This window comes from Dromiciops gliroides, chromosome X (genome assembly GCF_019393635.1).
Source record: "Dromiciops gliroides isolate mDroGli1 chromosome X, mDroGli1.pri, whole genome shotgun sequence".
NCBI lineage: Eukaryota > Metazoa > Chordata > Mammalia > Microbiotheria > Microbiotheriidae > Dromiciops > Dromiciops gliroides.
The window spans coordinates 56,997,713-57,069,801 of NC_057867.1; positions in this window are offsets into that span (position 1 = coordinate 56,997,713).

Below are 72,089 nucleotides of genomic sequence, written 5' to 3' on the forward strand. Positions count from 1 at the left end.
TTAACTCAGGAGACCAGAGAACACTTAAAGATGAGTGAATCACCATTTGTAGTCTATTATCCTGATTACTATCACAGTGACATCATTGATCTCTAAGTGTTGGGGAAAATCTCACTTGGCCAGTCAAAAGGCTGAAGGAGAAACTCCTTACTTTTTGGGTCCTACCTTTTTGTACTTGGGGCACCAGGAAGCAACATTCAAGCCTCGAAGATGCTTTCACTGCTTTTAAGGAAAAACTAGCCTGGCCGATGTAGTAGCCAGGGCTCTGATCACTGAGGTTATAGACTGGATAACCAACCAACCACTTCTCAGGAAATTTGTGGGAATTCTTTTTTCAGATATGGGTGGGACTAAAGGGCCCCTGGGGTCCTTTCCAGTTTGGAAATACTGTATGTGTTTGAATAGGGTTAGTTCAGTTCTCCATTGAGGCATTTCATTTATGGGCAACATGTTATGCCTATGGTTTTGTCAAATTTCCCTGGTTCTTACTTCTTTTAATCCCAAGCTTTTATGGAGGCTTTAAGGGCTGGGGATTCTAAAAAGGCATTTGTTATACATTAAAAGATTTGTGTGCACTTCAATAAGAAATAAGATTGGTGATTAAGGTTGGGCATCAAATTAGTAATGAAAGGACTAAGTTAGAATTCTTTTGGGCCATACATTATAGCAATTCCCCTCTGACAAATTTGTAGGGAGGTGGGGTACAGCCCTTTCTGGACTGGGCAAGGATTATGGGATGGAAAAATAAAATTCAAGATGTTAAGCTATAGGAAGGAAGCAAAGACTCAAACACTTATTAAGTGTGTACTGTGTGCTAAGCATTTTCTAACTATGTCATTTGAAACTTATAACAACCCTTGGAGATAGGTAATCACTATGATTTTACAGTTGAGGAAACTGAGGTGAAAAGAGGTTAAATGACTCATCCACGGTCACAAAAGCAGTAAGTGTCTGAGGCAAGAATGAAACTTGGGTCTTCTGACTCCAGCCCTAGTGTTCTATCCACTGAACTACCTAACCTGCTAGAAAGCTGTTTATCTAGTCTAATACCTAAGCATCTATATATAGGTGTCTTCATCACTCCAGGCAGGGCACTCTATCCACTGCACCACCTAGCTGACCTGAGGTGTAACTAGGGAAGTGAAAAAGGAGGTGGCAGGGCAAAAGGGGGCAGCCATCCTGGGGTACGGCTTTGGAGAAGAAGATGCAGGAATGAGGTAGAACACAAGTGAGGCTCCCATGGCCATATTCTGAGCTCTATTCTCACTTTGCTGTGGTCCTACTTTCCTTTACCATCACTAGTTTAAAATAGTTCAGGCCTCAGTTGAAGTAAGCTACAATTCCCAGATCCATGTATGATTGTGAACTAAATAAGAGCCACAGCCTTGCCCCAGAGTCTACCCAAGGTTGCCCCCCTCCCTCCCATTCCCCTAGCCCAAGGGCTCAGTATACCTTTAGTGTTATACCTTTTTCTAGGGCTTAGGAGGAAGGAAGGGCTTGGAAGCTGGTTCCCAACTGGCACTTGGATTATTCTTCACGTGTGTGTTTCTCTCTCAAATTCTTTTGGATCCTTTCCCCAAGTCTTGATAGCAAGCTCATCAGCTTCCTACTAGTACAACTCGTCTTTATTAAGACCAATCAAAGAATAATTGACCATATATATCTCAAAAGCAGAAGATTTGCATAATGAAGGCTGATCTTTTATCTCAGTGCCTGGACAGCTTCCTTTGTGTGTTGACAGTGATATCTCCGAGGGTCAGTCATCATTATAAATATAAAGTGACTTGTGTAGGAACTCAATTAAGAACAAATCCAAAGAAAGTTAGTGCCCCAGAGATCCATCTGTTTACTCTCTTAAACAAGGAGCATTCCAGTGACTGGGAGTATAAGAAGACCATGCTGAATTTGTAAGAGTCAGTCACTGAACAATTAGGAGTCGAATTTAATCATAAAATATCTGTCACAAGAAAGCTTCCTACACCCTTTCTTTATTCTTTCACAGGTCCTAAAGTGAATAGGATCTCCAATCTAAAAATGTTGTAAGAAAATATCTTCTTTTCTAAGATAAGATGGAGAAAAGTGTTCTGTATGGCCTGAGAAATTGAGAAGGAAAATAATTTCAGTCCAAGTTCTCAATCAAAAAGCATTTATTAAGGGGCAGCTAGGTGGTGCAGTGGATAAAGCGCTGGCCCTGGATTCAGGAGGACCTGAGTTCAAGTCCAGCCTCAGACACGACACTAGCTGTGTGACCCTGGGCAAGTCACTTAACCCCCATTGTCCTAGAAAAAAAAATACCCCCCCCAAAAAAAGCATTTATTAAGCACCTCCTATTTCCCAGGCAGCTAGGTGACGCAGTGAATAGAGCAGCCAGGGACTGGAGTCAGGAGAACTCGAGTTTAAATTTGACCTCAAGCGTTTATAGCTATGTGACTCTGGCAAAGTCATTTAACCCAGTTTTCCTCAGTTTCCTCATCTGTAAAACAAGCTGGAGAAGGAAATGGCAAACCACTCCAGGATCTTTGCCAAGATAACTCCAAACGGGGTCACAAAAAGTCCGACATGACAGAAATGACTCAACAGCAGCAATTTTACCAGGTGTTGTGCTTGCTCCTGGGGATCCAAATACAAAGTAAGAAATAATGCCTGGCATCTCATGTTTTTTTTTTAGAAGAAGTATATTTTGCCAGAGGTATCTGTAATGTGAATTTCAGTAAAGCAAATCCTATTTTCCAAATGGCTTCCATTATAAAAGTGAACATGAGTTCTCAAGGGGAAAAAAAATCACCTAGTGAACTGAGCTGAGAAATTCTGGTGAGGAAAGGCCAGTCCCTTTGGAAAAGTTGATTTTTCTTTGTAAATAGCTGCAGCCTTTGTGATCCTCGACCAGTCTTGAAGGGTGCTGGCGTTAGAATATGAGGACCCAGGATCAAATAGCAGCTCTGCCACTTATTACCTGTGTGACTGTGGCCCTCAGGTTCCTCACTTGTTTATGAAGGGGCCAGGACTAGCGGATCACTAAGGTCCCCTCCAGCTTGAAATCTGTGATTGTGCGATTCTTCCTTTCCCTTTCTCAGCCCCCCACCCCCATAATACCCTCCCCAGAAAAAGTAAAAGTAACCAAAATGCAAAGTCATCAATATTAATACTTCTTATCTATGGTGCAGGAAGAGACTGCAGTTGTCTAAAATGAGGTTTGGGGATTATCTGAGGGTTCCAATTATCCTTGGTATACCTGTCACCCATTCCCAGAGAGATGTCTGTGTTCATTAAAAATTCAAGTTAATGTTTCTTAAAGGGAAGCTCAGATTGCTGGAGCTGAAGAATCTTTTTTAGAGAAAGCAATCCCTAGATAATGCACATAGTTTTCAGTATGTGTCCCAAGGTTTGATATAAGGAAATAAACCAAGATGCAGAATAAAACAGTGAAAATGGAAAACAAGCTGATGTTTAATGGCATAGGGACTGACCCATTATTTCACTGGGACAAGGAACTTCTGGGTAAAGAAACTATACCTAAGCAGGTAGACACCTTGTTTGCAATTTTTAGTCTTAGTTCCCTCAGGGCACGGAGAGAGTAAGTGGTTGCCAGGGATCAGATAGCCAGGATGTGTCAGAGGTGTGGCTTGAACACAGGCCTTCAAGGCTTTGAGACCAGCTCTCTATATAGCATATTCTGCATGATTAATAAGAAAGATCCTGAAAAAATCAATCCAAGCAGCCAGGTGTCTCATTAGACAGATAGCTGGACCTACTATCAGCAAGAATGAGTTCGGATTCGTCAGAAGATGCTTATTAGCTTTGGAACTTTGGGCAAGAAAGGCCCTTCTTCATCTCTGCCTCAGTTTCCTTTTCTGTAAAGTGGGGATAATAATACCACTTACCGTCCAAGGTTGTCATTTATTTAATTTTTTTTTTTTTAGTGAGGCAATTGGGGTTAAGTGACTTGCCCAGTGTCACACAGCTAGTAAGTGTTAAGTGTCTGAGACTCGATTTGAACTCAGGTACTCCTGACTCCAGGGCCGGTGCTCTATCCACTGCACCACCTAGCTGCCCCGCAAGGTTGTCATGAGGATAAAATGAGATAATATTTGTAAAGCATTTTATGAACTTTAAAGCCCCAGATAAATGACAGCTATTATTATTCTTGATAAAATGGACTTCATGTTACAGAAGTGGCTTCTTCTGATTGCTGTGTTGTGTTGATTGTACAATGACTATTGATGATATTAATAGGCAAAGCTCTGGTTTCTCATGACATTCAACTGCTAACTTACAGTTGTAATTCCAAGCAGGCCTATCACTCCCTCATTGCTTTTTAGAATCCATTAGAATTTGTTTCTGTATTGCCCATAATAAAATGCAGTCATCTGGTTCTTTTTACTTTGTGTAGAAAGTATGCTCAGCCCAGCTAGCCAACACTGTTTACTCCTGCAGGAAATATCCCTTTGTTCTCCATGGAATGACAAAGGCTGTTGCTGAATTCCACCTAGACATACATCATTCACATCCATTAAAAAGTCAAGTCAGCAAATAACAGACCATTTTAACTGTGGATTTAGAAGAAAGCACTGTGAGGTAGAGGGGATGTTGGAAATTAGAAAAGCTTAGAAAAAGGGATCATGCCTGGAATCCTCCAGTTTCAGTCCATCTTGTGCTTTGCTAACAGGAGATATGAAGGAAGAGTATAAAAGGATGAAATAAGTTGTATTCCTGTTGCACCTACCAGATCAGGTTTGGTCTTATTTTTATACTGACCTGAAAATTCTTGGTATCACTCTATTGAAATGTTGCGGTTTTTTTCTTCAATGAAATTGGTGGAATTCAGAGTTGAAAGTCTAAACACTCAGTAAACTGAGCCTAACTTCAAAATACTTTATTTCAAAAACAGGAACCCAAATTTTACCAAATTTGTTGGAGAACCTGATGTATTACACAATTCAGGCCTAGTGTTGACTCACATTAACACAGAGCTTTTCAGTTGACAAAGTTTCTGTTCATAAAAATAAGTTTTATTGTTATCTATTTTATTTTTATATCACATTTCCTATTTCCCAATATATCACTCCCCCCTGCCCTCCTAAAGAGCCATTCTTTAAACCCCATCCCCAAAAGATAAAAAAGAGAACAAAAGTTTAGCAAAACCAGTATAGTAGATACCTAACTGTTTATTCAACTTTTCACACCCATAGTCCCCCACCTCTACAAAGAGAGAATTGACCATTTGTATATTTGTTTTTAAAGCAATAATTTAATGTTTTATTCATAGAAGTATCAACTGTTGATTGGGGCAGCTAGGTGGCAAAGTGGGTAGATCTGGAGTCTTCTTGAGTTCAAATCTGGTCTCAGATGCTTAACTTACTTTGTTAGCCAGGGCAAGTCACTTAACCTTATTTGCCTCAGTTTTCTCATCTGTAAAATGAGCTGGAGAAGGAAATGGCAAAATCACTCCAGTATCTTTGCCAAGAAAACCCCAAATGGGGTCACAGAGAGTTGGACATGACTGAAAAAACGACTGAACAAATTAACTGGTGAAATAGCAAGCCATGTGAGTGTGTGTGCTTGTGTGTATACCCATGCATGATTTATTTAGAAGAAAGTACTTAATAATGCAGCTGAGAGGATGGGATGGAGGGATGTTGTTTTTTAAAACCACTCCCTCCTCTATCACTGTAACAGTTTCTAGTTGGCTTCTTGCCTATTGTCGATAACCTTGCCTAAACCTTCCCACTTGTCTTTTCCTCTCCATAGTTTTCCTTTAATTCTTTTCTCAAACTGCCCCTTCCAGTACCTCTCCCTCCCTGCCCCCCCCCCCAACATTGATCAGGTAAATTAAAAGCAAAAATAAAACCCTTAATACATAGACCCAGTAGTCTGACGAAACAGATTCACACATTGGCCAGGTCTGAAAATATGTCTGTCTCTGTATTTTACATCATATCTATTCTACTGGGAGGTGAGCAGCATACTTCATCTTCACTGCATCTATGAGAATTCTTGTTATTTAGTTATTTCAGTCATGTCTGACTCTTTGTGACCCCATTTTTGTTACTGTTGGTTTGGGTTTTTTTGCAAAGATACTGGAATAGTTTGTTATTTTCTTCTCCAGCTCATTTTTACAAGTGAGGAAACTGAGGCAAACATGGTGAAGTGTTTTGCCCAGGGTCACATGGCAAGTAAGTATCTGAGGCCAGATTTGAACTCTGTAAGAAGTCTTCCTGTTGTCAGGCCTGGCACTCTATCCACTGCAGTGCCCCCTAGTTGGCCCTGATCAGAATTCTAGAATCTTACAAAGTTGCTTTTCTCTATCATGCTATTGTCATTATATAGATTGTTGTAGTTTTGTTCACTTGGCTATCCATTGGTTCACAGAAGTTTTTGAAGTTTGCTCTGCAATGGTCCTTTTCATCCTTTTTTATGTCACAATAATATTATTTACATTCATATATCACAGTTTCTTTAATTATTCCCCAATAAGACACCCCTTTACTTTCCCAGCTTTGGCTGCCAGAAACATTTTGGGTCCTCTTCTTTCTTTGATTTCCTCTACTTCACAAAGATTTATTGCAGAAGTGAGAGCCCAATTTTACCAACTTTGTCACAGAATCCAGTGCACTGATTTAGATACAGTACTAGCTTACATTTACCTAGAACTTTTTCATGTACAAAGTAATTTGCTTTAAAGAAAATGTTTAAAGGCAATTTAATGGTATCTTGGTTAATGTCACCTACATTTCCCAATATGTCTTGCCCCAAACCTTGTATAAAGCACTCCCTTATAAGAAAGAATAAAAATGACAAAAAATACAAATTAGTAAAGCTAACCAAAATAAGGACATATGCTCTGCATGATTTCATAGGCATGAATGGGTTTTGGATTTCTTGCCTTCTTAGTTGGTGAGGCAAGGGATAGGAGGCAGGAAGAGAAGTCAGAATTGAAAATAAAAATGTTTAAAAATGTAATTTAATTTGATTTTTAAAACCATCAAAGAACTCAATGTTTAAATACTTTGGTTGTTCTTTTCCTTGTTGTTATTGGAGTCATGCATATTATTTTGCTAATTGTACATATTTTATTTTGTATTTATTGAAGTCTTCTAAGGCATCTCTGTGTTGATCTTATTCATCTTTTCTAACACTATCATGATATTCCAGGATAGTCATGTTTTAAAGCTTGTTTAGCTATTCCTCAATCAGTGGGCATCTACCTAGTTTTCAGTGCTCTGCTAACTTTTCAAAAAATGCCACCCTAAATATTTTGGTATAGAAGATGACTTTCTATTTGTCATTGACACTCTTGATAATCTCCCAGTCAAAGGATATGGGGAGTGTAGTCCATTTCTTAGTATTACGGTAAAATGCTTCTTCAGAATAGTTGGATCAATCCGTAGCTCAATTACCAATTACATTAATGTGCTCATCTTTCCACAACACATTCCAACATTGACTATTCCCATGCTTTGTCATTGTTAATTTGCTGGGAGTGAGTTAACAATTCTAGAACTCTAACAAATTACAATGAAGAAAGGGGACATCCTTTTTATTACTGTGATATTTAGGACAACATCTAGAGTTTCCCCTTTATATGAAAACCTTTTTGAATCATGTTTTAAATGATCCTTTTATAATTCTGGTTTATAGTCTTATTAGCATAAATTAGTTTTATACTTTGTCTAAAGCTTTTTTAAACAGCTATTGATATAATCATGTGACTTAAGATGCTTTTGTTTTTAATAAGATGTTAACTGTTTTACTAATGTTGACTTATCCTTGCATCTTTGGTATAAATCCAAATTGATCACACTGACTTTTTTGGGGAGTGAGGCAATCGGGGTTAAGTGACTTGCCCAGGGTCACACAGCTAGTAAGTGTCAAGTGTCTGAGGCTGGACTTGAACTCAGGTCCTCCTGAATCCAGGGCTGGTGCTTTATCCACTGCAGCTCCACCTAACTGCCCCCAGATTACCATAATATTTTTGCTAGAATTTTATCTAAAATATTTGAATTTATATTCACTACTGATATTTGTTTATAATTCTCTTTCTTTGCTTTTGGACATCCTTCTTTTAGGCACTGAAACTATATTTGTCCCACAAAAGGTGTTAGGTAGGGTTTTGCTTTCTCATTTTTTTATAATAATTATGTACTATAGGTTTTAATTTTTCTTTAAGAGTTTAATAGAAATTTGTTATAAATCCATCTGGCACAGTCTTTTTATTTACATTTGGGAAATCCTTTCTAACTACTTCAATGTCCTTTTCTGTAAGTGGATTGTTTAGTATACCTATTTGGGATTCTGTTAATTTGGATATATTGCATTTTTATAGGTAATCCTTTACTTCCTTTGCATTGTAGAATTCTGCAGAATTGTTTTTGTTCAATTGTGTCCAACTCTCCATGACCCCATTTGGAGTTTTTCTGGCAAAAATACTGGAGTAGTTTGCCATTTCCTTCTCTAGCTTATTTTACAGATGAGGAACAGAGGCAAACAGGGTTAAGTGACTTGCCCTGGATCACACAGCTATTATGTGTCTGAGGCCAGATTTAAACTCAGGGAGATGCTTTTTGACTTCAGGTCTAGTGATCTATCTACTGCTCCACCTAGGTGCTCTGAATTCTGCAGAATGGGTTCTGGATAATTTTTAAAGTCTCTTCTGAGTTTGTAATGCCATCTTTTTCATTTTTATTTTTTTCCTCTTCTTTTTTAATCAGGTTGATCAAAGGCTTATCAGTTTTGTTTTTCAAGAATCATTATTTTTATCCACCAGATCAGGTTTAAGTTTTGTTAATCATTTCTAGACTCTTTTGGTTTCCAATTTGTCTATTTCTTCTCTAATTTTCAATGTTTCCTATTTTCTTTGCTTATTTGTTGGTGTTCTTTTTCTAAAGTTGCATATTCATGTTCCTCTATTCCTATTCTCTTAATGTATGTTTTCAGGGATATATAACAGTTCCTCTGAGGACAGAATTAGCCACATCTCAGAATTTCTGGCGTCCATCTCATTGTCTTGTATATAATTATTGTCTCCATGAGTTGTTCTTTGACTTATTCATTGTCGAGGATGATATTTTTAAGTTTCTCTTTAGGTATATGGCTTTGGTTTGCACTGTATTTAACACTTTTTTTGCCTGTGGTCTGTAAAGGATAGGTTTAGTATTTTTGCTTTTTTACACTTAATTTTCTTTGACACTATAAGTTCTCATTTAGTAAAGTGCTACATGACATGGAACAACTGGTATATTGTCATATACATTTGACTATTCCTATTCAAAGATTTTGTATGTCTTTTTCTCAATAGCTTGTTGATTTCGCTCCTGCCTTTTGCTTGTCTTTTGGGTAGATTTTTCTGTCTCTGAAAGTTGAAAATTGAATTCGTTTATGATTATTGTCCTACTATCTGTGATTTTGCAATTTGTTAAACTTTTCTATTATGAAATTAGGTGGTGTGACATTTGATTCATCTTGTTATTGATAACAGTTCAATGTCTGTTGTTCATATAATTTCCTTGTTTATCTCTATTGATATTGTGAATTTTTCATTTTTGCTTTTTAAATGTTCCTTATATTCAACAAATTGTTATGTAAATATCATTTGGCTATTCTTTCTTTGCATCAGGTTATTTAGTTCATTCACATTCAAGGTTGTGATTATTCATTTTTTATTTTTACTCTTTTTCATTGTTAGTACTTGAATATTTGTATTTCCTTTACAAAATTCTTAGTTTCTCTTTAGATCCTTTGATTCCAGTGTCTTTGCAAAGGCACCCTCTACCCCACATCTCATTTTCCTAGCCTTTACTTAGTTTGGGGGTTTTGCTTCTATTATTCATTTTTCTTTACTTTTTTTCACTTATCTGTATTCTTACCTTCTTTTTATCCCTTATGTACTTTCCCTATTAATTAAGTGGTTAGTTGGAAATTGATCTCTTTCATAGTCCCCTCCAACTTCTTGTTTTTTTCTGAGTTTTCTTTTAGTGTGCTGCTTTCTAGGAAAGATTTGCTTTGTTCTTTTCACCAATTCCCATCTCTTCTCATGCGTTATTCTGATTTATCACTTATACCTTTATTATTACTTTTTTAATCTCTCTCTGATCCTCATGGGGCGAATCTGAGCTCCTTCCAATTTCTGTTATTGCACTTATACAGTATACATGTTGCTTCATTACCCTTTTTTTTCCTGTTGTACTTTGCTCTGAGGAGTGTCAATCGGTGAATAGAAATGGTGCCCGTCGTCCAAACCCTGTGTCCCAAATAGTGTAGCCCATTTCTACCCCCCTACTTTCACCATTGTTGTTGTTTGTTCCTCATTTTTGAAGAGGACCAAAGACATCACAGATGTCTTGACTTGCATTTGAATAGGGCTAAAGGGAGGCAGAACTATGTAAAGTTGTCAGCCTCATGTGGGCTGCATGGAAGTGAGGCTATGTCTCTAAATGTCAGTCTAAGAGATCTAAAATTCCAATCTAGACTTAGGTTTTTAGTTATGTAAGTCTCTCTTTACTTCTCTATTTATTTCTATTACTTTAATGATTTCTTAACATATCACTCTAACATGCCCCCTCTTAAACAAATTATGCCTTTCTTGTTCTCCAACATTACCCCCATGACCCCAAATAGTTGTGCTACATTGATTGAGATGTGGGTTCCCCGCATAGTATATAAACAGGGCTTGAAATCAAGGACTATCTTCACATCCTCAGTACCTAATAGAGATCCCAGACACCAAAGTAGCCATTTAATAAGTACTTGTTGCTAGATTTATTTCTCACTATTGTACACTGAAACTCCCATTTTGAGAGTCTTTTCCTAAGTAGAAGAAACATTTGTATCAAAAATAAAGTAGATTTCTTTGAAGTATTGCTGCTTTTAACACCAGACTAATTGTTCAATAGTTTTGTTTTTCCTTCCGTGGTAGGCAAAGGCCCCTTCATCATGCATCCCCAAGGGAGTAATATACAGATGTGTGTATATCTATAAATGGTGTGTGTGTGGCCTACAGTAGACACTATATGCCTACTGATAGGTGAACAGAGCCCACTTTGTAGAATTGGACTTTCAGGTGTTTTTAGGTCTCCAAGACTTAAGATCTGTTACTTTCCTAAATAAGAGAAACATTTCTACTAAATACAGTTCATTGGGATTTTTTTCTTGAAAGTGGAGCCACTTGTAGATTCTGCAGGTAAAAAGTCAACAACAATTATTTTCCTTCTGTAACTTAAACAAGAATCCTGCCTAAAAGCTTCCTATTTTAATCTTCTCCCATAGCAAACTAATGCTACCTTATCCTGGGGGTATTTGGGGGGGATAGTACAAGTGTAACAATTGGAATAACGCCACCTGCTGGATACTTACTGTAGAAGAGTTCTGCCCATGAAGGGAAGGTCTTTGAGGGCAAGACCAGGAGTCTTTTCTTTGGCGGGAGGAAGTGACGCGGACTAGTGGGAGGAGGAAGGAAGAGACTGGCGCGGACTCTGGGGCTCTTTCCTGAGGACGCTGGCGGAGAAGGGAGCTAAAAATGTGCTCTCCCTTTAATAGATAGAAATCTAGGCCTTTCTCTCTCTCTTTACCAAATTCTTATTCTCCTTAATAAATGCTTAAAAGTCTAACTCTTGCTAAAGCTTATAATTTATTGGCGACCACTCATTAGATATTTTAGACAGTTTAGCTAGAATTTTAGCCCTTAACACAAGAAAGGGTTAAAGAAGTTCCTGCAGTACATCAGTATTCCTCTAAACTTATTTAATGTGACTCAGGATGAGGAACTAGCTCAGTGATCATCCCCCTACATAGGTCACGGACTAAGTTCCAAGGCCTGGGGGCCTAAAAGAGAAAGCTATTGTTTGTCAATCAAGAAGCATTTCTTAAATACCTACTTTGTGCCAGGCAAGGCTCTGCAGATACAAAAAGTATATCTACAAATATATACAGAATAAATACAAAGGTAACTTGGGAGGAAGGAAATTCAATCATCAGTTGGCAAAGACAGGCTCCAATCTTCATCCTGTGTATCCTTGACCAGTCAGGATCTTCTATCTTCAGGGTCAGCCAATGAAGTGAGGCTTGGCTCAAATGCTACTATATCAAACAGCACTCTTCTGAGGATTTACCTTCCCCGGACAAGACAGGACATCCATCGGCGACCCATTTGGTACTCACATCCTGGAAGCAAGGACATGTAAGTTATGCACAAGACCCTTCTGCCTCACTTTAGGGGGAATGCTTACACATTACCATCTAGGTGGAGAACATTTGATCCTAAGTGTTGGGGAAATAACAACAGCCATTAATTTATTTCCTCACCACCCTCTGAAATGACATAGTCAAACCCAGGACAAATGAAAAATTCGTTCACTTAGGTCTTTCTGTCTGTGAATTTCCCATCCCTCTATAGCTCTTTGTATCTCTCTATAATCCCTATGTAACAACAATCTGTCTTTCACTATTTTGGATCTGCTATAACCCACCTCTCCCACCTGAGATTACCTTCTATATGTCAGTATTGATAGAAGGTTGTTGTTTGTCCGTTGTTCTCAAAGACGACCAAGACATCAGGGTGATGTCATGATTTGTGCTGAATTGGGTTTAAGTGAGGGAGGGCCTTGCAAATTCACCAGAATCATTCCCCTCCAGAAGCATCTGGGTCCAGTGGCAAGATACATATCAGGATAACTGGAGATGGCCCTGGATGTTTGAAGTAATGGGGGTTAAATGACTCTCATGTCTTCTTGACTCCAGGGCCAGTGCTCTATGCCCTGTGCTACCTAGCTTGCCCCACTGATAGAACAGAAAGTCCTCAAGGACAGGGATTATTTCATTTTTCTCTTTGAATCCCCAAATATAGGAACTTATAAATGGACAATCCATCACTTTGGGACCTGCTTAATTTTGTTAGGTGTTGGGTTTTCCTTTCAGGGGACGTGTAAAGCAGTACTGGGGGAAAAGTGGGAGAGACTAAGCTGCTCTGCAGTTCTTGAACTTATGCTCTTAATTGGACGAAACTTACAGCGAAGATATTGGTTTTTTTTGTTGTTTTGTTTTGTTTTTTTGTGAGGCAATTGGGGTTAAGTGACTTGCCTAGGGTCACACAGGTAGTAATTGTTAAGTGTCTGAGGCCTAATTTGAACTCAGGTCCTCCTGAATCCAGGGCTGGTGTTCTATCCACTGTGCCACCTAGCTGCCCCAAAGATATGGTTTTATAGCAACATAACTCCCATAGTTTTTTGCTCTTTATCTCCGCTTGCATGTCTCTCTCATTGTCTTCTGTGGTTTAACTCATCTCCCTACTATTGTCCTTGCACAGTTTTTTGTAATATGTATAGAGGTATGCAAATATAGTTTCCTGGCTGAAATGGAAACTCCTTCTGGCCTTTTATACACTCAAAGCGCAGCAGCTGCCATACAGTAGGTATTTAATGATTCATAGGAAATGCCCCTGGGTGGGACCACATGTGTTTATCATTTACTCCACATGGGAACCATAAGCACAGCCTCATTTTGGGAGATTCCTAAGTATCAGAGATACCGTTTATGGGGATTAGTTTTGCCTGTAAGGTGAACTGGCTAAAAGCACGAGCAGCTTTTGTTTTTCCTTAGCAAATCTGCAAAGAAATTTGATGGGATTAGTGTGCACCTTTCTAGACTCAAACCTCTTTCCTGAAAGCTTCTTCCAAGGTTATTTGTGGCTTGTCTAAAAGCTCAATCATATGTTCCCTGAGTAATAAGTACAGCCAAGATTTCAAGGCCAGCTTTTAAAATGAGAATTTGCGAACTATCAATATAAGGGAACTTTAACCCCTTCTCTCAGTATCAAATTACATTCTCTTAGAGATCTACTTGTTTGAAGATTCAATGCAGCTTTCCATTCACATACACAGGACCTGATGGCACATAAAGACCCTTTTTTGCCCTATGAGAGTGGAGAAAGGCTTGGAAAACTTACCTTTCAGCAAAATAACATAAAAAAGGTAAGTACATATCTTAAGTATTCTGCTATAGGCCTTTGGGGGAAAATATTATGTTCTCTAAGTTAGTAAACCCTGAGGTCTCCAAGAACTGACTTAGGGTAGAAACAGGAGTTAACTGAGCACATGTATTTGTTGATTTCTTTATCTAGGGAACTCATCATTTCCCTAGGGAAGAGGACATGGGGTCTTCCAAAACATAAGGCCTGCTATCTGTGGACTTTATTCCCTAACAGAAATCATAGTTGTTTGGAGAACTCAACACTTGGACATTAAAGTCTTAGGTATCTAGAGTACTCTAGAGAGGGAGGTGGGCCTTCAGGTTGCTAAGTGTTTAGCTCTCTAAGTGTAAGATCAGAGAACTGAAGAGTTAGAGAATGAGGCCTGGAATGCTTCAGTATGCTTAGAACTCTCCTTCTCCTTCTTCTTCTTCTATCAGGTGAGTCTCAAGGAACTCAAGCCCCAGAGTTAGGCGATATTATTGGTCTGTAGGATTACACATGTAGTAGAATTAGTGGCCAAGTCTTCCTTAGCTTCAGGCCTCTGACCTAGAATAAGTGGGAATCACCAGGTCTTCTCTGGGGTTGAAGTTCTCTCCCTTTCTGGGTCTCTAAATCTTTAGGACTGAAAGGCCAGGCTTAGAGACGATGGAATTTTCACTTAGAGTATGTAATGTCTTAAACCTATAAGTACCATGTGAGGGATGCTTCTAATACACAGGAGCTGAAGGAGCATTAAGAGCCTACTCCGGCCTGTCACAAAGCCTTGGGCTTTAGCCAACTTGCCTTTCAGCAGATGCCCCTGTAAAGCTGATGTACATGCCTTAGGGTTTTTGCTCTAGGTCTTTAGGGCTAAATGTTGAGTCCTGTAAGTCTCTAAGGCTTGAGGCCTCTAGGAACTGTCTTAGGGTCCTAGAGACCTGAGTATTCCTAGGGGTGGAAACACAATTTACTTCAAAACACATACTTCCTGATTATCTTTAGGACTCATCATCTCCCTATGATGAGGTCTTGGGGTCCTCCAGAACAATATGCTAGCTTCCTATGGACTGACTTTCCTTTTCCTCTAACAGGGATTATAGTTATTTTCAACACTCTAGACCTAATCATTTCTAGATTTCTAAATGTTTAGTCGTTATATGTTAATATTAGAGAACTGAAGACATAAAATGAAGTCTTGAATTCTTTAGTAATCTGAGAACTCAAGTTCTCTTTGTCTTGTTCTATAAACTAAGTCTTAAGCAATTTAACCGCCAAGGTTAGGCATTATTTGTGGTTTCTGGGATTGTTAAAATCTCCTAGATTTTTTCCCTAAGTTTAACTTCAAAATGTTGACCTACAACAATCAGGAATTAAAATGTCTTCTCTAGCTTTTATGTTTTCTCTATTTCTGGTTCTCAATATTTATATTTCATAGTCCAGCCTTAGGGACCTACACAGTTACATATAGGTTTAAAATATTGAATTCTCTAAGTAAACCTTTAGGGACTTATAGAATTCAACACCTATACTCTTGGGCCTTGACCTCTTTAGTAAGCAACCTCACTGTATTTATTATGTGTTCTATTTCTTAAAAATTGAGATATAAGGGGCAGCTAGGTGGCGCAGTGGATAGAGCAGCGGCCCTGGAGTCAGGAGTACCTGAGTTCAAATCCGGCCTCAGACATTTAACACTTACTAGCTGTGTGACCCTGGGCAAGTCACTTAACCCCAATTGCCTCACAAAAAAAAAAATGAGATATAGCACCTTCTAGAACTCAAACGCTGAAAGCCTATGTACCTAAATCAAATCTTAAAGACTTTTAGAAATACATGACTTAAACTTTACCTGTCCTGTTTAAGCCTTTAGGTTTTAGAGGTTTCTAAAAGTCTAGAATAGTCAAATTTTATTCTTTAAATGTCAAATTGTTAAATTCCTAGAAATCTCAAGACAGACTACCATAGATTAAAAGAAACAAAGACCAAAATCAGTACAATATTTAGAGTTCACTCTAACAGTTACCTATTCAAGAAGATTTTTTTGAAATATAGTGAGTCACATCTTATAATGATCAACTTATTATCCCAAAACTTATTATCCCAAAAGATCCTATGTCAGTGGAAGAAACCCATGCCAAATTGATGTCAAGGTCCAATTTGTATCTAAGTGTGAGGAGAAAACGTTCCACTCATTAACTCATCCTTCCTTTACAATCTAAGCTTCAAGACTTGGGGAGGGGGCACTTGTGGTTGAACTTTGGAAAATTTTTTCCATGCTCATGATTATTCTTTTGGGCAATTTCTTAGGTTTATCCTACTGATGATATGCCTTCCATTACTTTGGGTGGCAGGTATCTGGTATCTCCCTAGAGACAGCTTGCCAGTTCAGGTACTACCTTGGAAACAACACTGGAAGGACCCAGTGTTATCTTAGAAGGTGGCAGAAGATCCAGGGTTCACATGAATCACAAATGCAGTCCTGGAAGCATTTGCAAATTCAAGCACATGCAAACTTTGTGAAAGCTTCTATGGTGTAATGATCGGGACATGGAAAGTTTGACAAGCTAGGACAACCTTCCCCTCTGTCACTTGCTCTTTTGTTGCAAAGAAGCAGCACATGGCTGCCTCTTTCACTTACCTTTTGTTCTTAGGTAAATTATTCTGACATGTCCAGGTGAGTTTGGGTGATCCAGGAGCAGGAGAGGCCCTCAAGGTGACATCAGGCAACAGAATCCTGCAGCAGAGAATACGACTTGTTAAGTAACCAAGAACCGCTGGCTATAAGCTCTAGAAAATAACACACTGTTCTCTGTCTACTCTCCTTATGGATGTTTTGGATATTTATGGGACATCACGCCCCTGATTTTGAGGGGAGTGGCTTTTGTTTTCCCAACTGTTCTTACTTAATAAAAACCCTTTGGCTGATTAGGAATGGGGAACACACCAAAGCGTGCTTAGAGGCAAAACTACTAGAAGTATGGCCCCTCTAAGGTTTCCTTACCTTGTGAATTCAAGTAGAAATTTGGGGAATAAGGCCAAAAGAAGCACTAAAAATGGCTGTGGACCAAGGGTCTTTATTAACTTAACATGAAAGCAAAAAAAAACCAAACACACCTCTCAACAAATACTTGCCAACCTGTGTTTTTTCCACTAGTATTTTCATGATAAGTAATAAATAGATCTAATCTCCTACTGGTGCTTTATTGAGTCAATCTATCAATATGCATTTATTAACTAGCTGCTGTTTGTCATGTCTGGAGATAAATACATGAGCAGAATAACTTTTACAGACCCATCCTTATTCTTGTGGAACATATTACCTAAAAACATCAGACTTTCACCGTCTTTTAGCTTCTCTTCAAGGAATCACTTCCAAGGTGGGAGAGTGAGTTAGTTTCTCTTGCTCTTTCCGAAAAGTTAGGAGCAAAGTCCATTCTATAAATAGGTTATATAGTAACTATGATGACCACCACACTAAAAATGAAATGAGATCTAGAAACATATCCTATTTATTCAACGGGAACTTACTGAATGATAGTGCTTTCTTTAGCAGGCCACATATCAAAATGAAGGAGAAGGCTGCCTCTAAAATTCCTCTTATGTTAGGAATATCTCCCCTGTTCCTGCAGTATGTCTTTGCTGGGCAAGATGCAGTGAATCCACAGAAGATTGCTCTTTGACATTGTGCAATTTAAGCCTAAAAGAGAAAAAAAGGTTCACATCTGTTAGCACTTGTCAGCAAAGTCTTGCTTTAATTTCTAGCTGAGAAGGCATTTAGGCCTTCAAGTGTTGGGGGTGTCTCTAAGAGTCTACAATACTTAAATCTTGTTCTTGTAAAATTCTTAGATTCCTAGAAAACTCAGGACAGACTACTAGAGATTAAAAGAAACAAAGACCAAAAAAGTACAAGACTAGATGGATAGACTTTCCTTATTCGGGGATCAGATGTGGTGTTATAATGAGACATCTCTTAGAGTTAATATAAGGACAACATGCATTTGATTACCTTGGGAAGCTGATATCTCAGACTACACAACTGGCTGAGGCCAGAGCCTATTCTGAGAGCAACTTTAGCTGAAAATTTAGCATTATCTCAGAATGTGGAATGGCAAGGGGGAAAGTGGGAAGCCTAGACAGCCTTATTGCAAATTTTACTGGGGCCAGGGCAACTGATCAATGTTTATCATGCAAACTATGAGGTTACCATTGGCTTTCTATCAAAAGAAATACATTAACTCAGCATAAAAGCTATATGAAGAGACAGTGATACATAAATATGATAGAAATATATACATAATAATACAGCAAGAGTGAGAGATGACAGAGAGGGAAGATTCAGAGAAATGAAAGATACATGGAAAAAAGAAAGACAGAAATACATTAAGTCAAATATATAGAAGCAGCATGAGAGAAAGATAACTAGTGAGACATTCGAGAACAAAATGAGAGAGTAGGTATATGAGACAGACCTGGAACTCTAGAAATGGAGGCCTAAATTTAGACCTAGATCCCATAGTGTATGAGAATAAGGGAGATAACTTACCACAAAATTGTTTCATGCTCACTGCCATTTTTCCTGGGTTTGAAGGGATAATTTGAGAGGTAATGAGTCTCTCCTACCCTTTCCCTGACATCTAGAATCAAATGCCCTCTAAATGGATGGTTACATGATAGGTGGTACCACACGACTGAAAAGTAAAAAGATAGACATGCCTAACTTACCTATCCATGCAGGGTTTATTAGAAGCTATAGCATAGCTAGCAAGGTCATCAGATGATGCACTCTGGCTTGTAGCTTTCCTTTTCAACTAACCACCAAAGTCCTAGGCACTTCTTCCCTAGATCTTACAGAAGCTTGGTTTTCTTTCTCACAACTGGCCTTCTACTCAGTCTAGGCTATAGTCTTGATCCCTTTACTTAGTGCCATTCCCAGATCAGATCAAACAGCCTTCTAAATCTCATTTTCCAGAGTCCCTTCGTTCCTATATCTTTACACATCACTAAAACTATTCAGGTCTCCCACAGATTGTCTTTTTAATTTTCCAGCTAATAATACGCATTTCTCTCGTATTATTCCTGCCAACCTCTAAATCACCCTACATGGAATAATAGCATTCTCCATCACAAGCAAGGTTATATGTGTCCCCTACCCACCAGCTTCACTTCTCTACACAATTACATTGAAAATTTCTTACCAAAAAGTAAACTAACTTTCTCTCTCACTCTCAGCCCCTCCTGGTGTAAAGATGGCCAAGTCTAAGAACTATGCCACCCACAACCAGCCCTTCAAATGGCACAGGAATGACATCAATAAACCTAGGTCAACAAAATATAAGTCTCTGAAAGGAAGTGACACCAAATTTCTGAGAAATATATGCTTTCCTGAGAAGATGAAGACCAATAATACCCAATTCATAAGTGCATGAACAAAGGCTATCATGGCCCTTAGTACCAAGGGCCTCAAAACCGAACTCTTCAGGCCCAAGATCACCAAGGCCACACACAGAACCTAGAGGCAATACCAGACACACTAGCCCCAAGAACACCAAGCCCAACTCTGAGGTTGCCAGTCCCAACTGAACCGAAGGGTATTAAGCCTACTGACCCCAAGGTCACCAAGTCTGACTCTGAAGTCCAGTGATTCCAGTGCTAAGCCCTCTGGCCCCAAGCCTGCAGACCCTAAAGCAGTCACACATGAAACTTCTGGTGCTCAGTCCCTTGGACTTAAGGCACTACTACCAGGTTTTCAAAAGAGATGCTTAAGGACAGAAGGCTTTATTTCACCCTGAAATCCCAGCTTTTCTCAGTCAGCACATAATCATTTACTATCGTATACAAATGGGAAGGAAGGAAAGAAATAAGCATTTGCTAAACCCATACCATGTGCTAAGTGCTGTATGTAGTGTTATCTTATTTGGTCTTTACAACAACCCAGGGAAGTAGGTGATCCTCTTATCTCCATTTTATAGATGGGGGACACTGAGGTAGACAGAGGTTAAGTGACTTGCCCAGGGTCACACAGCTAGAAAGAGTCTGAGGCCAATTTGAACTCAGGTCTTCCTGATTCTAGGACTAGTGGCCTATCCACTGCGTTTCCTCGATGTCTCTAAGGAAATTGTGAGTCATCAAAAGAAAATTACTATTAATAAAAAAAATTCAAATTTATTTTAAGTACATCATCTCTTTTTTGTGTACTTTCCCAGGAACTAGTACATTATGTCCTGCATAAAGAAATGCAAATATACCAAAATCCCAACTTGGCAAATGGAAAAATTCCAAAATGACTTTTCTTTTTACAAAAAAAAAAAGATTTTTCACATGAGCACTGCTCTAAGAATGCATTCACCTAATGCATGGAATTTTTTAGCTACTACAAAGGGATTGTGACTGAGAAGGTACAGCAAGGAGCAAAGCACAACAAACATTCCCCCAAACCAAGGATGCCCACTGCCTCACCATATCCACTTTCACCCTGGAGAGAATGGACTGAAACTTAAAATGGTTACTACAAACCATCACTTAGGGCAGCTAGGTGGCGCAGTGGATAGAGCACCGGCCCTGGAGTCAGGAGGACCTGAGTTCAAATCCGGCCTCAGACACTTAACACTTACTAGCTGTGTGGCCCTGGGCAAGTCACTTAACCCCCATTGCCTCACCAAAAACAAAAAACAAAAACAGAAAACCATCACTTCCCCCAAACCAGGAGTTGGGCAGATACCTCCTAGCCTTGTGAATCCTTTCTTCCCTTCAAAAAGTCCCCACCAGGCCAGGTGGGAGAGGGCACGCAATGCCCCATATTAGTTCTTTGACCTCACTTGAAAGCTGCCAGGGAAGAGGGTGACTACGTAATAAATTTTAAAATGCCATAACATTCAATGAAAACTCAAAGACCTTTTCAAATGCCAAGAACATCTGTCCCAGGACTATGTCCCCCAAATGCTTATTTTCTCAAAGAAATGTTCTTATTGCTTCCTGTTTCAAATCTCTCCAAACTCCAGCCCATCTTCCACTAACCTTTTGTCATTCAGTAGTGGCTGACTCCTCATGACCCCATTTGGGGATTTCTTGGCATGGGATACTGGAGTGCTTTGCCATTTCCTTCTCCGGCTCATTTGACAGATGAGGAAACCGAGGCAAACAGGGTGAAGTGGCTTGCTAGTAAATGTCCGAGGCCAAATTTGAACCCAGAGAGGTGTCTTCCACTAACCTATCAAAGTGTGTTCCTAAAGCACAAGTCTAACCATGTCACCACCACCTCCAGCCCTATTTAATACCTCTTGGACCAAACATAAAATCCTCGGTTTGCCTTTTAAAGCCCTCCATTGCCTGGCTCTTTCCTACCTTCCTAGTCTTCTTACACTTTATGCCCCTCCATATATTTGATCCAGTGACACTGGCCCCTCTACTCTTCCTCACACATGGTATTCCATCTCCTGACTCCACACGTTTTCACTGGCTTTCCTTCATCCTTGGGATGCCCTCCCATCTCATCTCTGCCTCCTGGGTTTCTTCAAGCCTCAAATAAGATTCTACTTTGTGCAAGAAGCCTTTCCAGGTCCCCCTTAAAGCTAGTCCTTCCATCTGAGATTACCTTTAATTGTTCATCCAGAATTTAATTGTTCATAAAATTTGTACATAGTCTTGTGTGTGTGTGTGCATGTGTGTGTGTGTGTGTGTGTGTGTGTGTCTTTCCATTAGATGGTGAGCTCCTTGAGGGAAAAAACCTTTTTTTGCTTTTCATTGTATTCCTAGCACTTATCTGAGTGCTTAGCACATGATAAGTGCTTAATAAATCTTCACTGACTTGGCCTGAATGAGCTAGCTCAATAGCCTCCTAACCACAGGTTGCCAGTCTTGTCTTTCTCTAATCTAGGGAGACCACATTTTCTTTTTGGAAAGGGAGGCTTGATCATTTCATTTCGAGGCTCAAAAACCTCATCTTGGATCCTTCCAAGTCATAATAAAGTACCTTGTCTGGGACTCGTTCATGCATTTATCCTGTCATACTGCTTATTCCAACTATCTATTTTGCTGTCTCATGCTTCTAGGAGACTGTGAGCTTTGCAGCCAAGGACCAGGTCTAATTTAGACTTGGTATCTCCCACAGTCTAGCACCATGCTCTGGCCAGATCCAGTGCATCACTTGGAAACTGAGAGCAAAGCAGCAAAAGGCTTGGGTTGTTCTAAAATATATGGATTATTGACATATTCATCTCATGACGTCTTTAGAGTTATGGTGATTTTTTTTTGATAAATATCAGTGCATTGGCATGGGGAAGCAAGAAAAATGGGGGAGACAGCTTAGACTAGGCCACACCGAAGGGCCCATTTGGAATGAAAGCACTGGACTCAGGTAGGAAACAATGGGAAGGGAACATTGTTGGCTACCATCTGGAACAGGGGAAGATGGGGATAAAGGCTAGACCTATGATTTTTCATCAGTATAAGGAACTCTTAGACAAGCAAAGTCCCTCTATCAATTCAGACTGGCGCTTTCTCTTATAACCCTAATAAATGAAATGACTTGCCCAGGGTCATTCAGATCATATGGGCCAGGGCACTTCACAGAAGGCCTCCATAAGTGGGAGAACAATCTTTGGTATAGCCCATCACATCATTAGATTAAAGACAGTGTCCCAAATGAGGGCCCCAAAGGGAAGAACATTAGAGAAGTTGAATATTCAATTTCCCTTCCCAGAGGCCCAAGTCATGGGAAATGCTCCGGGCTTTAGTTTATAGTGGCTATCACATTCCTATAACCTGTTTGGGATAAGTTTTCTCTGATCCTTGGTCTATGCTCTCCTGGGAAGCCTTGATGAGTGAAATCAAGTAGAGGATCATCACAACTTCTAGGGAGGGTCTCCAAGTAAAAATCAAAGGGAATCTCCTCCAGAGGTCTCCATCCTTTAAGTCTTTTACTGATACTCTCACCAGTGCAATCTTTTGGGACTTTAAGTGATCATTTCAGTCAGGTCCTCCACTCAAAGTGCTTGCTGCACTTCTCCAAGTGTGGCAAGTGACCCCTGTAGGAAATGAGCATGAGCAACCTCCCATTCTTTTTTGCCACTTGCCTCATTGGCCTCAAATTCTACTTGTTCTTTTACTTGTGTTAATGGAGCTAATACAATAGCCACTTCACCCTACTGTCCTCTGCTTCTTAACCCATTGGATATAGCATTCTATGGCAATATCCACAACCTTCCTGTGCCCTACCCTCTTCTAAAGCATTCCATCAATAGTGTTGGGGAAGCTACCAAGTTAAAGTAAACTGAGAAACTGCTGGATTTTCATGCAGATTCTGCCAAGTAACCATGGGTGTTAAGTAAGGCTATATCTTGGGTCCTCTTCCCCCTTTTCTACTATTTTGCTTGGTGACCTCTCAGTTTCCATGGATTCATTTATCTCTATGCAAATGATTCTCAGATTTATCCAGCCCTAACCTTTCTCCTGACCTCTAATCTCACATCTAATACTACCTATTGGAATCTGTCATTGAATATCCCACCAATACCTCAAACTGAACATGCCCAAAATGGAACTCATATTTTCCCCCAAATCTTTCCCCCTTCCAAATGTCCTTATTTTCAAGGGTTCTACCATCTTCCTAGTCCCCCAGACTCATATGTCATCCTCAAGTCCTCACTCTCTCACATAACTCCCCCACCCCAAACCAAATCCATGCCAAAATCTCTTGATTTTACTTTCTTTTTGGGGGGGGGGGGTGGAGTAAGGATTAAGTGACTTGCCCAGGGTCACACAGCTAGTACATGTCAAGTATCTGAGGCCAGATTTGAACTAAGATCCTCCTGAATCCAGGGCCGGTGCTTTATCCACTGTACCACCTAGCTGCCCCAATTTTACTTTCTTAATATCTTGTCTTATCTCCTCTGACTCTGCTACTCCACAGGTAGAGGCCCACACTACTTCACACCTGAACTAATGCAAGAGCCTGCCAGTGGTCTCCTTACCTCAAGTCTCTACCCACTCTAGGTCATCTTCCATTCAGCTGTCAAAAATCTGACTACTCAATAAATTCTAGTGGCTTCCTGTTAGCTCCACAATAAATTGTAAAACCTCATATAATGAATCCCCTGACAACCTGGCCTCTTCCTACCTTTCTAGTCTTCTTATATCTTACATCCCTTCCATCTATTCTATGATCCAGTGACACTGGATTCCTTGCTGTTCCTTGAACATGACACTATTTTCTGACACCAAGCATTTTCACTGGCTGTCCTTCATGCCAGGAATTCTCTCCCACCTCCCTGATTCAGCTAAAATTCCACCACCTCCTACAAGAGGGCTTTCCCTGCCCCCCTTAATGTGAGTGAGATTGTTCCTGGATATATATAGTCTATACTTAGTTGCACGTTATCCCCCACATTAGACTGTGAGATCCTTGAAGGAAGGGCCTATTGTTGCCTTTCCTTTTATTTCCAGGGATTTTCACAGAGGCTGGATACAATGGAAAGTATATGGACTTCATTGAAACATCAGAATATTTGTATGAATGGATTCAGAGCAAAAAAAGGGGCAGGAGGACAATACTCTAAATGAAAATACTAAAATGTATAAATTGAGATTAAATGCACTCACCAATCTTGTTTCCAGAGACTGATAGCAAAATGCACTTTCCTTTTCCCAGCAGATGTGGTGACCTATGGATTCAGAATGCTGCATACATTTACAGATTTGGTCCCTATACTAGTTAGTTACAGAATTCCATTATCATATTCTAATTTTTAAAAATCTATTCTGACAATTAAAAACTTTTATTATACTTATTTAAAGCAATTTATTTAGTGAGTCCCCTACTGTTAGACATTTCTTTCCAGTTGTTTTTTTTTTTTTATAATTACAATGACACTATGTGAATCTTTAAACTAGAGATTCTTAATCTTAATGCTTCTCAGGGTAATGTTTCCAAATGCATGACATATAATGTAGTTATAAAATATTTTTAAAAAACAATTAAGTTCACGGAACCTTGGTTAGGAACAAATACTTGTGGGTGAGTGAGGGGGATTTTGGAGAAAACTTTATGAACTATTCCCAACAATGGAATGACAGGCTCAAGAGGTATGGTTATTTATGTAAGTAAAGTTGGTATTTCTACCTTATGTCTAAAACTTTATACTCTTCCCTACGAAAATTTACCTTATTCGATTTGGCCCATTGTCCTTCTAGAGCTTCACGCCATCTACAAATAGGAGAAGCATTCCACTTATGCCTTCATCCATTCCACCTGAGCCTTCATGTCAGAGAGAAGAGGGGATATGAAAGATCCTCAGTGTATACCATTAGAGAGTACTGTCTACATTTGGTTTTGTCCAGATCCCTTATTTTCTGCTCGAGATGCGGAGACCAAAATGATATGGAACATTTCAGGGAAAGAAAACACCATGGATTGGCATATGGCATATGGAAAGAATCATGCTCAACTACCTAGAAAATCATAAACAATGCCAATGAAAAGCAAATACATCTAAATACTACAGTATGGCTTTTATCCACATTGTTCCCTCCTAAATTAAATTTAGTCTATGTGAAAGGTTTACAGGATAGTCATTTAAAAAGTGACAAATGAGTAATAGAGAGGATCATAGGAATAAAAATGAATAATTTTGATTACATAACAATGAAAATCTTTTGCACAAACAAAATAAATACAGTTAGAATTAGAAAGGAAATAGTCAACTGGGAAAATAAATCTTTACAGCAAATTTCTCTGATAAATGTCTGATAGCAATAGGGATTATACCTGTGTTTTTATTAGAATAGAGAACTGCTGGTGAGGTTGGCACCTTACCTGCAACTTAATACCTTAGAAAGCATTGAAGAATTTGTAATTTGGTCTTCCTCAGATAAGGAAAAGGGCATATTTGTTGGTGATGGTTAACTTCATACAATAATAAAAACTGTAAAAGGAAAAAAAACAACAACCACTAATATATGGAAGATTTGTGATTTGTGTCTATAGAGAACATAATCCTATGGATGAGATAATAATTATTGAATAACTCAAGAAGACAGTAGTATTGTGGAATATAACTTAGACATCTACAGAAGGCAACTGCATTTACCTAAAAGAAACCCTTTCCTTGGAATCAATGTCCAAAACCAGAGAATTAGTTTAATAGAGTATGGCCTTCTCACGCCACCCTCACCCCCCACTTCCTTTATTAACAAAGACTAAGTAGTAATTTCTGGTTACATTGTTGGGGATGATAATTCTCTACCACCTCTTCTCTGAATAGGCCTGTGATGAATATTAAAACCATTCCTCCTTCAGGAGATATATGATATCATTGCAAAAGGTAGATTTCTAAACAAAGTTTCTGTTACTACAGGGTTAATTCCAGTAACTTGCCCCAAAGGTCTTAAAAGCATAGTGGTAAGGTGGAATAAGAAGAATAACTCAAAGCCTAAAAAAAGCTTGTAATTTTTTGAAAAGCTACTCAATTTGAAATTTGAAATCTTATGATAAAAAATAATAAAGACTCAGACTTTTAAAAAAATTTTAATTATAAACTAAGAATGTCTTTGGAAACTGACTCCATGCTAAGATGCTTAACATGTGAATTGTTAACATGCACTGCCATAGCCTCTTTGCTAATATTTTACTCAATATGTTTGCATCAATATTAATTAGAAATATCGGTTTTCATCCTCCTCTGCTTTTTCTCTCTCTGGTTTAGGAATCAGAACTATATTTGCGTCAAAGAAGGACTTTGGCAGGATAACTGCTGTCTAATTTTTTAAAACAATTGCTACAATATCAGAATTCTATTTTACTTAGAATGTTTAGTTTCTCTCATTGATTTTTAAATTTCCTATTTTTGTGTTTGGTTGGACTTTCTTGTTTTGGGACTTTTAAAATGTTTGTAGTGGCATTAAAGTTTTTAGAAATACATTTATTTTCTTCTAAGAACTGTTTGGTTTAACATCCCACAAGTTTTGGAATATTTCCCATTGTTCTCATTCTTGGGGATGAACTTATCTATCATTATTATGATTTGTTTTTTGTTTTTTTCCCCCCACAATTAGAAAAAGAACATCAAATCGTTTATTTCCATTCAATTGGGCAAGTTGGGCTTCTCAACAAATCCTTTATGGCACCATCTTAACTGGAAGATATTGACATAATGTGAGTTAAACTGGGAATTGTTCCATCCATCCTAGAAAACAATTTAGAATTATGGTATGACAGTGTGGTAGAGTGGGGGGAAAAGCTGTTTTTGCAGTCACAGGACCTGGGTTTGAATTCTTGTTTTACAACTTGGGGAAACCATTGAACACCTCTAGGCCTATTTCTTCCTCAATAAGATGTGGGGGTTGGATTAGATAACCTCTAAGATCCCTTCACACTCTAGGATCATACAGGATAAAATCACTGAACAGTGAGTGCATCTTCTTCAACCCAGGTATCTTGGTGGTGGCAAAAATTCCCCAAAGGCCAAAACTTAAAACATTCACAAAAAATGCTTTCTTGTAGCAACAAATAAACAAACAAAAAGAAACAAATTGAGGCCCCATGAACTAGGGAGAAAAAAATTGTGTTATATGGGGAAAGGGAAGGAAATAAGCATTTATATAGTGCTTACTATGTGCTAGACACTGTGCTAAGCACATTAGAAATATCTCATTTGATCCTCACAACTATCCTAAGAGGTAGGTGCTATCATTCTCATTTTAACAGTTGAGGAAATTATCCCTATCACCCCCATTTTAGAATTGAGGAAACTGAGGCAAGCAAAGGTGAAGTGACTTGCCCAGAGTCGTACAGCTATTACATATATAAGGTCAGTTTTGAACTCAGGTCCTTCTGACTCCTGGTCCAGTGCTCTATCCACAGCACCACCAGCTGTCCTTTATATTGCTTCATAAGAAATGATGAACATGGAATTCAGAGACATATGGAATAGCTTGCATATAATGGTGCTGAACAAAATGAGAAGAATCTGAACAAAAGCAATGACTAAAATAATGTAAACCCCAAAAAAGGCAACACAACTTTGACTGAATACAATAACCAGTCTTAGGCCTGGTGACTAGATGATGAAACACCCATCATCCTTGCTCTTAGTTGAGATATAGGGCAATATAGGTACTAGAATTCTTTTTTTGCCCTTATCTCCTAGTCTACTTTCCCCCTGCTTCAATTCTTTTCTTATCTTTCTTTTTATCATTCTATTTAAACATATGCCTTTATCCTCCCTAAGGCCACATGCATATAACTTCCCTACCCCCAAGTCCAAATTCCATCTTGGGTTCACCTAGAAAAAAAAATCCTCACTCTTATAAAGACCTAGAATGTAAACTGAAGGAATTTGGATTCAGAGGATTTGGGTTAGAGTCTTTGGCTAGAAATTTTGTTTCCTCTTCCTTTTAATGTCTTCTTCTAGTGTCATAAAATGTAAAATCCTTTATAATGGAGATCATTTCTTTTAATTCACAACTGTTTTTGAAATTAAACTGTTTGAATACCAATGGCCTCTTCTTCAGAAGAAATTTGGTAGTTTGATTAGTGTGTCGTTGAATAAATAAATTGAGGCAGTATTACGATTTATATTGTATTAACTCAGCCTACCCTTGAGTAATTCATATTTTTCCACCAAAAGTTGCACATCCATTTTACAGAAAAATGCTCAGGAGGGATCACTAAAAGATAGACCTCACCTGAAAAAACAAAACACTGAGAGTAAAATTTGACTCAACATAACAGGTCAGATCAGTGGATATATTTGTGGCCTCTGGTTACAGTGAATTCCCCACAACTACCCTGGAAGGCTGGTGATACAAATATTTTTAAGCTCAAGCTTTACAGACAGACTAATTGAGTTGATGTAGGGTATTTACGGTGTCCTCATGAGAGGATGAAATGTCCCCCATTCCAAGGAATAGAAGCTGTTCTTTCAAGAGAACTGGAGACATCCACTCCACTACATGAGAACATACCAGACTGGGAGCAGTGAGTGTGACAAAGACAAGGGAGAGCCATTCTCCACAGACTCATGGCTGGGGAAACAGTGGTGCCCTCAAAACAATGGTACCAGCCTATGCATGCTATCATTTTTTTTTTCATATAGAAGAATAGACCAGACCTAGTTGAACTAGACTTGGGGGTGGGAGGAAATCATCAGCTCTTTGCCATAAGGGAAATAAGACTGGGTTTGGAAGATAGGCCTAGAGTTGCCATGATTAAATGCTGCCCTAATATCCTCATTTATTGGGAACAGAGGCAGACCTCCAAGAGAACAAAATAGGCAAAGAATGGGATAGAGGAAGAATGGCTCCCCACAGACCAGTGGCTATATCTTGCCTTTAATTGAGGCCAATGGGAGGATAGTAGTGCCCTTACAAGAGAGTCTTCATTCTGGTCCTAACAAGAAGCATGTTGCTATCAGGAGGGAACAAAGAAGGCCACCATTATAAGGAAAAGGGGTCATCATTATAGGAAAATATCTCAGACCATGTTGGAGAAGAGCTGTGGGGGCAATCACAGGATTTTTCCCATGGGGGAACTAAAGGTGGTTTGAGGGGCCCAGGTTTAGATCAGCCTTAATAAGACTCAGCCAACAATGCCTACATTACTAGGGGCAGAAGCAGTCATTACATGAGGGACAAAACATTTTAACAAGCAGAAGTTATGGTAGAAAGGAAGTGTGAATCCATACCATGAAAAATGAGGAGAAATCGGTCCTCATGAGAGGGGCTCCACCCTGTCCCTGACAAGAGTTCTACCATTATTCAGGTTAAGGAGTTGCCATTATATGAAAATAACCCATACAGCATCAGGACATAGGGGAAATAGGAAGGGGCACATTTATTTCCTAGAGATCACTGGGCCTCTCCTGTGAGAAAAAAAGGCCAATTGAGGTTGAAAAGATAGGTTCAGATAGACACCAATAAGGTGCTGTGACAAAGCCACCATTACAGGGAACAGAGACAGCTATTACAGGAGACTGTTTAGACTATATCAAAGGTAGTCTGCTGGGATGGAGAGAGGATTGTGAAAAGAGAGGCCTGGAATGGAGAAGAGACTTTCCCATAGATCCTTGTGTCTAACTCTTAGAAGACAAGGCTCCATGGAATGATGAGATTGAGCTCAGAGGATCTAGGGCCAGATGACACTCATTAAATCTCAATGTCTAAGGAAGACTAGGCATAAAATAAATTATTCTGTCCAGGTGATCCACGCCTTAGAACTGACTCAGACTTTCCAACCAAGTCCTGCTCACTCTGAGGTCCCAAGGCAGCCTTATCAGTCACTAGAAGCATGGAGGAAAAGGTGAAAACAACAGCTCATTCAAAGCAATAGGGGCCTGTCCTCATTTCCTACTAGAGCCACTCTAATATGCTGGGAGATCTCTGATCCCAGTCATTTACCCCTCGACTCCCAGAGTTCCCTTACCCTATTTTTGCCACACAGAATATCTACACCGTGCCCACTCCCACCACCAACCCCCGCCAACACCAAGCAGGTATGGTCTGTGAAACCTTTCAACATAATGAATTGGTTTTTCTCCTTTAATGCAGTCCATTTTGGTGTTATCTGATATTATGATTCCCACTCATATTACTGCTTTTTTTTAGTTCACATAGAACACAATACTTTTTATGCTCCGTATACAAACTATGTTTCAAGTGTTTAAAATACTTGGAAGTTTACCTACCAAGATAGATACATATAGGAACTACAGGAATACAACTACAAGACACTTTTTATAGCAATAAAAACAGATGGAAATAATTGGAAAATGAGTTCCACAAGTGTATGCTGAGTTAATACAATATAAATCATAATACTGCCTCAATTTACTTATTTAACAACACACCAATCAAACTATCAAGGGATTATTTTATAGAGCTGGAAAAAATTATAACAAAATTCTCTTGGAGAAGCAAAGTCAATGATCTCTAGAAAAAAAATAATGAAAAAAAAGTGGGAAGGATGGGGCACCTAGGTGGTGCAGTGGATAAAACACTGGCCCTGGATTCCGGAGGACCTGATTTCAAATCTGGCCTCAGACACTTGACACTTACTAGCTGTGTGACCCTGGGCAAGTCACTTAACCCTCATTGCCCCACAAAAAAAGTAGGAAGGAAGGTGGCCTAACAGTACCAGATACCAAAGTATTCTACAAAGCAATAATAAGCAAAACTCTTTGGTAGTAGTTAAAAAACACCAAGGTCAATAAAGTTTAGGTACGTGACATAAAGAAGCAAACAAACTTAATGTTTGATAAATTCAAAGACACAAATTACTGAGATAAAGACTCACTATTTGATTAAAAATACTGGAGAAAACTAGAAAACAATCTGGCAGAAATTTGGTTTAGACCAACACCTCCCACCATATGTCATGATAAGTGGCAAATGGATACATAAGAGACATAAAAAGTAACAATATAAACAATTTAGAGGAGCAAGGAAGAAATCATATTTCAGATATATGGATGAGGGAAGAATTTTTGACCAAACAAGGGACAGAGAAGATCACACAAGGTAAAGTGGATAATTCTGCTTACATAAAATCAAAACTACTGTAGCTAAAATTAGAAAGTAAATAGTTAATTGGGAAAAGATATTTGCAGTGACTCTCTGTCTGATTAAAGTCTCATTTCCATGATATATAAAGAATTGCTTCAAATTTATAAGAATAAGCTCCCTTTCCCAAATGATAAATGCTCAAATGATATAAGCAGGCCTCAGAGGAAAAAACCCAAGCTATCAATAGCCATATGAAAAATATGCACCATACCACTAATCAGAGAATCACAAAATCAAGCAACTTTAATCCTGAGGATAAGTATGAACTGTACTTATGAAACTGGAAAAAATTGACAAAAAAAGAAAATGACAAATGTTTGAAGGATTGTGGAAAAACAGGATAATTAATGCATTGTTGTTTGGATCTGTGAATTAGTTTGGCCATTCTGGAAATCAAGTTGGAACCATGCCCCAAAAAAGTTATTAAAATATGTATACCTTTTAACCTAGTAATAGCATTGAAAGGCTTATGTCCTTAAAGAGATTTTTTTCTTTTTTTTTTTCTTTTCTTTCTTTTTTTTTTTGTGAGGCAATTGGGGTTAAGTGACTTGCCTAGGGTCACACAGCTAGTGAGTATTAAGTGTCTGAGGCTGGATTTGAACTCAGATCCTCCTGAATCCAGGGCCGGTGCTCTATCCACTGTGCCACCTAGTTGCCCCTTAAAGAGATTTGAAAGAGAAAATAACCCACATCTACAAATTAGCAGGTCATTTTGTAGTGACAAAGAACTGAAAAGTAAGGGGGGGCTGCACATTAATAATACAGAGTATACTATATTAATGTAATAAGGTGATTATGCCATAAGAAATGATGAAATGGATAGCTTTAGAGAAACCTGGGACAACTTGTATGAACTGATTGAGAGTTGAAGTGAGCAAAACCAGGAAAACAATTTATAACAGCAAGATTGTAAAAACACATACCTTTAAAAGCTTTAAAAACTTATTGGGTAGCTAGGTGGCGCAATGGATAGAGCACTGGCCCTGGAGTCAGGAGTACCTGAGTTCAAATCCGGCCTCAGACACTTAACATTCACTAGTTGTGTGACCCTGAGCGAGTCACTTAACCCCAATTGCCTCACTAAAAAAGAAAAAAAAAAGTGAAAAAAAAAAAGACAACTTATTGATGCATCCATGATTCTAGAGGACTAATGATGAAGAATGTTACCCACCTCCTGACATATACACAATAGATTAAACTTGTAGAACAAGGCAATTTTTTTGGATATGGCCAATGTGGGAACTTTTTTTCCTTGTTCTTTTCAGTCCAGGGAAGAAGGGGGAATAAATGCCTAGTAATTGGAAAAAAAAAATTTTAAAGCAAGTATAGATGTGGGTTTTGGTAGTTGTAAAATTATTTGGCTCTTCAAAGTTGGCTAGAGGCTAGAGCACTGCGGGGTTCTTGGGGGGACAGCTCTTATACAAATAACAAGGTGATATTGAGGGCTGCATAAATCAGTATAAATCTATTCTGCAAGTGAAATCAGGTTTTAACAAACCACCAAGGGCAACTTATTAATAGACTGAAGAGACATGCAGTTTATTTATATGAAACAGCATTGCATAGTAGAAAGAGTGCTGGACAGGAAGTCAGAAGAACTAGGTCTTGGTGCCAGCTATGCCATTAAACCGCATTGTTACTTTGGGTGAAACACTTTCCATTTGTGGGCTTCAGTTTCTCCATTTGTAACAATTACTTCCTGTTTGATCGTGGATAAGTTGCAACTTGTCTGGGCCTCAGCTTCCTCCTTTGTAAAATGATGGAGGACAGAAACTCTGTGCCCTCTGTTATCTATTCCAGCTCTAAATGTATGACCTTAGGTTAAACCGCCTCTCCCAGTTCCACTCCTGAGGCTTCAGGCTTCTCCATCATGCCCAAGCAGTCTTTTCACTCTGGAAGATGCTTCAACCTAAACAACTATCTCCCTTCATTGATACATTCCTGAGATCCCCCCATTTTGAGGATGTGGCCCAGCTAGTCAAGCTCAGTCTCCTGCTCCTGCCTCTCTGAACTTCCTCACTATGCCCCTTTGGGGCACCTTTTCCCCTTCCCCACTTTTCAGCCCACTTTGGAGTGTTGCCTTTCTCAATTAGAATATAAACTCTTTGAGGATAGGAATTGTCTTTTCTTTACCTGTATTTGTACTTCCAGTACTTAGCTTGATGCCTGGTACATATTAACCCTTTGTTTATCTACATTTGACCTTTTACAAGTCACTTAACCTCACTGGGTCTCACTTTCCTTATATGTAAAATGAAATCAGATGAGCTCTTCATCTATGAGCCCATCATTTTATAATCTATAGTTTACCCACCTCACTGAATTATTGGGAGGATTCCGTGAGACAACACATGGGAAGGGGCCTCCAAAATCAAGAATTGTTTCACAAATTACGATTATTAATCAGAAAAAAGAGGAAAGTACACAAGACTTTTCTGCAGAGTCAGAAAAAGCTTTCTTGTTGAGAGATGCCTGTCTCCATTTAATTCAACAAACATTTATTTAGTAGCTCTGTGCCAGTTGTTTTGCTAGTTACTGGGGATACAAAAGTGAAGCAAAAAGCCTCAGCTGCTTTCAACTCCCCACTTGCCTCTCTCTCCCCCTGAGCCCTCAAAGAGCTTTGGATCTAACAGAGTGTGTGTGTGTGGGGGGGGGGGGGCAGAACACAGCATGCATACAAATAACAATGGTACAGAAGAGGCTCTGATGGGGGCAAAGGAGAGACATCCAAAGTTCTCTGTGAACACTATGAACATCGGCTAAGGTCCTTTTTGGCCAGCGAATGTCCTAGGATATCTCCTAGAAGAAAGAAAAGTAATTCAGCCAGTCAAGATGAGAACTCAGAGCATTTCCATATGGGGGCTATGGACTACAGAAAGACAATGAAGAGGGAGAGTGCAGGATGAGATTGGGGAATAACAGTGAACCCAGTTATGTCAGAACAGAGGAAATCTGAAAAGCACTGTTAGCCTCTTAAATTAAGGAAAGAATCAATATAAGAGAAAATAAGGTCTTTAATCAGAGCAGAGAAACTATAGCTCATGGTATGGCAAAGCTAGAAGCTAGGAATACCGAAATATGGGAACTGAGGACAGGGTTTTTATGGGGTAACAGAACAAAAGGGAACCAGAAGACTGCTCCAGAGTCACTACAGAAACTACTAACTACTTAATGTAAATGAACTTTTGACAAAAGACACCATAGAAACTGCTCTGGAGTTAAGTATAGAGGCTACTTAACTCTAAATAGAAACTACTTAATGTAGGTGGATCCTTTTACATAATAACAAAGTCCAGGGAGTAAGGGGCGGGGGGGGGGGGGGGGGGGGGGGGGGGGGGGATAGTTTGCTTGGGGGGAATTGGGGGAGGCCCATAAGTCTATCAAGAGTCTGAAATTGACAAAGATTGGTTAGCCCCAGGCAATTTATTTGTCTAGGAAGGGGGAGTGGGTGGGGATCAGTCAATTCTCAGTAAATTTGTAGTTATCGACTGGAATGAAATATAGAGGAAAAGAGGGATGAGAAGGGAATAATCATTTACATATCATCTACCATATGCCATGTCCGGTGCTAAATGCTTTTTACAAATATCGCATTCAATCCTCACAACAACCCTAGGAGGTGGGAGCTATTGTAATTGATATGGTGGGAAAATGGATACGGGTTGGTGGGAGTTGGGGTTCTTAGGAATTCCTCTTTAAAGAATTACACCCTCTTGCACACAAAACTTAGTTAGAATAAGGTGATAGTTTATTTAGGAGCAAGGGAAGGGAAGGGTGGGGGGAGGGAAACCATAAAAGAAATCCTTGGACTTTTCATGGGGAGATTTGGCATAAAGCACATGGCTCAGAGGTACCAAATCTCCTCGAACAGGAGACTGGAAGGTACTTTTATAGGGGACTGATGGGGGTGGCCCATCTGCCCATGAAAAGTTCCTTTAGTGAGAGAGGACCATCCCCCACTGGTGGTAGATGGGGGAATTGGGTGAGGAGTGGAGGACCATCCCCCACTGGTAGTGACTAGAGGAATTGGGAGAGGGGTGGCTACGGATCCCTCTTCAGGACACAAAGGCCGCAGCCACACCCAAACTTATCTCCCCTGGGTAAGGGAGACCAGAATGAAGGGTAGGAATCCCAAGCTAGCTCAGTCCGATTTGGTTCCTCTAGGCATTATCTGTCTGTCCTCTGGTTTAGTTTCTCAAGGAGAAGATTCCTCGGTGTGCCCCAGAGAAATTCTGGGGTGCTCTGTGCCCCATAACATAATGTTACAGTTGAGGAAACTGAGACAAAGAGAGGATAAGTGATTTGTCTAAAGTAACAGAACTAGTAAGCATCTGCCGGCAGATTTAAACTCTGGCCACCCTGACTCAGGGTCTGGTGCTCTACCCACCATACCACCTAGCTACCTCTGGAAGGGAGCTTTGAGTCATATTGTCGAGGTCCTGTAATGCCATGCTCGGGAGTTCTTCATCTGTAGGCAGTGAGGTGCTACTGAGGGATTTTGAGTAAGAATAAAATGACTCAATCTGTCATTACTTGGCTACTCAGGCTGCAGCAGGAAGGGTGGATAGCAAAAGGGAGAGGCATAAGGCCAAGCTGGGGAAAAGGTGATAGGCCTGAACTAAAGCTGAACCAGTAGCCAAGAAAATAAAGAGTGGCCAGATGTTAAATCATTCCTTCAGGCTGATTCTACATGATTTGGCACCTGATGGGATGTGGTATGTGTTTGAGAGACCAACAAATGATACAAGACCATGGACAGAAATAGAGATGTTCATAAGGGGTCATATTTAGGGGCAATGACCATGCATTCCATTTGGGACCTTTGGAATCTGAAGTCCCAAGGTTACCATGCATCTCCCATTTCATAGGGTGTCCAAGAGCTTTCACACATATTCTGTTTGGAAGAGGGTACTGATGAAAACTTTAAAATATCAGGGCATAAGGCACTCCAAGTCATTTTCAGCTACTTTATAATTTATGTCTGATATAAAAAGCCAAGGAAGGAACTTATTTCATATAGACTGCAAATCTAGACAGATCAAAGATCTGGTAGAAACCTAAATTTAGAATAATTCTATTTTATGTCGAAGGAAGGAGCAAGGAAAGGTGTTTTTGTTTTTTTTTTTTTTTTTTTTTACTGTTAATAGTGTGCCACTTAAAGAAGTGAGAGACAAAGAAAACTGGGTCAAAGGGAAGGGTTCACAGCAAAGCAATCAGTATGTCAAGCAATGACTATCTTGGGTTTCTAAAGTCTAAATCATTGATGATCTTCTGTATTAGCTAAGATTCCATGCAGGAAACAGACATTTGAAACATTTAGAAAATCTTCCACCAACCTGACATTATTTTGTCCCCAATTCTTCAGCCTTAATTGGTTCATCACAGAAACTTTGCACTAATTAGAACTCAAAAACTACCCATGCTGATATAGACAGAAAGTATACCTTTCCCATTTTTCATAAATGGCATTGGTTAGCTGAGCTGTCAATCAGCACCAGGGAGGTCAGTGACAAACTTACTTGCTTGTTATATTGTCATAAGCTCAGCCAGGGACACACAGACTCCCTAGAAATCCCTGGACAGGCTGTCTCCTCCCCTACTACCCCTTTGCTATTTCAGCATCAAAAAAGGGCTTGAGCAGCAGTCCAAGGACAAAGAGTATCTTCTATTCCACCTGTAGGACCAGAGAACAAATAAAGATCCTTGTGTCCTGAGACTGCTGCCTCCTTAACAAGAATTGGGACAAGTGAGAAATATCCTTCCTGTTTGGGCCTGCTGATATCCTCCAATGGGTCACCTATGACTGGTTTATTGCCTCAGGATATAATGCAATCTTATGACCTGAAAGACTTCTATTACATGCAAGAAGTGTCATAGAAGAGGCTTCACAGATTTTCATTCAACCTAACTCATGTATGATCAAACATTCCCAACAAATGACCCACCAGCTTAAGCTTGAAGACCTCCAGGGACAGAGAACCCAGTATCTCCTCCTATAGATGATTCATTTCCCCTAACATAGATGTGTCTTAAGATATCTGCTACTGAAACCATGTGAGAATGAACCTATGACAGTTCTAAATATTAATATTTCAGGGCTCACTTGCCTTTCCCTGTGTCCATTTTCAACTACATCATGTGTTGTAATTGGCTCCATATTTATATCATTAGATACTAGAAATGACTGTTCTCATTTAATTCCCAGGGGGACAGAATCTAATCAACATTTTTCACACTGAAAAACCTAGTGGCATGACCTAAGTACTAACATTGGGACCTTGTCACCTGAGAGAAGGAGAAGCTCATCACCACCTGTTAGGCATATAGCTCTTCAGGGAAAGTGAATGTGAAGTATATTAGCTAATTCTAACACAGGGAGAATAGAGGGACTTAGAAATAAGCTTCAGATTTCAATGGAAGCACTTGAGTGCCTACCATGTATCAGTCAGTGACAGAATACAAAAATAAAAGTCAAGCAGTCTGTGCCCTAAAGGAATTTCCATTTTTTTTTTGTGGGTGGTATTGGTAGAAATCCAAATGTATGACACTATACTCCTATATAGATAAGTATATATGAAATTATATATATAACACATATATTTGTGTGCATATTTGTATATATGCATACTTATACATACAAACATATATGTATATATGTGTACATATGTACACACATTATATATATATATATATATATATATATGAATGATTATAAAGAGAGCAAATACAAAGAAATTTTGGAGGGTGGGTGGGTGGGGGAGCAACTAACAACCCATAGAATGCATGAAGGGAGAATAACATTATCAATTCTGAGAAATGTTTAGTTACAACCCCTTCTGATCAGCCAGCCCCAGGAGCAGTAACTGAACCCTTTTCTGTACTACCAGAAAACAAGTTAACTTTCTGACACTCATCAGACCAGAATATTTAGTGATTAAGTGACACAAGTGTGCCTACTGACATTTAAAAAAAACTTACCAAAATGGCCATATAGAAAGGTTCGCATATCACCAGTCACTAAGAAAACTCGGTCAACATAAACACTCTTGAAACAAGAAGCCAAAGTAATACAATAATGATCATCAATATTAAACAGCACAAAGTTTTCTTCATGGAGGAACCATCTTAATGATTCTAAGTTGTCATTCTCCAAAAGTATTTTCCAAGGTCCTACTCAATTTGATTAGTCTTTCCAATCATAGAATCATACTCCAATTCCTAATTCTGTGTCTTTGCAATGGCCATCCCCCATACCTTGAATGTACTCATTCCTGGCCATCACATCAAAGAATTTCTTACTTTCTTTAAGAAATACCTAAAGCACCCCTTACTACAAACCTTTCCTGATACCCTTAGCTTCTGACACCCTCCCTTCCTACCTCAAATTGATCTATTTTGAATTTATTCATTATATGCTCATATATATACATGTATATGTATATCTCCACAGTGTCTCCTCCAATAGAACACAAACTCCTTGTGGGCAAGGATTTTAATTTTTGGTTTTGGTCTCTGTATTCCTAATTACCCCCATCCCCACTCTGCCAGTGCCTGCCACACAGAAATGCTTAATAAATGCTTGTTGAATGATTCATTGTTGGAGAAACTTTTCCCTCTGATTCAGACGAGGTTTGAAATGGATCATCTCTTTTGATTCAATTGATTTTTTTCCCTTGTAAACACTTCTCTCTATCCTTGAATCTCTAGAACTGAGCAGAACAAGGGCTGAGGCAGGGAGGAATGGATAGAGGATTTCCCTCCTTTCTGAGGAGCAGGAAATGGTGGTTTGCAATGGGAGCACATGGGAAGGAGCATCATGCTTCCTTAGGTGAGCCTGAGCCTGAAGTTCCTGGCCACCTTTTTCTGCCTGTTTTCCTTTTCTGAGCTCAGGGCACAGACTAAGGAGCTGGAGAATGAACATTTCTAACTTGGGGATTATCTCATAAATAATCCTGACTTCAGAGCTCCTGAGATCAAGTATTGGGTACTGGTCTCTAATAAAGAGAATACCTCAACAGCATGCAATGTGAAATAGGAAGAACACCATCCTGGGGCAGGAGAGAAATAACTTGCCAATTCTCCATGCTTTTTCTGTGAGTTGCTCACATGGGGCTGGTCAGAGATGAAGGAAATATTGGCTCAACAGTCCCACAAAGGGTCATTACTGTTGGGGAAGTAAGGGGAAACAGTTATCGGAGTGTTTTATGTTTCATATATTTGTCCCTATGCTTCTTTAAGTCCTTTGAATCTTGAGCTGTGTGTGTGTGTGTGTGTGTGTGTGTGTGTGTGTGAGAGAGAGAGAGAGAGAGAGAGAGAGAAATAAAAAAGGTTCTTTTTCTTATGTCCACATTGTACACTGAATGCATATATAGAAGTTAGGGAACTTGTTACACACTGGTGTAGAAACCCTAGACATAGTTGTACCTAAGATTTGGCTTAGAAATGGGGGAAATCAAGGGCCAACATGAGATACTGACACCTACAGGGTCAGACCCCCCCCGCGTTAAGGTCAGAATGAGCGCAGAGTCTCTGTGCCACTGGAGGCACACGTGATACCCAGGTTAGCCTGATTTATGGTGCTATCCATTGCTAAGCATCTACAGCATGTAATTTCTGGAGCACTGAGAAGGCATCCCTGTTGCAGATCCCAGGTGTCTGTAACATAATAGAGCTTTAGTCCTTTCCCTGAAACTACACATGAGCCATGTTACTATGAAAAACATAATCTCCCTCTCAAAGGGGGATAAGAAAATCCCCTAGGACAACTCATACAGGAAGGGCCCCCTCTCCAACATACTCAACAAGTGGTCATTCAACCTCTGCTTGGAGACCTCTTGGGAGGGAAAACCTATTATCTCCCAAACTAGCCCATTCAATCTTGGGACAGCTCTGGTTCTTCGAAAGTTCTCAGTTGTGGTAGTGTTCTTCACCTCTTTCTATGCTAGGCTACTGGATTAGCCAAGGTGAATTTAGATAATTCTGCCTTTTCTCATTCTTTTCCCTTTCCTAATTCCTCCATTGGTTAGTGCTGCCAAGATTTACCCTTTGCATTTATTTTACACACATGCCTTTATATAGATCTTTATCTATCTAATATTTACTTAGTCATATTTATGTTCTTCACTCCCCAACCTCCATCACCAGTAGAATATAAGTACTTCAAAGGCAGAGTCTGTCTTTGCTCTTGTATGCCTTGCTACTAGCTGTGATGCTGGTTGTTGTTTGTCCTTCCTTTTTGAAGAGGACCAATGAAATAAAGGGGTGATGTTTTGACTCCTGCTTGAATCGAATTGAAGTGAGGCAAAGTTGCACAAAGTCATCAGCCTCACTCTCTCTTCCAGAGTCATTGAAGTCCAGTGGCAATACAAAAGTCAGGAGGACTGCTAATGGCCTGGCATAACCTTGGCATCTTTAATGTTTGAGCAAGCTCTAAGCACTCCACATGCCTCCTTCAGCCTCCCTTATGGCCATTGGAACTAACTGTTCTCATCCACCCCCATTCTGCCAGGAGAAATCTTCACATGCTTGGGGTAGACATTCCCCTAACTTATCAACAGGTTAGAGGCCTGTCAATTACCCTCCACCTGCTTTAGGCCATTTGCCAACATAGTTTTGCCCAGGTGTGACTGCTGAGCATGCTACAGCTACTAGCGCAGTGCCTAGCACAGAGTAGAGGCTTAATAAATGCTAGTTGAATTGCATGGAATGACTTGGAAAGGAGGCAACTCACTCCAGTCAAATAACTGGTTTGGCTAATTCCACTCACTAAACTAGCTAATTTACTAATTTAAGTTGCTTTGGTGATAATAAAGACACATTCTTAATTCACAGTGTACATCTTAATTTGCTTCTTGTCTCAGTTTTCTTCCATTAATAAGATCTACACATTTGGAAATCATGTTTTTGGCATAAATAATTCATACACACAAAATTAAATTGGATGAGATTTACCCTGATACAAGTGGAAAGTGAGCCTCTTTGCCCGAGTAGCCACCTCACAATTGGATGTCACATCATAGATTTAATTGCTGCGTTGAAGCCAAGGCTAGGAGCTTTATATAATTTCCAAACACTCAATGACCATAAGTAGCAGAGATAGACAAGCTCAAAGCTAGGCAATTTAAAGGTTCTATAGTTACCAGAGCTCAGAGAAAGGAAATAATGTCAGAAGTCTATAGAGGAGAAGGTATTATGAGGAATTCAAATAAGAGAGTGAATGTGTGCATGAAGGATCAGTCAGTCAGTCAATAAACATTTAAGCATCTGCTATGGTTCAAGTACTATGCTAAGCATCAGGGATACAAAAAGGGGCAAAAGACAAGAGCTTTCAATCTAATGGGGGAGACATGATATATGCAAGAAAAAGAGGAAGAGAGGGAAAAGAGGGAAGGCAAAAGGATTTCTGGAGAAGATGAGATTTTAGCTAGGACTTAAAGGAAATCAGGAAAGCCAGGAGGTAGAGATGAGGAGGGAGAACACTGCAAGTATGGGAGATGGCCAGAGAAAATGTCTGGAGTCAAGGAGGCCAGAGTCACTGGACACAGTATTAAGCACAGTACCTTGCAGTGAACTTGATACTGAGGCTAGGTTAGATGTAGCTAGAGGTTTCTTACATAGTTTGTACTATGTTACATTCTGGTAGTCACACACATAGGGTGAAGGAGCTCAGTTGGACTTGGCATTAAAGGACCTGAGTTTGAATCTTGGCTCTGCCACTTACTACCTGTGTGTCTTTGGGCAAATCATTTCCTCTCATCAATAAAATAAGGAGGCTTCATTTCCATGACATCTAAGTTCTTTTCTAGCTCTAGATTGGGAACCTATGATTCAGAGACAAGAATGGACCTCAGAGGTCATTTAGTCCAAATGATACCTGAGCAAGAATCCTGTCTAAAATATAGTGGACCAGCGGTTCTCCATATTTGGATTAAAGACCTTCATTGAAGGACTGCTTATTTTAGTTTTAGATAACACTGTCACCAAGTTTGTCCTGCCTATCAAGCTGAAATCTGTCTCTCTGCAGTTTCTACCCTTTGATCCTACTTCATTCTCAGAGGCCTAACAAAAGGCTAATTATCTTCCTTCATATGATACCTTGGTCAATACTCAAGAATGGCTCGACTTCTCCCTAAGTCTTCTCCTCATTCAAAATCCTCTGTTCCTTTAGCTGATGCTCATTCGACCTGGTATTGATGATCCTTAACTCCAATTTACAAGGTTTTCTATTTTCTTTGGTCCAAGTCTTATGCATGTTATAGTGAGAGTGGAGAAGTATATAGTAGGTAAAACTTCCATAAGTTTATAGTTGCTTGGCTGTGTTTGTCCAGGGTTTTCTCCTTCCTGTCTATCCTGTTGGCCTCTGTGCATTTAGAGAAGTCATGTGGCATATGTGTTTCTTAGAGGGAAAATGGAGGTGGTTGTTGAATTGAACTGAATTTTGCAATGAGTAGTCAGGTCACCTGGAAACCAAGACACAGTGGGAAAGGCACAGTGGGGGTAAGGGGGTGGGAGGGGGGATCATTGGAAGTAACATTTTGTTGTCAAATTTAACAAATGTATGAGTATTTTTAAGAAGATAAACAAAGACCCCACCCTATCACATTTTTTTTACCACATGTAGTCTCTACACAGAAATGAAATCGGTTTGCCTCAATTTTAGCTGTGATTTTTCAAGTGGGCTCCATATCTTATCTTCTTATATGATTTCCTAAGTGCAAAAGTTACAGCAATTCAGATGTAATTTTCCTTGAGGTATCCCCTTATGCCTTCTCAAATAGTATAATTATCTTGGTCATTTTTCAGTCTTTGGGGACTTTTTTCCAACCTGAGATTATTCAAATGCCTGGTAAAGTCCCTCTTTTTAACTTGTCCTATTTCCTCTACCCCCGAGTGCTCAACACTCAGGTCATTTTCTAGGCCTAGCAATTTGTGTTTCTTAACATTCACTGCAAAGCTATTTCCTTTGTTATTTATATTTTCTGTGGTGCATTGGAACAAAAATCCCAGAATGCATCCTGACTCGGCTGAGGAGAGAGCGGGGCAAAGAATTATCATTGCTGTAACTATGAAGATGATCTGGACCAAGAAAAAGCATATATTATTCACTAATTGAACCATTTTTGGTGACTGGTAGTGCACAAAATGAATCGGCCCTAATACTTGACTATCTGCCAACAGACTTCTGACTCTGATGTATTGCTGCGGTCAGGGTTCAGTTAACACAGCAGAAAAGCGCATGGCCTGCTAATCAGGCTTGCTACCTCTGCTCTGTGATCATGGATACAGTAGACATCCTTGACCTCTCCTAGCCAATTTTGTCTTTATGGTGGCGAGGATAATGGACTCACACTGATCCTCCTCCTCCTAGATCTAGAGCTCAGAAGGAACTTGGAGGTGATCAAGTCCAAACCATTGATTTTAGACATGTCAGGAAACTGAGGCTTGGAAAGTTCAAGAAATCTAGAGCCGGAAGCTCCTTAAATTATAATCAGAACTGTTGAATATGATTGTGATTAGGAGTACATATTACTTTACATTTTTGTAGTTTACTTGTTCAGTCAAACAGCATCACTAAACACTTCCTAGTCAGAGATACAATAGCACTTATTAAGCACTTCCTATGTTAGAAACCTAGCTAAGCACTGGGAATACAAAGAAAACTCAAAGTCCTCCCTATCCTCCCCCCCTCCCCCAGCCACAGTCAGTATATGTCAGAGATAGGACTTGCAACTAAGTCTTCCTGGCCTGGAGGCTGCCTCTTTATTAATATGTCCTTATTGCTTTTCAAGTAGTCCACAGTTGTCTTTCTAAATGCTCATCAAATTGCCAAGACGCCATAAGTAACAATCATCCTCAAAGTGGGGGGGTGACTATGGCAAAGTGAAGTCTATTGTCACAAACATCATTTCCTGTTAACTAGGACAACAAAAGTCAACAAAGGGGTAACAACTCTCCGTGGAGGGTCTCAAAGTGGTTTTTTTTATGTGTGTGTGTGTTTTGTAAGGCAATGAGGGTTAAGTGACTCAATAGGAAGATATGCTATCCCTTGTCTTCAAAGTATCAGTCATTTTGGATGCCATGTGAGTATCATCATGCAACCTCAGGTCTGTTAGATATTTTCATGTTGTCACTGAATTACTATGAGAGAGGCATCACTCAAGTGGAAAATGGTCAAAGGATAAGAAAGGATAGAAATAAGATAAAGATAAGGAAGAAATCCAAGCTATCAAAATTCACATGCAAAAATTCTCCAGATAACTACTAACAAGAAAATTCAAAATAAAACAACACTGATGTTTTACCTCACACTTATCAGGTTAATGAAGAGGACAAAAAAATTGGAAAATGACAATTGTGGGAGGGGATGTGGGAAAACAGGCATACTAACATTACTGTTGATGAAACTTTGAATTGGTCCAGAAATTCTGGAAACCAATTAGAAACTATACCCAAGACATCATTAAGCTTTGTACACCCTTTTGACTCAAGGAAACCACTACTAGGCTTATACCCAAAAGAGATCATAGAAAGAAGAAAAGGACCTATATGTACAAAAAATACTTAAAGCAGCTCTTTATAAAGTGGCAAAGAATTAGAAACTGAAAGCAAAAGCAAGTTGTGATAAATGAATATAGTATAATACTACTGTATTGTGCAAGTAGAAATGATGGAAGAGACAGTTTCAGAGAAGCCGGAGAAGATTTGCATGAACTGATGAATGAAGTGGATAAAACTAGGAGAAAAAATTTTATACAAACACTTTAAAGACAAACTTTGAAAGACTTAAGAAAAATGATCAATGTAATAAACAACAAAGGTTCCGTAGGACTAAAGATGAAGTAGGCCAACCAAGAGGTGATGATTTCAAGATGAACAACAAGTCATAACAGATGTGGGAATTTGCTTAATTATGCATATTTGTCATAGGGATTTTTTTGTTTTCCTTTCCATTATCCCCCAATGCTGGGGATTTGGGAGGGGGAAAAGTGGTGGTCAATTGAAAAAAGAAACGAAATTTTAAAAAAGAAAACTATTGTTTGTAGGGGCAGCTAGTTGGCACAGTGGATAAAGCACCAGCCCTGGATTCAGAAGGTCCTGAGTTCAAATCCGGCCTCAGATGCTTGACACTAGCTGTGTGACCCTGGGCAAGTCACTTGATCCTCATTGATCTGCCAAAAAAACCCAAACCCAAACCAAAACCAAAACAAACCAACCAAAAAAAAACTATGATTTGGACTAATCTTTACCCTTTAATGATCAATTTCTACTCTTAGCCACTTTAGTGCTTAGCACAGAGCATGACACTTAATAGGTGTTAAATGTTTATTGCCCGAGTGACTGCACAAGCAATAAGGTTGACTGCATAATATTTCCAAGTCATGTATTGAAATGACCTATCAGGTTAACCATTTTTCTCTTCATGACCTTTTTTTGCATGTGAAGCCCTGCCTTGTGATCTAAAGCCACACTCGGATCCATCAAAAACATATTTTGGAAGAGGAATTTCTAGGACAGCTGAGTGTGAAGGTTTCTGGTATTTTGCGTAGAGAGAGAGGAAGATGCAGTTTGCAGAAACACATCTTCCATCTTAGGGAGGCACTGGCACCTAGGATTTCTTCCCCAGCTCTTTCATTCAGATATACTATAATGACTAAGCAATGTGGCTGGCTCCAGGGGCAAGGATAATAAGGGGCTGCTGAACTAAAGAGAACTGATTCAGAGAGACTACTCCCTCAGTGACATCTTCCCTTCCCACCGAAACACCAAGCTACAGAGGAAGCTGCAGCAATAACAGCTCATTTTTTTCTGGAGTCAAAGTAGGAAAACCATTTCCTATCTTGAGCATCAGAAGCTTGACACTGGTTATGATATTTGCAATGGACAATGGATATTTGCTGGCCAGATCTTTCTATATATCTTTTCTTTGACATTAGACTCCCCTCATGAGACAAAATAATTTATTGTGATAACATTTGGACTTTTATCGCTACTTAGGGTTGTGATGTTTAAAATCTAAATTGTGGTCACCTTAAATCAGAAGCTTCAGCTCCAGTCTAGCCTAGAGTTCCAGTCTAGCCTAGAGTTCCAGTCTAGCCTAGAGTTCCAGTCTAGCCTAGAGTTCCAGTCTAGCCTAGAGTTCCAGTCTAGCCTAGAGTTCCAGCCTGGTTGGGTTCTTCCTGAAGTCCTCCTCCACGAGCCTGCTTTAATCTGGAACACACTAGGAAGCTGTTTGTGGAAGCTTTTTATAGATCTGGAACAGAGGCGGTCCTTACACACTGCTTCAAGGTGATTGGTTGCTGTCATCCAAATCCATTGGCTTTGAAGGTGTTCTCAAGTTGAGTTCACAGTCTAGTTTCTGAGAACAATACCTTCTTAAGGGATAGCCAGGTGTGATTACAATCCAATTAACTTGAAGTAGGCTTAATCAGCAGTCAATCACTCTCACTTGATTCAATCAGTCTAGATTAATCTCCAGATAGGTCTTTGAGTATCTGCTAAATCCCATTATTTCATCACAGGGTATACCAGAAGGGGCAAGAAAACATGGAATGAGAGCAGTCAACTTATCCAGCACCCGGAAGAATCTGAATAATGGGTTCTTTCTGGGAACAGGCAAGTGACCCAACAATGGAAATTTCACAATAGGTTGGTGCTGATTGTTAAAATTTTCTAAGGCAGTGCAAGGAGGTACACGATGAGAAAAAAGCAATGAGTGCATGATTTCAAGGTGAATCTTCATTCCCCTAGACCAGGGGTACTTAACTGACTTTGTGCCCTAAACACCTTGGGTAGTCTGTTGAAGCCTATGTACCCTTTCTCAGAAGAAATGTTTTCTAGGCATAAAATAAAATGCATAAGATTATAATCAATTAGAGCCAGAAAAATACTTTAAAAAAAAATTCGCAGACCTCCAGATCAGAGGTGTCAAACATGTGGCCCACAGGCTGCAGATGGCCTATGACACTCCTGAGTGCAGCCCGAATCAGATTGAAATTTAGTTCCTATTTGATTTTAATGTGTTTCTGTATTAACAGAAAAAGAAATGTGCAAACATACATGGTTTTCAATGTTAATATATGTGGTAAAAATTATTTGTGGTAAAGATTAATATTCCCGTTTTTAGCTAACTCATTTGGGAGGGGCCACACTTGGCCCACCCTGAGGTTACATATGCTACTGAGCACAGAAAGGCAGCTTTTGAAGGACCTCCCCTTTTGGGGGAGGAGAGATTGAATGCTCGCTGAAGGGAGGCAGGCTGCTTCCAGAAAGCGAGGTGTCTTCCGGAACTCCCCTTTTTCCTGCTGGGCCCTTGGGCTAGCAGTGTGTATTTGTGCTCTTGGTGTGGCGACTGTAGTCCGGGTGGCATGTGAGCGACCTTAGACTGGTGGGTTGTTTTTTTTTTTTTTTGTTTGTTTGTTTGTTTGTTTTAGGTCAGGCAATTGGGGTTAAGTGACTTGCCCAGGGTCACACAGCTAGTAAGTGTTAAGTGTCTGAGGCCAGATTTGAACTCAGGTACTCCTGACTCCAGGGCCGGTGCTTATCCACTGCGCCACCTAGCTGCCCCTAGACTGGCGGGGTTGTTCAGGTGTTTGGTGAGTTTAATTATGGAAAATCCTAATAGGCTAAGTTTAGAATTAAGATCATTTCTCTGTATTTCTATTTTCCTATTTCCTTATCTTTGATTTTTATCAGTTTTACCTTTGTTGTTTAATTAATTCCCAAGTAATAAAATCTGATCCTTTTGTGAACTAAAGCTTAGAGGCTCCTTTCTTATTGGCCTAGGAGAAATATCTAAAAAGGGCAGTTCAGAGGGGAGGTTAAAACTAAAAGGGTCCCTCATATTTCCGGGACCCCAATATTAAGGCGAGTCACCCAAATAACACTCCATATATCAAATTTTGGCCCTCAGATATGTGTCCCATAATGATCCTTATATATGATTTAGTGGCCTTCATTTCTGTTTGGATTTGATACCATTGCCCTAGAGTACCCTAAGCTGAGTATTTAATATTCAGTCCATATTTTATATAGAGCAAAATCCAAGGACAAAGGAGGAATAGAGGAAAGGGATTACTCTGTCCCGAGTTCCTCTCCCCTGGACACCTACTCCTATGCTGCCTGTGTAAACTTCATCTATTCTGCTGGCAGTATATTCATATGCAACATGGCAGCCAACATCATATATAGAGTCTTCCTAGCTTCAGCCTATAGTCTATGAAGGGAAAACCCTATCCTATTTAATAACTGTGGGACCTTGGGCAAAACATCAGACTTCACTGAGCCTCTAATTCCACATTTATAAATGGAGATGGTTGGATCTGATGGGCTCTGAGGTCCCTTCTAGCTCCAAACACATGATCCTAGATATTTTTTTTTTCATAATTGTCATAAGACTGGAAATACTTGAGCCTTCAATATTAACAAGATTTGGAGAAGAAAAGGGAAGAACCCTCTCCTATCCTAAACTTTCACCAACTCTTAAAGTCAGTTTTTTTTTTTTTTACTTTTTTTAAAAAAGTCAGTTGTACATACAAGTCTGCTTGGATGCTACATCTTTTGTCCTTGCTCTTAGCATTCCATCCAAAAAAACTGAACCCACACTAGAACTCTACCATTTTTTCTCTAAGGAGAAGTATATTTAGACAGCATCAGACTATGGACAAAAGTGGAATTCATAACTCAGTAATGAACATACCATTCTAGCATAAGTTTAACTACCATGGACAGAAATTATCTGGGGAAGAAGCATTGGCTTCAAGGCCTACAACACTTTCAGTGAGCATTTGTTTTTAATCAGTCAACAAGCAAATATTAAGTTCTAGGCACAGAGCTAGGTGGTGGGCATACAAATACAAAGAACAGAATAACAATTACTTGTAAGGAACTTATATTCTAAAAAAGAAGCCAATGAGGTCATATATAAATATATACATAATATAAAGAGAACTAATATAAATAAATACAAAGTAGTTTGGGAATTCCTATCCTGGTAATGGTGGGGTGAGGATGAGGGGGTTCTGTGATCAGGAAAAACTTGGAATAGAATGTAGGCTTGAGTTGGATTTGGAAAGGGGAGTTTCTGTGAGGTCTAAAGGTAAGAAGGGAGTGAATTTCAATTAGTAGGAGGTGTCTAGGGCAAGGGCCTAGAGATGGCAAATTGTGTGAGAAAATCAAGAGATGGCCAATTTTGTCTGGATCACAAAATAGGATAATGTACAATGGGGCTACAATAGGAAAACCTGAATCTCAAACATGTAAAGGATGCTATCGTTCTTACATGGAGGATTAGGTGAAAATCCATACCTTTAAAAAGCCCAATGTGGTTAAGACTTGATTTGAGAAGGCAAGGATCCAAAGGACAGTCACTCTGCCTACTATTTCTATTTTTCTTTTACTTTTTTTTTGGGGGGGGGCGGGGCTACTATTTCTATTTAAAGGAGGTATCATGGTCAGCTATGTGTCCCCTTCCTTTGAGCTGCATTGGAAACTCCCTAAAAGAAGTCAGTTTGTCAATAGGGCAGTCTGCCACCCTCCATTCACTGAAGAGAAAGCACCATCTTTGTCCTCAGGGATCAAACAATTTAACCAAGAAGGTTCTGCCCTGTATTTATAAGAAATCATTCCTTTGAGACTATGAAGCAGTGAGTAACATTCCTGGCCTGATCTACCACTGACTTCCCCATTTAAGCATCTAGTGTAATGCATGGAATATGGACTACATATGGAAGTAGATGGATATGTTAAGTCCTCTCTGGCTTCCCCCCCTTCAGCTATCTGGTGTCCAGCTTTCTGACTCCTGTTACAGGAATCTCTCTCCATAGGCCTGAGGCCTTAGTCCACTGACCCAAGGTCCAGATATAAGGTAAAGACAAAGAAATAGAAAAGTTAAGGTGTATTATGAGGCAGCATGGAACAAGAGAAAGACCATTAGGAGTCATAGGGTCTGGGTTGGAATCTTGTCCCTGCTGCTTATCTGGCATCATCAAGGGTAAACTATTGCCACCCTCTGAACCTCAGCTTCCCTCTCTGTTAAAACATAGGGGATTTACTAGGTGCCCTTAGAGTTCTCTTCCAACTATTCTTTTATGAATTCCATAAGGTTTGTGGTTCATTTTGGCTTGTTCCACGTGATGTAAAATTCCTCTGTTGCATTTTTTGTTATTTGGCTCATCTAGGCCTCTTTTGCCCCCCTTTTCTCACTCACATCAGACCAGTCTTTGGATCCTTGCTGAAGTTTGTTTATTCTAGGAGTCCAGAACTTATATGAATGGCATAAAAACATAGTTATGTCTTACAGTAACAGCTGTAATTTATCAACTACTTGAAGGTTTACAAAGTTCTTCACTGATGTCACCTTATCTGATCCTTGAAACAAATCTATGGGGAAGGTGCTACAAGCATCATTATCCCTACTCTACAGAGGAGAAAATGGAGGCACAGAGAACTTACAAGACATAACCATAACCACATAACCACACAGTTACTAAGCATCAGAGGTGGGACTAAGATCCAGATCCCTCCACTTCAGTCATAGTTTTCCTTCTACTATCCCAAGCTACCTCTATATTGCAAGCAAGAGGAATGCCTTAAAGTCCCCCACTCAAAGGTGGCAAGAGATTGAGTTGAACTTGTTAGTAGTCGAGGATGCATCAGGGATGAGATAATACTTATGATGTGCCAGTCAGTGGGCAAAAGAAAAAAACTCTCTGATCTCTTGCTCCCTAAGTCCGGGGCTACACAGACTAGCCAAATGTCATTGTTGAATGATGAAATGATAACCACCTCTCATAACAAGGAAAGATCTAAGCAGCTGGGCTTGTCAGTGGTAAATAAGAATAGAAACTGGAAGTCCATATAAATGGTACCTAAATTCTGACACCATTTTACAAAGGGGTTTTGAATCTTATTGACTTGGTTCGGGTCAGGCGGTCACCTGATCTTGTCAGGGTTAGGTAATCTCCAGGTTCTCAGGAAGCAGAGGAAAACATGCTCATTGCATTGCCCACCATGTGCTTTCCTGATTGCTCAGGAAAACAGGCTCAATAATGCAGTCAATCTGACTGATGGATGCTCCAAAAGGCAGCGCCCTCTGCTCTCAAGGTAAAAGGATATGCTTCTTCCTCAATTGGGAAGATGCCAGAGGAGGAGATTATTGAGTGTAAAAATCACATTTCAGGGATGTTCTGAAGCTTTTCAGAGACATCATTTTGCTATCCTTATGTAAATGTCAGCCTGGGCTCTGAGTTCAGAGAAGTATTTTTAGAACCTTGAAAAAATTCTAAGAAGCTCCAAGATAGGGGGAAAATAGGAATTTCTGAAAATGTTGCAAACATAACTTTTAGAAACCGACAGCTGTCAGATTATTTTTTCTGAGCAACAGTTGAGGTTGGTTTGGAAAATGCCATATAAGGATTCAAAAGCTGGACACATTCAGCTCCTACTCCATTGGCTCCTATAATTACCAGAAATTAACTGCGTGGAGCAGACTTTGGGGTCCTAGAAGGATAAAAAAATTTTAAACTCTTTGATAGTGCTGATGAAGGGTCATTTTGATGCCAGTGATTAAGATGCCACTGATGAATCATTTATATGAAATTTGGCAAAGAATTTTCCTGGGTAATTAAAAAGAAAACTAATATGTATGAGTATTATGCTAATACCTTGTAGGGAGGATGTTGGGTTCACAAAGGCTATGCCAATGGAATCCAAGCTCTCTTAGAATGAAAAGGCTTTAAGACTATATTTTGTATCTCTCCAAGGACCAGTTGGCTAAGGACAGAGACGTGTATCCCAAGAAGACTGACTACTAGATGAGTTGGTGGTGGTGGTGGTGGATGTGGTTGTTGCTGTTTGTTGTTTGTTATTGTTGCTGTTGATTTGGGCCTGACTCTTCATGATCCAATGGACCATACTGTCCATGGGCTTTTCTTGGCTAAGATACTAGAGTGTTTTGACATTTCCTTCAGTGGATAAAGGTAAATAGAGATTAAGTGACTTGTCCAGGGTCACACAGCTAGTAAATATCTGCAGCCAAACTTGAACTCAAGTCTTCCTGACTGCAGGGCCAGAGCTTTATGCACTGAGTTACCTAGCTGCTTTCTCTCATTTGTTAGTTATCCTTCTCTCATCCACTCTGAGTAGTACTCCTATCCCTGCTTTCATCTTCTCCCTCCTCCCAAGAGAGCTAAAACAGAACCCCTTTTTGTCCTTAACTTTTCTTGCCAGCCTCAGCTCACCCTGAGCTTTAGAATTCCTATTCTTATTATACTGTGCCACCCTTTTGTATTCATCCTAGTACCTGTCCTTGCTTCCTGTCCATTCAATTGAACATCATCATCTGAACAATATGCATTCTTTAGTTACTCAATTTTTCAGTGAGCCTGAGCTTTTGATCTTTTTTATTGGAGGGCTCCATTTATTATACATCTTTTGAAACTCTGGGTTGGTTGGCAAGTTGCTTATGCATCCATAGTGGTCTAATATCTGTTTGAAGCTCTAGTAATAGAGAGCCCACTACCTGCCAAGGCAGCCCATGTCACTTTTGGACAATTCATTTCTGTAAAGTCTTTATTTTTAAATGAAAAGTTCTTCTCTACAACTTCTACCCACTGTTCCTTGTTCTGCCTCCTGGAGCCAAGGAGAATAAGCTCTTCCACATTAGAGCTTTTCAAATACCAAAAGGCAGCTATGATGCAGAGGATAGAGTGGTCAAACAAGCAGCCTGCCTGTAACACTTCCTAGTTGGAATCATAATAAAGTGAAATTGTATTTAACAAAATAAACAAAAATAGAGTTGAACATAGATAATGTTAATTCATGGTTTTCTAAGTCAATATGTGGCCTTTAAGCACCCACATATATGGCTTAGCATCCTCTTTTCTATTTGACACCATTGGTATAGGAGACCTCTGCTCAACAGGTTTCTCCCCAACCTTGTGGATGAAATTATGAAATATAAGGGGCACTGAACAGAGATTCCTCAAAAAAACCACAAAGGCATTTCTTGCTTTTTAAAAGGTCCCCATGGGCATGGTCAGTCTTTTCACCATCTAAAGGCTAACCTCCCTTTAATTCAATCAAGTTTGAATAAAGAACTTCAGCCTTCACAAAGAGGGAACAAAGTATATATACTTCTCTGCATTCGCATGGATATATCTTTTAAATATTCAGTATTCCATTACTCCTTTTACATACTAATTCTGTAGTCTAGGACATTATGTCTTTCCTAACATTTCCTGAGTTGACATTAGTTTTTTGACTGCCAACTCACAATTGAATTTTCAGTCAACTAACACTCTGATATGCTGACATGTTTTTCATGTAAATGATTGGCAGGCCATTCTAGACTTATTCAGTCAAATTTGCAAACTGAAATATCGGACTTGCCTCTGTGGGGTGGGGTGGGGCAGGAGATGTCTGCTTTTGTGATTTCTACAGGATAGGAAACTCCCAGTGTGAAACCTCCTTGCAATGGTTCACATAATTACCTGCAATTTATAATCTTAGAACATTTCATTAAGAGGTTAAGTGATTTGTCTATTGTGACATACCTAGTATGTGAAAGAAGCACTACTTGAAATTTGGTTTGACTTCAAAGCTGGCCCTCTACCAAAGATGCCACATTGCCACTCAGGACTCATTTATTTCTATTGACTTCTATGTTATTAGCTTTGGACCATTATTCTAGCCTGCCAAGTACTTTTTGTATCCTAATTCTGTAATCCAATGTGTTAGCTATTACTCACAGCTTCGTGTCATGTAAAAATTTGATAATTATGCCATCTACATATTTATTCAAATCATTGATAACACTATTAAGCAAAATATGACTAAATATGAACCCCTGAGGAAGTAAAAGGACCACACAACTTTTCCTAAGGTAGTTTAGTCATGGTAAATCAATCACCACAATGAAGAGGCCAAAAGACCCCAGAAACTTCATTCATCAACTAATACTTCATCTCCTTACTAAGTGGAGATAAAATACAACAAAAGAAAATGGTACACTAAAATATAAAGTTGTTTTAAAAAATCTTCTGTAAAGAAGGTGGATGATTGTGAATGGTACTGTCTTATAAAATAGTGAGAAGCCCTGGAATGAAAAGAAAAACAAGCTTATAGGAAGCTTAATAAAAGACCTAATTAAGCCTAAAGTACTCAAACTGGAAGGAGGATAAACCAAAAGCCAAATGGAAGTGCTTTGTCAATATTCCAATAACTCTTTTCTCCTTTAATGACAATGAAGACACCTTTACAATCCACATTTGGACTCCAATATCATAGATCCCAACGGGATACATGATGAAGGAGTGATGTCAGTGAAGAAAAAAGGAAGAGTAACACAATTTTAAAGGTATTGCACGATGAATTCTCAAGGTATATGAAAGAAAGGGGGAAAAGAAATGCTTGAAGAATTGTCGACCTTATTACAAAAATTTCACCCCAAACAAAAAAGTGAGTGAAACATAAAAATAACTACTGCTCAAATGCTATCATCATGTGTCTACAAAATCTTTAAGGGGATAATCAACACAAGTTTAGAAAGCATCCTTGATGAAGGCCTGGGAAGGGAATAGAGAGGCTCTCATAAATAATATTCTATACCAGCACACTTCTTTTAAGTTACATTGATTGAAAATGCAGAGAATATAAGATTGCACAAAATTGATTGTTTACTACTTAAAAGAGCATGTAATTTAGTCAAGGAAAAAATGCTGCCTTAAAGTCTTATCTCTGCCTTAAAGTCTTATCTCTACCAAGGTATCTCCTATGTATACAGGAGAATTATACATGATTTCCAGAAGAATTTAACAAGAGTCACCACTTTTAATGGGTCTCCAATTATTCATATCAAACAAAGCATAAGACAGGGGAGTGTATGGTCCCAAAGGCATTGGACTATGTCATGGAGGATTTATGACAATGTTCCAATGGGGAAAGGATTTCTCATAGAAAAGGGTCCTGAGATGCTTCTGTTTTCCAATGGTATTGTGCTAACCATATGAAGAAGCCATAGAATATCACAGAGGGGCAGCTATGTAGCTCTGCAGTAGATAGAGCACTGGCCTTGGAGTCAGGAGAACATGGCTTAAAGTCTAGTCTCAGACACTTACTAGCTGTGTGATCCTGGGCAAGTCACTTTACCCCAATTGCTTTCAGAAAAAAAATGGGAAAAAAGAACATTGTAGAGCCTCTTAAATGAGATCCATAATCACTCAAAGAAAATCTGTGAGAGTAGTACATGACTTGGAATCAGGAAGACTTGGGGTCAAGTCTTTTTTTTTTCCTCAGGGCGATGGGGGTTAAGTGACTTGCCCAGGGTCACACAGCTACTAAGTGTTAAGTGTCAGAGGCCAGATTTGAACTCAGGTCCTCCTGAATCCAAGGCTGATGTTTTATATACTGTGCCACCTAGCTGCCCCTGGGGTCAAGTCTTACATCTGTACTGAGTGGCTCACTTAATCCTCTAAATTCTTTGAGCTGCTAAACTGCAGCTCAAATGCTAATCTGCATTGGCATAGGGTGTTTCTATTCCAGAATCATCCTTTTGTTGGTAAAACTATATGTTTATGGCCCCTACCCCCACTGCCAAAATAAAAAACCCAAAACCATCACTCAAAAGAATTTGGTCTTACTCCCAAAACAGAAAAGAAATAAGTGGATAAAAAATAATGGTTGTCTACATTATGATAGGCAACTCAATGGACAACACATATAGCTGGCCCTTCAGTATATACATATTTTAGATGAACACTGCAAATGGATAATGCGTCAATTACAGAACAAGGTAAAAATCTTGCCTTTTTCTGTCAGAACTAATGATTAAACAGAAAATTCACTGAGCTAGCTCAGCAATCCTGGTTAGACACTGTAATTAGGCAATGGGCTGGGCAATGTGATACATAGAAGGGAGCAGCATAGATTAAAGTTGGCAAACCATGTGGTACTTTTACTCATTCCAAGTTACTCATTGCTTTGTTGTTGTTGTTGTCATTGAGTCATTTTTCAGTTGTGTCTGACTCTTTGTGACTCCATTTTGGGTTTTCTTGGCAAAGATATTGGAGGGGTTTGCCATTTCCTTCTCCAGTTCATGTTACAAATGAGGAACCTGAGGCAAACAGGGTTAAATGACTTGTCCAAAGTCACATAGCTAGTAAGTATCTGAGGCTGGTTTTGAAGTCAAGAAGAGGAGTTTTCCCGAATTCCAAGCCCAGTGTTCTATCTACTGCAGCACCACCTAGCTGCCTCAATGCTATAAGCAGCCATGTTTTTCCTAAAAAAACTCTTCTTGTGAAGATGTCTGCTTGCAAAAGAAGAAACACTACGGTTTCAGAAGAATCAAAATTGACAATGATCTAAATGACAAAAGAAAGTCTCAGTGTATCACCAGCAAAAGCTTAAACAAGAAAAGTATTGTAAAAGAGATCATGGGGGGCAACTAGGTGGCACAGTGGTTAAAGTATCGGCCCTGGATTCAGGAGGACCTGAGTTCAAATTCGGCCTTAGACACTTGACTCTTATTAGCTGTGTGATCCTGGGCAAGTAACTTAACCCTCATTGCCCTTCAAAAAAAAAAAAAAAGAAAGTTCCATTTGAAGGTAAAAAAAAAGGGATCATGAAGGACACTTATGATGGGAAAAACCAGCAGGCCTGCCTTGGAATGACAGGAATGCATTCCGTCTTATGCATCATTCTCTCTTCTTTGCCTACAACTGATTTTGCCTGGAAGAGATATTACCAACACCCACCCCTGCAAAGCCCTCTTCTAAATGTTTTCAGGAGACAGTCTAGGCTACCTTGAGAGGTGAAAGGAGGAAATAAATATAGGGAGCAGTGGGGTTCCTCTAAACTCTGATATCTAGGTTAGAATTCTAGCTATGTCTCCCATGTGACCTTGGGCATATCATTTACCTTCTATGAGACCTTATTTTTCTTATTACTGAAAAATTAGAGGTTTGGATTAGATGACCATCAAGGTTATTTCTAATCCTTAAACATATTATCCTTTTATCCAGAAGAAGATGCTAACAGAACAGGACTTACAGTGGCTAGGTGAGAAAGGAGAGAGCAAACAGGCAGCAGTGATTTCCCATAACCCCATGAGGTTAGAAGGAGACTTTTTCTCTATTTCTCTGTCTCTGTTTCATGCTATAAGAAAGAAGGGTTCCCACAAATCTCTAGGAAATGTACTATGTTGGTTCTGTGGAGACTGTGTCCATGAGAATGCTTAAGAATAATAGATGTATATTCTTTATTTTTGAAACTAAGAGGAAAACAAAAACAAAAAACTTCACAGAGCACAGACCCTAGACAGCCAGGACAGATAGGTGGCCCTCTGGGACAGAACCCCTGCAGAAAGGTGTGAATAGAGAGAGAAGAATAAAGGAAAGCACCACCTGCAAAAGGAAAATCTAATGGCCAAATTACAGAGGGCAGTGAGACCAATGCAAAATTAAAATGTTCACAGATGGAAGGACAGAAGTAGCTAAACACCAACCACCCCCATTCAAGGTAGCACTAAGTCATGAAAATGACATGTTTCTGGGAGAGGGATATTCAGTGTGGGGGGTGAATGCCAAAATTACTTTCTACTGTCTCAGATAGGAATTCTCTGTTTACGTTAACTTGTAAATAAAAACTATTCAGGTTTTGAACTTTAGGAACCTACCTGCTTGCAAGGGGAACTGATAATTACCTTTAAGGAGCATTGGGTGCTAAAATTTCTAGATCACTCAGATGGAGGTAACAAGCAAGGGAAGTGAGAGTCCCACAAACTGTACCCAGGTGCTTTGTACCAGCAGGAAGCCTCTGACGCAAGAGTTATGTCTATTTAAAATTTTCATATTTCTTTGAGTTTCTGAGCATTTCTTGCATTGCATTTCTTATATTTAGTGTTCTGTCATTTATTTCATGAATTTCTTCATAAAAAATCATCTGCCATGTTTCGCAATGAATGCATTGATCATTCGTTTCCTTTTTCCAAGTTCCTTTCCTTTTGATGACGACTAAGCCTCCTTTTGGACTACCTTTGAAATACCACTTGTCAGGAAAACAGCCAAAATATTGAAACAGATGTCAAATACTATTTTCTCAACTTGGAATATTTTAATGAGTCTCTATTCATAGAAAATATGAAATATAATTATACGATGCGACTAAATATTCAAATGCAATGTTTTCCTTCAAAGCCATTTAAAACAATGTTGACTGCTGCAAGGTTTCCCTGTCAGGAATGTGTCTCTTGTCTTTAAAAGAAACCTCTTATGGTGCACGTACTGAACCCACATTTCAGGAGAGGTTTTATTCATTAAAATTCTCCTGCTGTTGAGACTGCAGAGTCCTTGTCCAAGGTACTCACCCTCAAGCTGCTGTAACCATTGGAAAAATGTAACATTTTGACTCTCTTTTAGGGTGGACTCCTTGTCCTTGTGGATATGTATATGCATATGCGCATGCATATGTATTTAGATGTATATAAAGCATGTATTAGAGAGAATTTAGTTCTCTTGTCAAATCCTTGAGCAATTTAATCTTTCCTTTTCTCTTTTTGTTCCCTACTGTGCATGATATTTAGCTACAACTCTGTACCCACCCCAGGAGAATGTAAGCTCCCTAAAGGCAGAGACTCTTTCAACTCAGCCTTTGCATTCCAAGAAGTTAACATAGCCCCTTGCATAGTTTTTGGTCTTGACTTCTGATCTTGTTGGTGTGGGGAACTGCCAGTGGGGAAATTCTACAGTGATAGAAATTGGCAACTCTTCTGGAATCTATAGTCTTAGTGACTTGCCTGGAAAACTGAAAGGTTAATATGTCAGAAGTTACACTAGAAGCCAGATCTTTCTAACCCCAAAGCTGACCTTTCATCAAATACACCCTGAGGGCTTTGCACAGTATACTACTGTAGGTGCCAGGGAAATGCTTATTTTGAATTGTGTTCTTACTCAAAGTGTGATATGACTAGGACCAAGAAACCTGCCCAGGCCAATTGTTTAGAGGTCCCATTGAGGAAAGGAGACTTCAGGAATTTCAAAGAGATAAATATGGAATCATGATTTTGAAGTCAAGAAACCTAGGTTCAAATTATTATTTTTTTTTTTTGGCCAGGCAACGAGGGTTAAGTGACTTGCCCAGGGTCACACAGCTAGTAAGTTTCAAGTGTCTGAGGTCAGATTTGAACTCAGGTCCTACTGAATCCAGGGCCAGTGCTTTATCCACTGCGCCACCTAGCTGTCCTCTGGGTTCAAATTCTTAGTCACTAACTAGAAAGGGGATCCTATTCTGGGCATGAGTATTCTGGTCTATGAAGTAAAAGGATTGGATTATGTACTCTCTGAAATACTTTCTGTGGCTAAATCTTTTGATGCAAAGACTTAAAAAATGTATACAGCTCATGAGAGACATTTGACCCCTAAAAATTAGTCAAATGTTAGGTTCCACTTAAATCATCTATCAAATAACTTTTCCTGTCATGGATCATGTTCATAATGAGTGGTTTGTATACCTTCCTCAGGTTAAAGGGAAGAACACTGGGATTGAAACAAGAAGACTTAGGTTTAAGTCCTGGATCAACTACATCAGTCCATGAGACTTCATCTGTCTCTGTACAAGTATACGACTTGTAGTACTCCCCTGGGCATAATTCTATGGGTTAGTGAGTGCTAACTCACATAGGAGTTTCTCTCCAAACCTTCCTTCCCAGAGCCACATTGCTTATGTCCAACAGCTCTTGCCATACCCACCACTCCCAGTCATTATTATGCTACCATCCTCTCATCTTTACATCATCATCTTTTTCAGGGTTAATAAATGCAAAGGCACTTTATAAGCACATGGTGCTATACAGCACAGTCCCCACATTTTGGTTATGGTAGCATGTTTCCTACAATCTTGAGTTACAGTCAGAATAACTCTGGGCTGTTCCTGGAAACGTGCATTTAGATATGGCCACAGATTATCTTCAGGAAGGATAATGACCAAAATCCACTACAGTGGATTATCATCATCAGTCTAGATCTGCAAGGAACCATGGAGGTCCTCATGGTCAACTCCCTTATCCTAGACACTGGAAAACTCAGGACCTCAGAAATTAAAAAAAAACCAGGTCCAAGGTCACAAAGGCAAGCAAGTTACAGAGCTGGGATTCAGAGTCATATTCTTTGATTCCAGATCTACGAGCAAACAAATATGTAAAAAGCTATTGAATAATATGCACACTTTCCCACATTTTAGTAAGGTGAAGGTGGTGGAGTTATCTCAATATGCAGTAAAAGTTTTATCAATTAGAGCTATACTCCTGTAGAAATCTCCAATATAACTTCCTTCTAGAAATTATTATGGTACTTTAAACAGGATTGGCAACACGAATTTCATTTTAAAAAGCTGCAACAGGCACAAGAATTCAAATAATTTTTAAGTTGTTGTTTAGTAGTGTTTTTTTTCAGGTATTTGTGACTCTTCATGACCCCATTGGGGATTTTCTTGGCAAAACTACTTGGAGTGGTTTTCCATGTCCTTCTCCAGCTCATTTTACTGATGAGGAAACTGAGGAAAACAGGGTGAATTGACTTGCTCAGGGTCACACAGTTAGTAAGTGTCAGAGGCCAGATTTGAGCTTAGGAAGACAAGTCTTCCTGACTCCAGGTCCAGCACTCTATCCACTTGTAGTTGTGATAATATTAAATTCCAACCATACCATCATGCTATTTCCTCTTCTCTCAGTTGGAATAGATACTATCTTCACTGTCAGGAAGCAGTTTTCTGGGGCCCAGTTGTATAACAACTCACTGATTCACAGGATGCTATTAGCAAGAGGGACATTATTAACAACATATGTTGCTATGACGTGGATAATAATTAGGATGGCACATTCTAATGAGTGGAAAGAATATCGGTTTTTTAGTCAGAAGGTCTGAGCTCAAAGCCCACCTCTAATGCTTAGTACCAGGGTGATTTTGGGCAAGGAGTTTGACCTCTCTGGGCCTCTGTTTCCTTATCTGTAAAGTGAGGGGGGTAGTCAGACTAGCACAAGGAAACTAGATCTAGACCCTTAAGGGAAACCAGAGGACATCTAGTGCAAACTTGTCATTCTTCAGAAAAGGAAACTGAATACCACAGAGGTACTGCAGCTTTTTTTTTTTTTCAATTTCACATTAAGTAGTAGAGCCAGGGAGTTACCTCAAGTCCTCTGCCAGATGACCACTCAGGTTCCTTCCTTATCTGGCTCTAAGTTCTCTTGATCTTGAGGCCTGGCAGGTTTTCCTGCTTTCAGCCTCTCCTTCTCACAGCTGCCAGAAGAAATGGGGTATTCACACCACCACCACTGTATCCAAATCCCACAGGCATAGGATGGAGCACATTGTTCCTGTCATTCTGCTACAGGGGTCTTCTTAAGAGCACCCCCAGTAAGCCTGCCAACAACCTAGTAGGCCAAACAAAGCAGACCAAACAAGACCAAAATAGCCCAAGTTCTAACAGGTTTATTCAATTATGAAAGCAGTATTTTTTCTACATATGCAAAGGTCTATGGAACATTAACTATAAAACAATAATCGAGAGGAAACAGCTTGTCCTAGTGCTGGTTCTGAGTGTCCCCATCTAAAAAGATGAGATAAGATTACAAAAAGAAAATGTAGGAGAACTCTGTAAAATGCACCAAGTAAATGGAGTACTATTATGCTGTAAGAAATGATGTAATGATGTAAGAAATGTAAGCAGGCAGATTTCAGAAAAACCTGGAAAGACTTACATGAACTAATGCTGAGTGAGGTGAAGAGAGAACTTTCTACACAATAACAATAACATTGTTCGATGATCAACTGTGATAGACTTAGCTCTTCCCAGCAATATAATGATCCAAGTCAATGCCAAAGGACTCATGGTGGAAAATGCTCTCCACCTCCAGAGAAAGAATTGATAAGAGTCTGAATGCAGATTGAAGCATACTATTTTTCACTTTATTTTTTCATAGTTCTTTTGGTCCATTTTCTTTCACAACATGACTAATATGAAAACATATTGCATGACTACATGTGTATAACCTGCATCAAATTGCTTGCCTTCTCAGGGAGAAGAGAAGGAAGGGAAGGAGAGAATTTGGAACTCAATTAAAAATGTTAGAAATTGTTTTCACATGTAACTAGAAAAACCCCACATTATTCAAAAAGAAAAGAGATTCACCAATTACTTTCCATGTTATCTTATGTGAACCTCACAGCAGCCCTCAGAGTAATGGTTGTGATTACAGGAGAGGAGAGCAGAAAGAATGATATACTTGGAGGCAGGAGAGCCTTGGATTCAAATCCTGCCCTTATACTTGCTAATTCTGTTACCAAGTCATTTCACTTTTGCAAAGTCTCAGTTTCCTTATCTGCACAATGGGAATGATAATAGGCCGTAACTCACAGAGCTATTGTGAGAATCAGATGCTGAGTTATCTCAAAGAGAATGTGCAAACCTTAAAGCTTTCATCAATATAATTCTTATCCTTCCCATTTTACATATGTAAACTTAGAGGATAAGAGGGATTCAAGGATAGTCATTAACAAATTGAGGTGATAGGATTACAGGACTCCCAAGATTACTTTGGTCAGGTCACTACAGGTGTCCAAAATCTTCACTTGAGACAAGGTCAAACTCCTTTGTCCTGGGTTCTCAAGACCACCCACAAGCTGGTACCTCCTTTCTCATATTATTTCCTTCAACATACTCTACATACCAACCAAATTATGCTACTTGCTAGCACCCTGAGCAAGCCCTGTGTTCTCTTGGCTCACTACATTTGGCCATACCATTTGTTCTGTCTCTCTCTGTCTTTACTTATAAGATTCCTAGTCATCATTAGAGTCTAATCCAAAGCCATCTCCTACAGGGACTTTCCCCCAATTTCCCCTCCCCAAGTTTGTGATTGGGCCTCATAAAGCACTTGTCATTTCCCTTATGCACTAATTATTTCTCATCCTATATTATAGTTATCTTTGTTTTTGTCTTATCCCCTTGTGAAAATAAGGATACCTTATCAAAGTTTTTGTACTTAATATAATGTTACATAAAAAATAGATGCTTAATAAATTTTGTTACATAAATATTTCATAACTGAGTCTATGAATAAAATGTATGAGTTTATGAAAAGAATCAAGGCAACCATGGCACAGTGACTAGAAAGAAGGCCCTCAACACTGGCAAGAGTTGTATATAAGTCCCACCCAGACACATCCTGGCTGTTACTTAACAAGTCACTTAACATCTTAGTGTTCTAGGTAACTCTCTAAGATGATAATTTAAGAGAAGGAGCCATTATACATTGGTAGAGCGATAGCTCTAGCCCCTATCCCTATCCATAAGAAGAGAAAGGGGGAAAAGAAGCATGGCATAGTGCCTAGAGAACTGGCTTCTAAACCAGAAAGACCTGGATTCAAGTCTCACCTTTGACACATACTGATTGGGAGGACCAAGACAAGTCAACCTCTCAATGCTCTAGACAACTTTCTAAGATTCCACATTCCAGAGGTACATTGGTAGAGGGATTTTCCTAACTCAGGAGTTCTGTATGTCAGTAAAATCATAGGTATTGTCCCTATTTCTATCCTGGTCATGAGAAATAATAAATAGTGTTGTTGTTTGTCCTTCATTCTAAAAGAGGACCATGACATCAGGAGGAGATGTCATGACTTTCAGTGAATTGGACTCAAGTGAGGGAGGGCTGTACAAGGTCACCAGCCTCACTGTCTCCTCCAGAGCCATTTGGGTCCAGTAGCCAGATCAGGATGAATGGAGATGGTCCCAGATGTTTTAAGGCAATTTGGGTTAAATGACTTGCCCAGGGTCACATAGCTGGTAAGTGTCTGAGGTGAGATTTGAACTCAGGTCTTTCCAACTTCAGGGCCAATGCTCTATCCATTGTGCCACCTAGCTGCCCAATAAATATATAATGATTCCATTAAGGGGAATAACATTAGAAAAAATCACAAGGCCCAATCATTTACATGTATTTAAACAGGCTTATATGCCTTTGTGCATATGCTTTCTTCCAGAGGCAGTGGGTTCCTGCTCACTGAAGGTTTACAACCTCATGTGGTTCAAAGGATCTACTTCTTTGGATCCAGGATGGTTTGGATAGCTAATGAGGAATGACCTTTCCAACTCTGAGATTCTTATAGTGAATCATGGCATACTGACAGCCATTCATATAACATTTTAAATAGGTTATCTCATTTGGGCCCTAGAATACCCAAGTAGGAGACGTAGTATAGTTATTCTTATCCCTATTTTTACAAAAGAGGAAGCTAATACTCAGAGAGGTGATGAATGTTGCCATGGAGAACAGTTAAAAGTAGAATTTTAACTCAGGTCTTCCTGATATCAAGTCCAACACATCCTGTTAGAGTGTTCTATTCTGCTGCCCCTTATACTACAAAACGTCACAGTCTGGAAAATACAAATTGGGAGTGACCCACAGGACAATGGAGACACATAATGAGCCTAAGTAGGGCATAAACCTATTACCAATGAATAAGGGCATGGAAAAAGATTCATGAAATGAATCATCCAAGAAATATATGGTCACAAGAAAAGGTAGAGAGGCCATGTGATGAAAAAGGAAAATAGAATTAGCTTTAAGGATGAAAGGGACCCCAGAGGTCGAATGCAACTGCCTCATTTGACAGATGAGAAAATTAAGAATCACAGATTAACTGACTTGATCAAGGTCACACAGGGAATAAAATAGCCGAGTAGGGATTCAAAACCATGTCTCCTGATTACCAATGATATGTGCTTTCCCATTGCCCCATGTTGACTCATGGGCAACCCATGTGACATATTTCTGCCCATGAAATCTTAAAAGGCCTTAGAAGCCTCCAGAATCTTGAGTAGATTCTCCATGGAGGATTCATGGAGGTATCATGGTAAGTATAGCCCCAGAGGAAGAATATGCCAAGATTTGTATCAGTGGAGAGGAAGTCAACTAATCAACAAGCACTTATTAAGCACCAAGTGTATGTCAGGTGCTAGAGATACAAAGACTAACGTCAAATCATCTCAGTTCTCTCAAAGAACTTTTCTATTTTATTCACAGACATACATTTACATCAACTCATACAGACACACATATAGAGACTATAAAAATTAAATAGATGATATTGGCCATATGGCTGAGACCACAAATGCATTGCAATATTAAAATATTAGCAGACATTAAAAAGAAACTCATCCCATTTTAGCTGACTAACCAAACGCTCACACAGTTATGACTGACTGAAACAATGGGCAGTCTTTCTTTGACACTGCCTTTTTTCATGGGCAGACCTTATTTTATTTGTAATTGAACCACTAAGCAGGGTCTGAAGAACTAGCCCTGAGCCTTCACTACAATTGTTATTCAAGCCAATACCAGTTCATTACATGTCAGTGGTGAATCTAAATATACACAGAAGAACCATGAGCTTTTTTTCCAAGCCTAAGGGAGCTGTGACTTCAGGAACTGTGATGAGGTATGAAAGGATGCAATGATTTGGAGCAGAAAGATGTCATTTCACAACTAATTAAATCACTAACCTTGGAGGTTAATGAGAGCCCCTCAAAAGGAATTATAAGGCCAAAATCCAACACATTGGAAATGAGACAAAAGTTATTATAACCTTACTATTAAAAGTGGTTGAACCTCTTATCTGCCTCTTTTATATAAAAGGTTCACTTATTCTCATACTCAACCCAGGCATTTAAGAAAATCTTCACTCATTCAGCTAACCTTTACTGTGTTCAAATCACCATGCTAGTTTCTGTGGGAGATACAAAGAGGGAAGGCTGATATATATCCCCAAGGAGTTTTTATTCTTGTAGGGGAGATAGATAAAGAACACAAATAACTATGATCCAAATTAAAGTATAAAAGACATATGAACAAAGCATTATGAGAGGTCTGAGGAAAGACTGTCCTTCTCTGGGAAGATTCATGAAGGAAATGGCTTTTGACCTGGGTCTGAAATGGCAAGATTTCCACAAGTAAAGAAGGTGATAGACAATTGGAAGTTTGTGAGGACAGACGGGCATTACAGATATAGGGAATTCTGTGAACAAGGATAATGGTAGGAAAATAAGGGACATGTTTGGGGAATGGAGAGTAGAACAATTTTTTTCTTTTTCTTCAGAGAAATAGGGTATGTGAAGAGAATAATAGTATGTCAAGGTAGGAAAGGCAAGTTCTAGTCTCTTCACACTAAGAGACCCATGTATGGGTTTCCCTGACTTCTCATTTTGAGGGATTTCTTGCCATAAGACCCTTTAATATTTCAAGGGTACCAGTACACTTGGCCAACCTATCTGTTATCTCTAACTCTTGTTTCATGACTAGCTCACCTTTGGCCCAAGGCATGTCCTTGTTGACAGATTTTGTGTCAATTACCATTAGCAATATGCATCTTTCCATTGCCTTTGGGTCATCTGCCATTGCCAATCTTCTGTGATGGTGCTATTTCATGATCCCAAGGTATATAACATCAAACTAAAATATGAACATTTGTAGTAAGAAATAGCTTGTGATAATTCAAAGTACTCCCAAGTTTCCCAAGCATAGTCCAGGTTGATCCCTACTTATTAATTTACAGGCCTAGATTCTTTTCCATCTATTGTGGCAGCTCAATACATGTATATGTATGTGTATATATATAAATATACACGTGCATATACATATGTATATGCAAATACTACTTGCATATATACACAGATGGACTAAATCAGTAGCTTATTTATTTTTTGCAATGTGGGGAATTTGCATTTTTGGTTCACCTTTGGCCAGTGTAGATAACTAAGACCATGCTTTTCGTTTTTGTTTTTGGTGGGGCAATGAGGATTAAGTGATTTGCCCAGGGTCACACAGCTAGTAAGTGTCAAGTGTCTGAGTTCAAATTTGAACTCAGGTCCTCCTGAATCCAGTCAGTGCTTTATCCCCTATGCCACCTCACTGTCCTTAAGACCATGCTTTTCAAATGGTTCACTGAGGATGCTTTGTATAATTTTAAGTGTCATTACAATTGGCATAATGTAACTAGCAAAAAAGAAATTTTGGAGGAACTATCTATTATTAGGGAAATTGTCTTCTATTTAGACTGTGCAGGATATCAAATATGGCAGATAAATTCATTTGGCATACGTTTCTGTGTTTTATGCCTCTCTTGATGCTGGTACTCAGTAAATCCTTGAATAAAGTTACCATTGGTCATATATTTTATGGAATTTGATTTAATTTTAACATATGGTTTGGGCACATAATATTTGACAGGATCCTTTAAGACTACATTTTGTTCTACTCAGTCAACAAGCATTGATTACATGCCTACTATGTGTTGGGCCCTGTGCTAGTCTCTGAGCAGAGACAAAAATGAAACAGTCTCAGTTTCTGAGGAACTTGCATTCTAAAGGAAGGAGATATGTCCATATATGAGTGTGCAGAGTAGATGCCTGAAACAGATAACCTTCCAAGTTAAAGCACTAGCTCCTGAATGGACTTCCTTTAGAAGAATAGTGCTTAAGTTGAGCCTTGAAGGAAATAGGGGATTTGAAAAGATGGCAGTGATGTGAGAGAACATTCCTGCTAAGTGGGCCAGACATATGAAAAGACATGAAGATGGAAGATGGAATGTCATGTGGGAGCAACAGCAAGTAGATCAGTATGGGTCCAGTGCAGAATGTGTGAAAGGGAATAATGTGTAAGAATACTACAAAGGTAGGAAGGTACATAGTTATGAAAAGCTTTGAATGACAGACCTAATTATATTTGATCCTAGAGGCAATGGGAGTCACTAAAGTTGAAAAAAAAACAGGCTTATATTTTAGAAGATAATTCTGGTGGCCATGAGTAGGGTGGATTGAGATGGGGGAGCTTTAAGGTACTGATACGAATTAAGAGACTATTTTAACAGACCAGGTAAAGATGATGAGAGTCTAAACTAGGGGGCTCCCTATGTAAATGAAGAAAAGAGGACATCATATATGAGACATGTTACAGAGATACAAATGACAAGATTTGGCAACTCTACAGAATCAAATGCTTTTTTTGAAATCAATATATATCACACACAGTGGTATCCATCTTATATCCTCTATACCTCTTTGTGACTGTGGACATGTCTGCTACTGATGACTTTCTATAAAGTCTTGCTTTTTTTTCCTTTTTGAGTTTTCATTTAAAATATTCTCAATAAGTAAATAGACCAAAAAAAGTAAATAGACCATCCTAAGCTCTGAGAAAGCAGGAATAAAGGTCAGTAATTGCTGATGTCTAATCAGTTACATTTCTCACTTTGGGAGATTTTGATAAGTGATCCACAAATCCCTTTAAAATATGTTATTGCCAGCAAAGATGTCTTCTGTATGTATCTGGTTAAGCCCAACTGCTATCCCTTTGTTCATTTTCTGAAATTTTATTTCTACTTCCTCAATGAGAATTAAGTGACTTGCCCAGGGTCACATAGCTAGTAAGTGTCAAGTGTCTGAGGCCAATTTAAACTCTGGTTGTCCTAAATCCAGGGCTGATGCTTTATCCCCTGTACCATCCAGCTACATCCCCAGCCTTCACTTTTTCTTTTTTCTATTTTTTTTTTGGCGGGGCAATGGGGGTTAAGTGACTTACCCAGGGTCACACAGCTAAGTGTCAAGTGTCTGAGGCTGGATTTGAACTCAGGTACTCCTGAATCCAGGCCCGGTGCTTTATCCACTGTGCCACCTAGCTGCCCTCCCCCCAAGCCTTCACTTCTAATTGGGTTGGGATGAGGTAATTCCATTAAACTCTGGTCATGCCACTGGCAGGTAACCACTTGGCCAGGAGAATCCCATTCAATGTTTTCTAAGCTTCAACGAGGTACTTAGCAATACTAGAAGGGGTTACAGAGCTGTACAATTTTTTCCTGTATTCTTCCTACTATGATGAAGGTCCCTATTACCCTTTCATTTATAGGACATGTTCCTGAGGCCTTTCTCTACCCTGGCTACTACATCCACAGGAGGCTCTTAAGTTTTGCAACATCCTTCCAAATATGAATCTGCAAAAACTCAACACAGTACTTAAGACTCTCATCCATTAAGGCTCTTTTGATTCAACCCAAGATCACATCTTCTCTAAATAATAGCTGTATAGCAAAAAACTATGAAATGCCATCAGGGACCAAGAGGGACCAGTGGCCATGACTGAGTGGCCAAGCCATTCTTTCCAATGTATGAGCTCTCTCTTCATGCTGGACAGGTTCTCATCCTCCTTACTCCCAGACAAACACAGCATAAGTTGAAGGTGAACCCGCTGCCATCATGTACTCATAGTACAGCTATCGCCAACAGTTACAACACAAAAATTATTAAGTAACAAATAAAGGAGAACTGTCTTGACATTCTTCCTAAAAGAACATCATGAAAAATTTTCTGTCTCAGAGCAGCTGGATCTGCAGTAACCTATTTTAGGCCCTGATCATGTCATCCTTATGCAAGCAGAACTAACTTTACCTTCAATGCAAATTATGTATATGCTAGGGCTGTGGGGTCATCAGATTTTAGCAAATGTGCCACTTGCAAAGGAAGCCGGTGAGCTGGAGGGGAGATACAAGATGACTCTTTCTCATTTCCAACTCCTGTGTGCCTTGCCCAACCATCCTCATTTGTTAGAACAGTGTCATGAATATTGATAGCTACCCATACAAAATTGAAATTGATGGGAAAATTGGTATAGTCTTATAACCACACTAAGAATTGCAACTATATCCTGAATATCTGACCACATGAGTATGAATAAAGGTGTATTCTCTCTTACAGAAATCTTATAAGCAATGCCCACTTCCTTGGGAAATGAATTTTTCTACCTGTTTAATTAACTTTAGATATAATCTAAGGATTGGTAGAAAATATATTTTGTCTGATGATGACGATGTTGTTGGTAATGATAAGATCTGAAGCCAGAGAATCTGAATTTAAATCTTTACACTTACTGCCTTGGTCAACTCAATTCCTTTCTTTGAGCCTCAGTTTCCTCATCTGTCAAATGAATGAAATGCAGTAGAAGATCTCTAAGTGTGTTTTCAACTCTATTTTTATAATAATACTTCCATTTACACTTTAATATTATAAAAAGTGCTTTCCATAAATTACATTCTTTTGCCCTCAGAGAAGCACTGAAATAAATAGGGCACATATTGTTATCCTTATTTTATAGGTGACAATCAAAGTGCAGAGATAAACCAAGGTCACACAGTTGGGGAGATGGAAAGCTGGGACTTGAGCCCATGTCTTCTGATTCTCTTTGATGTGTCCAGTATTCATTTTTGGGTGCATATCAAAGCACCTTGAAACCACTTTGGAAAAGTTAATTTATTGACTGAACTCGTGCTTCATCAGCGTGGGGAATTCCTAGTCAAAAAACTTTCTCTACTAATGCAAGACGGAACGTTCTTCGCACCTTGGTCTTAGAGAGTTTCCTGGGGCACTGAAAGATCAAGTGACCTGCCCAGAGTCACAGAAGCATTATGTATCTCTCTATGCTTTCATGGCTTGGCAAAGGGCAAACTAAGGTCCAGAGTTCACATCCCCTCCACTTGACTAGCGTGTACTGCTTCTCATTCTGGCAAACAGAAGACTCAAATACTAATTGAATGATTCTCACGTTTAGAAATTTCATATTTCCAGAAGAGTTTGTATATTTCAGTTAACCTGGGGAAAATTTATGTTCTTCCTAATATTTTTATAAATTAAAATTAGGTCATATTATTGTGACTGAAAGTCAATTTTGATATCAACAAAAGGATTTGCATTTGGGTGTGATTGGACTTTGAATAGATTCTGATTATATTCTAGGAATTTTAGGCAGGGATCAGTAAAGCCCACTTCTTCTTTCCTCCCACTCAGGAACAGGTAAGCTCTTAGAAGGCAGGTACCGATTCATTCTTAGCTTTCTCTCCCCATTACACAGTACAGAGCTTGTCATATAGTAGGTGTTTAACAAATGCTTGAATTAAAGATAACAGTAAAATTAAATTGGGAACATATATCTTGTCATGGAACAACATCACTAAAGAAGTTGGAAGTGGGGAGGGAGCTGGAAATTCCTTCAGGGTACAAGGTATGCCTTGGCCTTTGATTCTTTTCTATTCTTGCTCCAAGTGGGAATTTTCTTTCCATGCTTAATTGGGATTTTGCATTGCATAGCTGCATCTAGATGATAATAATAAAAATAGCTGACATTTATATTGTGTTTTAAGATCTCCAAAGCACTTTATATACATTATAAGAAAAATTCAGTTTATAGCGATTGCTTTTTAAAAGTCTAGATGCTGGGCCCAGTGCCTCCAAAATGAACACCAGCACCATCTCCATTCTGACTTTGTAGAATGGTGAATGAATGGTTGTTAGAGTAAAGGAAGATCCCAAGGGCATAACTGATTCAGAAGAAATACACATCCACAGAAGCACAGCATTTTAGAATTTGAATCCTAAAGGGATCCAGGAAGGGACCTTAGAGATCATTCTGCAGGTGAGGAGACTGCTACTCAGAGAGCCAAAGTTAATTGTCCAAGATGGCACGACCATTCAGGGATAAATCTGGGATTAGATCTCATATTAGGTAGAC